This window comes from Dermacentor silvarum, chromosome 9 (assembly GCF_013339745.2).
Source record: "Dermacentor silvarum isolate Dsil-2018 chromosome 9, BIME_Dsil_1.4, whole genome shotgun sequence".
Classification (NCBI taxonomy): domain Eukaryota; kingdom Metazoa; phylum Arthropoda; class Arachnida; order Ixodida; family Ixodidae; genus Dermacentor; species Dermacentor silvarum.
The window spans coordinates 51,627,013-51,691,204 of record NC_051162.1 but is presented as its reverse complement, the minus strand read 5'-3'; the positions used below and the strand labels follow the sequence as shown (position 1 = coordinate 51,691,204).

The 64,192-nt window shown below is 46.9% G+C and overlaps 1 long non-coding RNA gene across 2 annotated transcripts; it reads left to right on the top strand.

Moving 5' to 3' along the window:
• The first annotated feature begins 13,257 nt into the window (after nt 1–13,257).
• Nucleotides 13,258–40,760, top strand: LOC119464739 (uncharacterized). 2 transcript variants are annotated; one of them, XR_005194558.2, is made up of 3 exons: nt 13,258–13,574; nt 17,067–17,296; nt 40,242–40,760. It is a non-coding gene; the product is annotated as an uncharacterized LOC119464739 (long non-coding RNA). The 2 variants fall into 2 exon arrangements; XR_007463219.1 differs by having other exon boundaries at nt 13,258–13,617.
• The last annotated feature ends 23,432 nt before the right edge of the window (nt 40,761–64,192 follow it).

Sequence of the window (64,192 nt, the reverse complement as noted above, 5' to 3'; positions counted from 1 at the left end):
ATCCTGCGATACAGCCAGACAAGCCATCGCCGGACCACCGCCTACCATCCGCAGACGAATGGCCTCACCGAGCGCCTAAATAAGACCATCGCCGACATGCTGGCAATGTACGTCGACATCGAACACAAGACGTGGGATAGCATCCTTCCATACGTGACCTTTGCATACAACATGGCCGTGCAAGAAACTACGCACATGGCACCGTTCAACCTGGTCTACGGAAGGAACCCGGCAACGACGCTTGACGCCATGCTACCGGACGTCACCGACGAAGGAAATCTCGACGTTGCCAATTATTTGCAGCGTGCCGAAGAAGGTCGACAGCTCGCCCGCCTGAGCATCAAGAACCAGCAGAGGACCGACAGCCGACACTACAATCTTCGACGACGCTACGTCGAGTACCAGCCCGGCGACCGTGTTTGGGTCTGGACTCTGATACGCCGACGAAGACTTAGCGAGAAACTGTTACGTCGCTGTTTCGGACCATATAAGATCATCCGACGTATTGGCGCACTGGACTATGAGGTCGTGCCAGACGGTATTTCGCAATCACAGCGGCGCCACGCATGACCTGAAGTCATCCACGTGGTGCGTCTTAAGCCTTTCTACGCCCGCTGACGAACTTAGGTCATTTGTTGCTTTGTTATTGTTTTTTTTATTTCTTTCTGTACGCGTGGTTTTGTTTTCGCTTTCGTGTTTGTAGCATCGGGACGATATTTAAGGGGTGGGTATTGACACGTAGACATGGACCGGTATTTTGTAGCGATGCCTTTAAAGTAATAATGCCTTTTCGCGCTTATCGTGCTTTGTCAGTGGTCAGAGCGGTGGTCCGCTCGCGTTATCAACGTTGATATCGTGAGCGGACCGTCGCTCTGACCACTGACAAAGCGCGAAAAGGCATTATTACTTTAAAGGCATCGCTACAAAATACCGGCCATGTTTATCTTTCACCGGTGGCCGCTTTCCACCGGCTAATAAATGTTAAACGTTATCGTTCGGCGCAGGACGCGCCTGCATTGGAAGCTTCTCGAACGTTATCGATGCTTCTATCCGTCGTCTGTGGTCACCGACGCTCATGTTATCTGATTGTATGAGCGACGCGAATTGTCTAGAACTTTCTGGAAGACACGCGGGCGCTAGGGATTAATCTGGAACTTTCGATGACTCGCGTATAAAAGCCGACGCGTTTCGCCGCTGATTAGATTTCGACGATCGCCGACTGTGTCCGCCGCTTTCATTGTGCTTCGAGTGTAGCTTGCTTTTGTGGGCACAGGTTCGCCCAATGAAGAATCAGTTTCGTCATACACAGCTTTTACGACTGTTTACTCCAGCGTCACTGCTACGTGACAGTATTGTCACGTAGTAGTGACGGTGATGAAAGCAGTGCTAAAATTGTGAATGACGAAACTGATTCTTTATTGGGCGATCCTGTGCCCCACAAAGAAAGTAACTCACTTGACAACAAGAGCGGCGAGCGCAATCGTCGGTCGTCGCCAAAAAAAACTGATCATCGGCGAGACCCGTCGGCTTCTATACATGAGTCATCGAAGGTTCCAGAGTAATCCCTGGTGCCCGCGTGTCTTCCAGAAAGTACTACACAATTCGCGTCGCTCATACAATCAGATTACATAACTGTCGGTGACAACAGACAGCGGATAGAAGCATCGATAACGTTCGAGAAACTTTCGACACATACAGGAGCGTTCTGCGCCGAGCAATAACATTTAACATTTCTTAGCCGGTGAAAAGCGTTCACCGTTGAAAGATAAACAAGTGCATGTGCCAGTATTACGAATCAAGCATGGAGCTGACCACAATGCCTTCAAACTCTTTCCAACATACGTCTACTGCCTAGCATCCTGGACCAACCTTCTGGCCATGCTTCGAAGCTTCTGTCAGGTTCTGAACCAAGCCCAATCACTTTCTTGCTGTGTTATCTTCCTCGTCTTGCCATTTCCCCCTTCATTGTTTGTCATATTGACAGAAATATTTGACGATTTTTCATTTGTGTGTAGTTTGGACAAAAACGATTTTAAGAGACAAGTGTCACTGAGCGATTTTTATGGGCCAATTTTTTAAGCCATTGATTATGCGGACCTACCCGCTTGTCTGCGACATCAACTGATAGAACCAATGTATACGGCAACTGAGTCCTCCACAGGTGTTATGTGAATATTTCATTTATAAACTTCAACATTTCTGTGTGTCTACGGCACAGACCTATTGCTGCTGCGACTATATTGAGCTGCATGGCTGTTCACAGCATCATTACAGAACAAAATCTGCGAGTCCTTACTTAATAAACAGTCGATATATTGAATAATCGAATAATTTCTAGTATGTTCACTAAATATATTACTTTTTATCTTCCACTGTCGTGTTTTTTTTTTAATTTTAAGGTTGGCAGGCCTAAAAATCTCAACAGACCATCTAACCACGTGGAGCGATATTTTAACCGAGCACATATTCACTGCTTTTGTCTGCCTTTTCACATGGCTACCCATAATCAGTAGCTGCAATGCAGGTTCTTGAAGCTAAGAGTAAGGTGGCATTTTGACCTTACGTGAATTAACAGCACTCTTCTGCTTCGTTCTGGGTTTTTACGTGCCAAAAGCCAAAACCAGTTCTGATTATGAGGCACGCCGTAGTGGAGGGCTCCGGATTAATTTTGACCACCTGGGGTTCTTTAACGTGCACCACAATACAAGCATGTGTGCGTTTTTGAATCAGACTACAACAAATCAAGTAGTGGCGCAAAACAAAGCGAATGAGAAAAACATTGTTGAGTCAAAGAAAACAGTTTACCATTGCAACAAGGTGAAACGATGAGGGAAGCAGCAATGCACTCGCCCCAAGAGCTATAGGCTTGACCGAAGGGCTCAAGACATCATGAATTTAATGTCCATGCTTGACGAAAGAAGTGGGGGACATATTGGGTACCTTGGAACAGGAGCACCAGAAGAAGGTGTCCTGGTCAGGCAGCTGGCTGCAAGTTCAGACCCAAAGCTTGCTTGCGTTCTGGCCACACAAACGGGGGCTCACAGGCCTTGCATTAGGATTCTGTGGCCTGGTGAAGTTGCAAAGCGTACTCTTGTAGCTATGTGTTGACCAGGCCTTGACTGGTTGCTCTGGTGCAGTGAAGTCTTGGAGGCTCGGTTCCAAAAACTGACGGCCTGTCTTCAGCACATTCCACTGGGTGACTTCTCTTCCTACGTGGCTTTCTTCCATTTTCCAACTATCCCCATAACTTTTCTCTTCCGGGGCTTCGTAGTCCCCAGCGATCAGTCTCTTCTGAGATCAATGGTCCGCCAGTGATTGGTCCCTAACCTAAACGGTACATAATAGCCAGGTCCCTTAATTTTCCTGTTTTCTTGCTTTGCATGCCCTTATACCTGTTGCAAACAGAAGTTAGCACCTCTCGCCTATCATCATGGTTCTCATTAGAGTTCCATTTAAGAGGAAGATCAAGGTAGCCATAGCATCTGTCTGTGTTCTTTACATTTCGTGCCATAATACCCAGGACTCCTACTTCGGCTGCAGGTGTCAGCTTCAGGTTATTGAGGCGGGAGCACCTTCCGCTTGCTTCAGCTCCTGTGTGACCTTGTCCTTCAGCACGATGGCCGAAGTTCGCAAGGCCGACATGCCCCCGGAGATGAATGACACAACTTGTGGGCCCAGCCCTCAGAAGAGCCGATGGACTGCCTATCGATGCGAATGAGAACTGCAATGGCAACTTCGAAGCTTGCAAGGCTCGGACGATGAATTCATTCAGTGACATCCATCCTGTAGGCCGAGCCCTCAATGTGAACATCACATATAATGCAGACGTACCTCACCAACCACAACAATTCATGACTGCTCCATAGCTCGCAAGTCTGGGATAGCGAGTCTCATCTGAAGCGTGATCGTGCAGACCTAGCCCTTGAAATCACCAGCTGTGTGCCTGCCGATATTTTAGGCCTTCATCATGATGACAACTCCAAGGTTTGCAAAGCTGGAACGCTGAGGTGTTCCCATCAGAATTTTGGAAGCTTTGCCCTTCGAGCAGCCAGCGCTGTCACATCAATACTAAAGGTGAGGAACCGCGATGATCACTGATGTTTAAAAATGACTTACTCCTTGGCCGAGGACCCACGAGTGGCCTAGAGACAGAAAAGACTGAAATGCGGGTCACTGAGCAGTTGAGATTTATGCGAATGATCTTGCACACTGACATCAAATAAGTCAGGAAGAAAAGTGATATAGTACTTTTATGTATGTCATTAATTGTTGGTAAGTTCAACGGAATTTGCTTACATATGAAATTGATGCGACAGGAGTTGAACAAACTAGACCACCAGATTCATAACACCATCTGGATCAACTAGAGTGACGTAGAGACTTGTGAATACTTTGATTTAGACACCTGCTGCGCTAAAGCAAAGTTTGAGGTTCGATTGGCCAAATCAAACAAGAAACCATTACATAAATCTACTATGCCAGCGGGGATTTTAATAAGTAGGTCACAGGGTTGGGTTTATTCACAGGACGAGAATGCCCGTTAATAATGACGAAGCTAAGAAACTCGGTCTAAAAAACGCTGCCAGAAATGAACATTACATGAGTAGCGATATTGTCACAGCAAACAAATGCATGGCAGAAGCGACAGTCCTCCAAAAGCACCGAAATCCGGAGACGAATCTGAATAATTGTGCCACAAGAGCCGTTTTACAATGTGGAATTCTGTTCTCTGTCAGTAGGTCTGCTGTGCTGTGTCGGTCAATGGGTGCTGTGTCTGCCCTGAAGAAGCCCACACGTGTCCTTTAACTGGGACTGATAATCCATCTGACACCACTCCTAAAGAAGCGTTATATACAGATGTGTCACGAAGACAAAAAAAGTAATACGAAGGTGGTAAAAATTGAGTTTGTTTAAAAACGAGACAAGGATTGTTAGAGATAAGGTGCGGCATTTGGGCGTTTGGACACAGGACGTTCCAATTTAGCTGCACCAATTTTTTAAAAGATGCCTGTGGCAGATAGCACAATTATAATCCTTGATGTGAACTACTCGATGAAGCGGCCATTACTTCCATGAGAAATCAGAACACCTAATTGAATAATTAACATAATTATGCTAAGTAACTTTTAAATTAATTATTTTATGGCACATCTTTCAATCTACGAATTATAGCCGCTGAGTTCCCAAGGCGTATCCACTTGGAACGAATTCTCAGGACTGGACGCATGCTGTTCAGCCTCATGGCTACAACCAATACGTATGCCTCCACGTCAAAAAGAACAAAATGGCCTTTACTCTTATTGGTTGTTACATCACCCCATAAAGGCGGTTTGACCCTGGAAGACTGAAATACATGTTAAAGGAAACTGATGGCCCCTGGGTCATCGCTGGGGACTTCAATGCGCACCATTTGCTTTGGGGAAGCACCAAGATAAACTCCAGGGGAAGGAATGTTGCATCGCTTGCCTCTGATTATGACCTCTGCATCATGAACGATGGTAGCCCGACGTATCTGAGGGGTCCTACGTATAGCAGCTGCCTGGACTTGACTTTGGTGTCACGGAACTTCACATCACATGTTAAATGGTTTTGCGACATTGAGGCTCATGGGAGTCATCACATTCCCACCTACTTAACGATTAATGGACTCACTCGGTCTTTCTCTCGTGGTATCTTGAAGAGCACTGACTGGACTATGTTTACGTCGCTTATGGAAGGAGCATGTGGGGGAGATTGCGCCGGCAACATCGCCGACACCATCGCAGAAGCACTTAAACTTTCCAAGTGTTCATCATCGTTGTCATCAAGCTGAACGGATTTCGACATTGAACTTGAAAGACTTCGTGCGATTCGACAGCATGCAGAACGACGATACAGACGCACTAAATCAATTTATGATCTGAGAGACGCACGTCGCATTCAGAAGAAAATTCAGCGTCGCATACACAAACTAGAGAGTGAGCGATGGAAGAGATTCTGCGAGTCACTGGACCCTCGCAAGCCGCTTTCACATATCTCGAGGACAGTACATGGTCTTCGTTCATCCCCACAACAACGACACCCATTTGCAGCTTTGGCCCTCCATCTCGGCCAAACAGAGCTTGGTGTGGCGGAGGAATTCTGTGCGAGAGTCACTGGCGAGCCTGTCAACATCAACGTTGATGTAAGTGACCTCCCAGCGGCTAAGGTACCGGAAATGGACGTGTCCTTTACCATGGAAGAACTCGAAGCTGCCCTGGCCGTCTCTAAACGGCCATCCTCTCCAGGTCCTGACGGCGTCACCTATTCTGCCCTGGGACACCTTGGACAAGAGGCAAGAAGAGCGCTTCTGAATAGCTTTAACAACTCATGGCATAGAGGTACAGTTCCCCGGCAATGGAAGTTAATTCGGCTGGTACCATTACTAAAGCCGGGAAAATCTCTGTTGGACTTGGCCGCATATCGTTCTATTGCTCTTGCCAGCTGTATCGGCAAGGTTATGGAAAGGATGGTCCTTGCATGTCTAGAATGTTATTTCGAGCGTTACAATATCTACCCCGCTTCCATGGCAGGCTTTCGTAGGGGTCGTTCTTCAATTGACAGCGTGATTGACCTCACAACGTTTGTGCAGCAGGAGAAAACCCGTAAGCGCATAGAAGTTGCGCTCTTTCTCGACGTGAAAGGCGCATATGACAACGTTGCACATGATGCCATTGTCACCTCCCTGGAGACTATTGGAATCAGCGGCCGCATGCTTCGTTGGTTATCCGACTACATAATTCGCCCGTCGTTTTTTGTGCAAACAGAAGATGGTCCCACAGCTGAACATTACACGTACTGCGGCGTGCCTCAGGGAGGAGTATTGAGTCCGACGTTGTTCAATGTGACACTCATTGGAGTAGCTAATGTTTTACCTAAGACAATCTGCCTCTCGATATACGCAGATGACATCTGCCTTTGGACTTCTGCAGTTACTCGGCTTCAGGTGCGTGCGCGTTTGCAACGGGCAGCAACCTTGACATCAGCATATTTTCAAGCACAAGGCTTGACTGTATCAACCGGGAAATGTGCATTGGTTGGATTCACACGAAAACTTATAACACCATACCCAGTCTATATTAATGGACATACTATTGCCTACGGAAAGACCCATCGATTTTTATGAGCCCCCATTGCACGTACCTGAAGCAAATGTCGTCGATTGCCCAGGTACTGAGATTCATGTGCGGGAAAACATGGGGCACATCTGTACGCTCCATGCTTTAGTTGTACAGAGCTCTATTTCTAGGATACCTACGCTACAGCCTTCCAGTGTGGTCCAATACGTGCAAGTCAAATGTTCGCTCGGCCAAACAGGGCCAACTTAAGCATTGCGCACTTGCTTAGGACTTGCTCACGGCGCGTCAACAACTGCAACAATCGTCCTCGCCAAAGATCATCTGATCCCAAGATACGTTGCAGTGGATTGTCGGGCGTATATCCGTCAGCTTTCCTGCTCTTTTTATCCCCTCCCCCCTTCCCCAGTGTAGAGTAGCAGGCCAGAGCAAACTAACGCTCAAGCCGACCTCTCTGCCTTTCTTCAAATAAACCTCTCTCTCTCTCTCTTTCCCGCGTCCCCGATCATCACTTGGCGCTCTTACCTTCGCAGAGACCTCGTTCCACGTTTTGTGAATTGTTATGGTCACCAATCCAGATTGCCTTCCATCAGGATACACCCCAGCAGCAAGGCCTTCATTCCCCTTGTGGTGCTTGCAACAACCTCTGGTGCGCCTAAGTATTCCGGAAGTAAAGAAGAAGGCCAATCGCCCAAGTATAGCTCTGAAAAAGATGACGCTGCTATTAATGAATGAGACCTACTGGGACCGAATACACATCTATACCGATTGTTCTGTCTCATCTACCAGTTCTTCAGGTGCCGTTGTCATTCCGGCTACGAAAACCACACTCAAGTTCAATCTGTCACACGTGACAACATCAACAGCGGCGGAGCTTGCTGCCCTGCGTTAATACAGTGTACTAGAAGGGGGCAGTGGGCTTACTCAGCCGCTCCTCTGACGCAGTCAGCGTCGCATCCAAGAGGTGGCGCCACTGGCAACTTCAATGGCAACTTTGCTTGCAGAAGCTTTGATTTTCCTTGCGTTTTTGTCGGTTTCAGTTCGAAGCAGTTCACACTCTTATTTGTTTTTAATTTTGGCATACTTGACAGTCTTTACATATCTGTAGCAAGCACTATATTGGTTTAGGCAACATGATATTTGCCATAATAATACCTTGTGGAAAAAGCAGATGGCAACTTTTGGGCAATTTGCTTCCTATCCTAACTCAGACCTTTTGTGCAAAGAGGTCGTCGCTGACGGATGTTGCTTATGCGGAAGGGGCCTTCAAATTTTCCGAAACATCGGGCAATCGTAAAAAAAAATTGAAAACGGTTTCATGCCGTGTCGACCTAATGTAAAATTTTGTCAGACAGAAAACAGTGCGTGCATACATCCCAGCTGGGCTAAAAAAAAAATCAGGCATGCTAACCAGGTTTGTGCCTTTGCTTAGCCAAAATGAATATGTATATATGGCTTAAATATTTCATTGTTCCACTTTAGTTCTTCCATGCTTCACAGTAACCATCATTACGCCGGCACACATTTGTTAAATCAAATCAGCTAGGTTTGTTTGTTTTTTTTTCATAAAGAAATGGAGGGAGGCCTGAACAAAAAGTGAAAACTAGTTCACTTGACAAAGGCTCCGGCCTATGCTTATGTACGGTTATATAAGGGTGAGCAAAGTGAAGTTAACAGGGCTGTTGCTGACACAAAGCTTTTATTTGCAAGAAGTACAGCAAGTCATTGTTTCATGCACTTCAACTCATTTGCAACGGCTCAACTTCAGCTGCTTTGCCCTCTGCCGCTTTCCTGCCTTGTCACAGTTAATTCCTTTCACATAAAAATGCAGACGTGTGACAATGTAAAAACTAATTATTTTAGCTGTGAGGCTAAGAGCGTGCACATTGCAGCCAACTTCGAGGGAAAGCTTACTCTTAGCAACTTCCAGCATATACATAACGCTGTCAGAATGTAGCTCACTCTGAGAGAAACATTCTGTGAAAAGATCCTCTAGAATTTTCACAAAGCCGTACAGCTGACTGGAGGGATAAAGGAGGCTTCCTCGGTCACAGAAGTTTGTTAGCCGGGCAAGTTGAAAACTTTCGCCTGGTGGCGTCATAGTGAGCAGCTTTATGCATTCTTGGCATTTTGTGCTGGAATTTACAATACACTTCCGCGCAACATAGCCCGCAATGTGGTAAGTGAGCCTCGAGTCGCTTCTGGCCACGTGCTGGTTATGGTCGTTTGAAACCCGCAGGCCCGTGCAATGCTGGGGTACCACGTTTGTGTGGCGCCTCTGTGGCAGTAGCGCTAGCAGCAGTTTGACTGCACTCATTTCTGTCACCTGATGCTTCCAGAGAGTCAACTTCCAGTAAGGAGGCCAGTGTACCTTCCTCGCAGTTTCCTTCGCTAACTGACCTAACTAGACCATAAAAATAAAAACAATTCACAGTGATCAGGAACTGCGGTGGAGTTGAGCACAAAACGTGGCTCGAAATGGAGCTCGCATACTGCGCTCGTGTCGTCCAGGGGAGGTTCTATGGAGGTTCTTTTCCCACTCTTTCCGCCTATTTTTATCCTTTAGGATGCCAAACAAGGACAACTTCGGCCCATCCTTCACATAAACATAGTCCTGTTTGGCAAACAGGCGCGTAACAGTGGTTTTGTCGATGCCGCAGCATGCCTCAGTTACTGCAAGGCATACTAATCTCTTGCAGGCTATGTGCGAAAAAAAAAAAAAACACTGAAGGAAAAAAAAAACCACGCGACGACGTCCACAGAAAAAACAACGCAGCTCAGCAACTCCAGCTAATATGATGGGGCACTGGGCAGCTGCGCCGTCGCACCCACGTTCCATGATGATGATGATGATGATTTATTGGCATCCCCTTTGAAACGGGGTGGCGACAAATAGTCACCTAGCCTGCTTGGTTTAATCAGGTATACTACACATGTTCTTTATCTAGCATTTTTGTATACCTCTCATTATCTTTCTTTTTCAAAAATTTAGCTTGTACCGCTGCCTATGATTTTAAGAGATCAGGTCGTATCCATCTTTTCCCTGCTTTTTTTCCACCAGTACTCTAATCGTCTCTTGCTGATCTCTACGGCTGATCTGTTTATGTTTCCTTCCACTTTAAACCCAAGCGCTTCTGGGAGTTGCACGTTACCTACGGTTCTCGCTGGGTAGATCCCGTCGCATTCCATTAGGATGTGCTGAGTGGTCTCTGGATCTTACTGCAGCATACACATGTCTCATCTAGTTCCGAATATTTGTTCCGATATGTTTTCGTCCTTAGGCAACCGGCTCGAGCCTCAAATAGCAAGGCACTGCCCTTTGTGTTATCGTACAGATTTTCCCTTCTAATTTCTTTCTTCTCATTCTTGTAAATCTCCATTGTCCTTTTCATTTCCATTCTTTGCATCCAATTCACAGTCTCTATTTCTCTCACTTTCTTTCTGATGACCCCTGGTTGTCTATTTGCAGTTTCGATTATCCTGTACTTGGTTGCCAACTTCCTTGACCTCTTCCTCCATTCTGTGTCCACGCTTTTCATGTAGAGATACTTGTGCACTTTAGCCGCCCATTTATTTTCATCCATGTTCCTGAGCCTTTCTTCAAAACTAATTTTGCTTTGTGCTTCTCTGACTTCAAAAGAGGCCCAACCCATGTCTCCATGCACTGCCTCCTTTGTCGTATTACCGTGTGCTCCCAAAGCCAACCGGCCTACTGATCTTTGGTTAACTTCCAAGCCCGCCAATATATCCGATTTTAAGCATATAATGGCATTTGCGAATGTTAGCGCTGGCACCATTACTCCTTTCCAGATTCCACGCACCACCTCATACTTATTGTGGCCCCACAGTGCTCTGTGTTTCATTAATGCTGCATTCCGCTTCCCCTTTATTTTCAGATTATCTTGGTGGTCGCTTGAGTAATTCTTTCCTTCGTTTATGTGTACGCCGAGGTACTTATATTGCTTCACTATGGGTATTACTTGCTGTTGAATTGACACCACGAAGTTACTCGTGTGTTCATTAAAGATCATAATCCCTGATTTCTCTAAGGTCTAGATTTCTTAAGGTCTAGATTTGTCGCCATTGAAACCGACGCCAGCGCCGCCGCGCGGGCTATCGGAGAAGCTCATATTTGCGACATTCGTGCAGCCGCCGCATCGCATAGCCTGCCCACTGCCCCCTTCTAGTACACTGTACCATGGGTGTTCACTGTTCTGTGCACCGTCGTTCGTAAGCTGACCGGGCAGCGCGATTCTGCCTTGGAGATTACAGCTGGTAATTCGTTTTTTTTTTCTTTTTTTTTTTCACGGGGAAGTATTCGCTGTGCTGTAAACACTAGCTGTTTCCTCAACGACTCATCGCGACGAGGTTCAGTGAAGCAAAATTGACAAGACCATGTAGGCGCACGTCGCTTTTGTGTATGTCGCCGAGAGATGGCCAGTTTCACTAGCTTAGTGCGCTGAAACTAATGCAAACGTGCGAACGCAGTCTGCTGCACATTTGTACAGCAGGCCTGATTTTTAATTATTCAGTGATTAAATAGAAACACCTCTCCATGCAAGCAAGGGGTCCGCTAGTCTATTTTTCTCATCAACTTTCACCAGCAAACACGAGCTGTGGAATCCAGCAATACATGTTGTATCAGACCAGCAACAATCTGCATAAGACCAATAGGACCTATTAGTCTAACAGAGATACTAGTAGACACGCAACACTGTTTGCATAAGACTAATACAGGGCCTATTGGTCTTATAGGTAAATCAGTACGACTAATAGGAATTTCTATTGGTCGAATACAAAACTGATACAACTAATACAAAACTGTATTAGACCAATACAAACTTCTAATTAATTTCTATTAGTCTAATACAACACTAATACAACTAATACAAAACTGTATTAGACTATAATACAAACTTCTAAATTAGAATTTTTGCTAGGGATCTTGCTGCTAGCTTCCCTGGCCCCGAATGACGTCCATCCCATGTCACCCTGTACCACTTGATTTGGTGTATTTCCGTGTGCTCTGCGTTCCTCTGATCTCATGCACAGGACCGCATTGCCGAAAGTCAAACTAGGGACCATCACTCCTTTCCAAATCCCTCTCGCCACTTCGTACCTATCGTAATTCCTATTTTTCATCACAGCTGCATTCCTGCTACCTTTAGTGTAGTCGTTACATATTTTTTATGTTCCGTTAGGTACGCAGCCCCATTGTTTATCCACCCTCCAATATATTTGTACTTCACTACTTCCAGCGTAAGCTCCTGTATCCTATGCTCGCTGCCCCGAATTATCATTAAAAATCATGACTCCCGATTATTCTTTACTAAACTTCAAACCTAAGCTATCTCCCTCTTTACCACAGATGTCCATTAATCCCTGCAAGTCTTCCTTGCTGTCAGCCATAAGTACAATGGCATCCGCGTGCATCAGTCCTGGTAATGACTGTTTAATGACTGTTAATTAAGAGGATGGTGCAGTGCGCCTCCACCGGTCAAAACGACACCTACATCGATCGTCAACGCCGGCGCGCATCCATTCTGCGTTTTCGACCTCGTGAGCAGTGTCTCGACGTGGTGTCCAAGGCCAAACAGGCATCTGGCTTTATCAGAAGACGCAGTCACAACTAAAATTAGCAACAATCTACGACACACGCTGCAATACACGAACTATCTCTGCCGGCACCATGCAGTCGGCGGCGCAGTGTCACTACGACTCTTCGAAACCGCCAATCGATAGCAGGCGACATGTGGGGCCGTTTCGTGGATGCAGTGCAGTTCCTTCGAAGCTTTCCTATCTACGTTCGCACTCGCTGATACTCAGTACACACCACACGGCCACAAGGAACCACAGCATCCCCCAGCTGCGTGCACGCGCGTGTAGGCGCCGACAGCTATTTTCGATTTTAAAACACGGCAATAAATTAAACACTCTAGCTATTTAGACGTAGTGTATTTAACGACAAAAAAATAATATTGGCATTTCATGTCTGCTGTTAAACTGATTTTTTGGGTGACGTAATTTTGCCGCAGCATCGAACTGAGGGACTCCCCTTGGATTCACCTGCTTCACCCCGCGCTGGCCTCTCATACGTTTTCTCATTCATCCATGGTTGGTATATAGTCGGTTTATTTGTTATGCCTTTTTGTTATTGCGGACATAAGTTTTTCTGTGATTGCATACCTCGCGAACGCGGCGCGAACTTCGTAACTTTATGGCCTCTAGTAACTGTGTGAAAACGGGCTTTACTAGTGCCTCGATCGGAGTACAAAAGTATAACAAATCTCAACCGTAGTGCTGAACTCCAAAACGACGCAGAATACGCGAAAGCGAACGGGAGCATGGCGGTACTCCACAGTGAAAGTGTTGCTGCCGTCGACTTTCATTGAAAACTTCGTTCCGCGGCTGTTACCCTGTTGCCACTGAACTTCAGGACGCTGTGGAGAACTTCGAGGGCATCGTGCACGATTCATACCGGTAACGACATATTCGATTCCTTGCGAAGGCAGTTCAATCGCTCGTAAGTACGCAGCAGGTGCTGCTTCGCTAAGATTTAGCATCGGCGCCTCCCATCTAAATACATGGGAGAGGAGGAGTCGTCTTTCTCGGCAACCACTGCACCAAGTTTGATTAGTTTTTTTTCTTTTTTTTTTTTTGCACTTAAAAGAAAAAGTTGTAACCTAGTGGCTGTTGGTTGCGAATTTTTGATTTAGGGCGTCATTTTTTTTAAGAATTGATCAAAATCTTCAGAAAACGACAGTATTGAGTTTACTACTAGAACTCAACAATGAGTAATGATATCACAATTCCGTAAATTACACCTATTAGTACGTCTAAAGCAGACAAAATTGATATACATGGCTCTCAGACCACTAACTTGGGAGTAGATCTGCAAAACCCTTGTAAACAACACAACAAATTCATGTAAAGTCCTAATTGACATATAAAATTTATCTGCTTTGGACGCTCTAATGAATGTAGTTTACAGAACTGCAATATCTGTTCTAGGTGTAGAGCTATGAATTCGTAGACTTCGTGCTTCTATTTTCCCAAACCTACCGATTTTTCTAAATTCCTGAAATTTAGGCCCTAAATTAAAACTTCGCTTCCAGCAGTTACTCAAATTTAAATTTGGCTCTGAAATGCAACAAATTTCATTAAAATGGGCCCAGTGATTATCTCGGAAAAGCGTTTCTGCGTTTTACATATATTTGAATAGGCGGCATTGGAGTTGGGCCCGAGCTAAAGCTTGTTGGCACCTTGTAATACAACTGATGCAGAAGAACGGCTGTGTTGCTAATTTATGCACGTATTGAAGGGCGAGTCTATATATGACGGTCTACTAAATAACGACCACTTCTTGCGGAACTGTCGAGTTCGTTAAATGCAGCTTCGACTGCATTTGTACCCACGCTATGCACCATTTGAGGGTATGTCGTGTTACTTTTTTTGTAGTGCCTGTAGCTCTGTGTATTTTCCTGCATCTGCTTGACTGGTGCCTTCGGTGTACTTGTTTGATACATGATGTGGTCTTTTTATGTTCAGCTCATGTTCTTGTTATATCAGTAGCTTCTCTCGTTACGACTCTGTTTCAGCCTTCTCGTACCCTTCATGCATAAATGCGCTTCTTTGCAGTAATGGAATGTTAATTCTGGAATAGAAATTCAGTTCATACCGTCTTTTTCAGGGCAATAATTAAGTGACTCTGTTTATTGAATGTTCATTGGTCATTCTGGTTAATGTATTAATATGCTCTCTAATATAGCCTGTGAAGTTTTTTTTTAGTATCATTGGTATTGTGTTGCACTGTGTGCTCCAAGAGAAGTTCAGTGATAACACTTGGCGGTACATTTGTGACTGATATTCGTCGGTATAAAATTTATTGCCGATTGTTAATATTCATCAGCTCATTTCATTACTGCATCGGTTCAACTGCCGGCAGTGGTGTCGCAAATCTTTCCTGTATTGTTTGTGTGAAATTACATGTTACCTGAATCATGCAGTGATTTCACTGTACAGAATGCTATTTTAGGTGAGGCAAAAGAAGGCGCTTGTAGGGTTCTTTTCTTTCTTTTTTCCGGTTTTCAAAAAAGCTTTTCTTTTATAGGCACTTTTGCCAGTCACCAATAGCAGACTTTCTGAACAGTCACATAAATACGAAGTGTGTGTTTTATTATAAATAAGAATTAGCTTTGCTTGCTTTGTTTGTACTAGGCAGCAGCGAGCCTGTTTAGATGAAATATAAACCTTGAGCACCATAAGCCGAGTTACCCATTTAAACATTGCAGGAAGTACTAGAAGAATATCTCACGCATAATTTATTTTGTACTGTGCAGTGCTTGTCGTCTTCTGTATTCTTTTTTGTTTTAATTGCATAACTGTGGCACATTGTTACTTGCTTTTGCAACAATGGAAGGAGTGCACTGTTTCATTCAACTAAGCTACTTAAGACAGTGTAATTAGTTTTGAATATTTGCCAAGTTAGCACAGTCTTTTTTTTCTATTCTGCAACATTGTTAGTCTCATTGGTATTGTGTTGCACTGTGTGCTCCCAGAGAAGTTCAGTGATAACACTTGGCAGTACATTTGTGACTGATACTCATCGGTATAAAATTTATTGCCGATTTTTAATATTCATGAGCTCATTTCATTACTGCATCGGTTCAACTGCCGGCAGTGGTGTCGCAAATCTCTCCTGTATTATTTGTGTGAAATTACATGTTACCTGAATCATGCAGTGATTTCACTGTACAGATTGCTATTTTAGGTGAGGCAAAGGAATGTGTGTGTTGGGTTCTTTTGCTTTCTTTTTTCCGATTTTCTAAAAAGCTTTTTTTCCAAATAGCACTCTTGCCAGTTACCCATGGCAGACTTTCTGAACAGCCAAATAAATACAAAGTGTATATTTTTATTATAAATAAGAGCTAGCTTTGCTTGCTGCGTTTGTACTAGACTTTGAGCACCATAGGCTGAATTACCCATTTAAACATTGCAGAGAGTACTAGAAGAATATCTCACACCTAATTTACTTTGTACTGTGCACTGCTTGTGCATTCTTTATTTTAATTTCATAATTGTGGCACATTGTAATTTGTTACTTGCTTTTGCAACAATGGAAGGAGTGCACTGTTTCATTCAACTAAGCTACTAAGGCAGTGTAATTAGTTGCATATTTGCCAAGTTAGCAGTCTTTTTCTTCATTCTGCACTATTTGTGTATTGTTCAGCTACTAACTGTTTTCTTTGCTTGTCGACACAAATTGTGACTAAGTGAAACAGCTCTATAAAGAACAATGTTGCAGCAGAATTTCACATACATAATAACATTAAGCTTTGCTGTGTATTTTAGGTATGAAACACAGATGTGTGCTGTATCACTTGGTAGCAAAAAAACGAGTTTGTAGCATGCCAAGTCCAGGTTGACAGCTGCAACGTGGGGCACTTTGTTAGAGCGTAAGTTTCTTATAACGTAAGCTGCTGCGGTTGTAAGCATCCCAGAAACACATTGGTTCTCAGAGCTCATACATGTGTGAAAACAGCACCATATTAGCAGCATATTTTAAACATAACCAAGAAAAGAAGGTATTAAGCTTGATGCAAACTAAGCAGGACAAGTCTGATGAATAAGGGCTCCAGCGAAAAACTCATTCAAAGAAAGCAAATTAATTGTTCTAACAGTGGTGTACCAAACTCTTGTGTGCAGTGAGAGAGCTAAATTTTCCTTTGCCTTGGAAATTCAGTTTAGCTAGTTTCACTGAACAAAATAATATTGCAACTTTAGTAAACTCATCTTACCATGCATGTTTCTAGAACACAGGAATTTCCTTTTCTTCATGCCACTGTAAACTTGTCTTTGATGAAGAATGAGCCTGGTGGCATTGTTTAGGCTTTTTCTTGAATGTTTTTTTTTTTGGTAAACAAGAGGATGCACAGTTGGTTGATCCAATTACTTTTTATGCTGCTCTCACAGGGAGGCACCGTGACTTCCCAGCAACTGTCGAGCACAAGGAGTTGCAGCAGAGTCGCCTCAACCATTGTGACTGTTGCAACTATGTGCAAGCACACAGTTGAGGAGCCACGTCATTGCCACTACTGCCCTCAGAGTTTATTGCACAAGAGCAGCCTTAAGTCTCAGCAGTGCAAGCCCCTCGTGTGAATTAACACATGAGAACATGTCATCACAATACCACACCAAAGCAGGTAACTAACTGTGTTGTCATCATAGTGCACCTGATGGATTTTAAGTAGAATAATCTATTATGAGGGCTGGCACGCAAGCCTATGTGGGAAAAGGGAATAATATCTGCCCTGAAGGTTTGCCACTATCACGAACTCCCAGAGGAAGACGATAACAGCCGGGGGGAGTCCATGTGTGTTGGTGGGCAGATACAGTCATTAAGACAGTGGACCCCTGCAGGCTTGTGTCTCCGGTGCAGTTCTTCAAGGCCCGGGCTGGTTTGTGTCTGGTTTCGCCCCTGTAGTGCAGGAGCAGCTGATGGGCTTGAAGGGGGTGGTTTCTTCGCTATCATTATCTTGTGCTTTCTTTTTTCTGTTTGTACCACCACCATTACAGAATGTCTTTTGTTATCGCAGCCCCAGCTCTCGCCCTGATTTATGAAAATTTGGTCTCTCCTGGGGATTCCGTTCGGGATGTGGTTTTGGTTTAGTGACAGCTTTTTTATTGCCTTGTTTAAGCCGCGCCTTCATTTCTTCTGGGCCGATTAGCATTTGCGCAGGCACGATAATTGGCCATCAGGCGTGCGAGTGGTTGCTTATAATTGCACTCTCCGCTGCGTGAGCTGCTCTGTTGCCTGCATCGCCCGCGTCTCCGGGGTCCATTCCACCCGTACCCGCACTCCTCGTTCTCGGTGGAATTGCCTTGTGACTTGTTTTATGTCGTCAGGCAAAGTGCCCTTTCTGGGGGGCACTAAAAATGATTTTACTGCTTCTAAGGAGTCCGTGTATATGTTGTGTCATCTGGCGTCCTTTCGGTTAGTGCTTTGTCTATAGCATCAACAGCAAGGGGAATTTCGTGCAACTCAGTGTGGTATGCCGGTGGAGCTTCCGCATAGTTAAAGAGGCCTCTTCCTGATCCCACGCAGCCGTTCCCCTAGCGTCTCATCCGCTTCCCATGCAGTGGCTGCCCTCTTCTCGAGGTGTTGTTCCCTACTAGTCATTTGTGGAATAGGCTTGGGGCCTCTAAGCTGTGTATCCTCCCAGGGAGGGTATTTTAGATTGAATGTTGGAAGTTTCCACATCTGGGACGCTGTCAATTCGTTGTCGATCTAGCTCGAGAAGTTTGCGTCCTGCAGTAGACAGCGCCTGCCTGACTTCGTGTATTTTATTTCGGGAATCGAGAATCGGTTTGATCGGAGGTAGACAGGCGAACTTGTAGAGCTCCTCCACTCAGGTATGTGTCGTATCGCCGCCGCCGACGTCGTAGACACTGTCCGGCAAACAAAGGGGCGTGCTTGCGCAGAGCACACCTAGATGTAACAGACCAGGCTGAGAGTTGGGCAGGGACTTGTTTAATGAACACAGTAGGTGTATATATATGGAGCTCTGTGACATCACGCTACATGGTTTGTATGACCGGTAGAGGTGCACTGCACCATCCCTTTAAAATCTCAAAATGTTCACTGAGAGATCAGCTGCATGACTCAGAGATCCGCGACGCCATATCCTCTCCCCCTAAAAAGAAAGGAGAGACCTAGGACTCCCATGCGTATAACACAAGAATACGTGACCGAATGATACAGTATGAAACCACTGAACAGCCTTTGGCATACAATAAACATGCGTAAGATCGACTAGTAACAATACAATAGAATGCTTTGGTGCAAAGTTACCATTTGATGCATGGCCAATGAGACCCTTGTAGACATTTGGGCAATATAAAAATAGCAACATTATACAATGGTTATCACATGTATGACTGCTGGAACGTATTCTTTATTGATATAGGATGGTCGCACATTGTGCAATGCTCTGAACCGTATTCAGGCTAAAACTTGTACATTATGTAATGCAATGAGTATGCGTATTACCCGTTTAAGTAGCATTTAACAAGCATTTAGAAGTAATATGATATTCACGTGACATCACATGGTGCTCCCTCGCGCACTGGATTATAAAAGAAATACATATAAAAATATTGCAGAGTATTGTAAAAATAACGAAATATATGAAAGAAATGGTGTACATGTACATTAAGGTATGTAGTCCTTAAAACGAGCTGCTCGCTTTCGGCTACGTTTGGGACGAGTGCGTGCAGGACGTACGGATGAACTTCTGTTGACTGCTGGAGCCTTAACTGACTCGGAGTCATCAGCAGAGTTTGAGCCTTGGGGCTCACCTAAGCACGCTTCCGCATAGTTTGAGAGCGAAGACCATTCCGTATCTGAGATAGTAGAGCATGATGGCTCGAATAAATGCCCATCATGTGTGATTGAAGACAATGCATTGGGGCTGGGAACTTCAGCCATTTGTTGTGTAGGTGCCTCGACTGAGCCTATCTGCTCAGTTACACGTTTCTGAGGGAATTCAAGGAGCGAAGCATAGGGGCTGGGCAATTCAGCCTGTATTTGAGTAGGTGCCTATACCAGGGTGCATACAGGTCCTTGAAATCCTTGAAAACCCTTGAAATTGAAATGTTAATTTTCAAGGCCCTTGAAAGTCCTGGAATTTTTTTCCTTCCTTGAAAATCCTTGAATTTTGTGAGCAGTGCAGTCTGATATCGACATTGCGACCTCCTTTCTGTGGTAGATCGGCATCGTTCTGACAAACTCCCCATTTCAGAAACAATACGCCGGTTCGAGCACACATGGTTCCATTTTGCAGAACTGCACGAAAAAAATAAAAGGCATCACCACGTCAAACCGCGAACGGAGAGCGAGAGACCCGTGTCGCGCTTCGGTGCTGGCTCTGCTGGCAGCGTGTACGCTGCTTTCCTCACCCTATCGTTCGTTTCACTCCTTGCCCGTGGGGCTTCCTTGTCCCACTTTCACTCTTGCGCGCGAGGTGAAGCTAGTGAAGCTAAAGAGAGCTATAATGGATCAACTTTACCAATGATGCTCAGTGCCATTGGGTGGAGGTTTGTTATATTATTTATGATAATATAAGTGCAATAACATTACCATATTTTCTGGTCTATAATTTGCACCTTTGTATAAGACGCACCCCCTCAAAACGGCAGTTTTTCCGAAAAAAAAATGTATATAAGTCGCACTGGTGTATAAGATGCACCTGTTCTTTCGGTAAGTGATCTAAAAAAAGTTGGTGATGTTTTGCTCCGTGAAAACAGGTTACACGCAAGCATACGGGTGCCATGTACTGTATTTCCACTCCAGGCGCATTTCTGCCGTCGTGGTTACCGCGATGTTCCGTATAAAGTCCAAGGGCAATAGCATCTTCCCCGCGTGCTGTATGCTGTATGTGCGAGTGAAAGTGTGACGGTGAGCCGAATCGTGCACAAGGGAGGAAAGCGGGAAGGCAGCCGGAGAGGATTAAGGGCAGGGAGGGGGGGCTGCCTGTGCTCTCGTAGCAACTGCGTAGTTTGCGCAGCGGCGGGTGCTGTATCTTATCTGCAGATAGGACTACTTCGGGGTAGAGCGACTCGCGGTCGGACTACTGCCGTTTGCGTTGCTGCTCCATCGTTTTCGCACAGCGCTCGGGGACTTTATCACGGTAACCCGGCACCTCGATAGTGCGCAAAGAACCCGAAGCAATTAAGTCAACCAGCGCGCTTCGTGTAGCCATAACATCGCATCCGATTTTGATGGCACTTTTTCCGGAAAAAAAAAACGTACATAGGTCGCACCGTTCTATAAGATGCACCGACGAAAAATTCAGAAAAAAAACGCGTCTTGTACACCGGAAAATACGGTATGCTGAATGTTTTGCAAATATTTGATGAACCAACCCAGCTGATACTGCACAAGCCTGAGCAGCTGTTGTGTTCGTTGTGTTAACTTTTAATATTGTGGACTTGAGAAATGATCAAGACAAGGCATGTTTTACAAAATTGCAATATACATCTATTTGTTATAATATAATGTATGTATAGCAAGACTACACTGAATGGTTTGGAAATGTTAGGTAAACTTGCCCAGTTAATACTTGAGAAGTCAGAGTAGCTGTTGGGAGCATTCATTGTGTTTTGTGAACTTTTTTTGGTACTGTTGTGAACTTACAAAGTGATCAAGGCTAGACATTATTACCATCATTGGGATGTACATTTATTTCTTTTTATTTTAATGCAATAACCCCATGCTGAATGTTTTGAATATTTTTGGTTAACTTTATCCAGCCTATACTGGAGAAATGTCAGCCGCTGATGTAGGCGTTCATTTTGTGTTGTGATCTTGAGAAGTTATCAAGGCTAGACGTTTTTATTGTAATTGTGATATACATTTATTTATTGTGAGTGCAATAAAACGTTATTTTTGGAAATGTTAGAGTAAAGAAATCTCAGTTTGGATGCCGCTTTGAGTCCTTGAAAAACCTGTAAACAGGTCCTGGAAAGTCCTGGAATATCCTTGAATTTTTGCCTTGGAAACCTTTACGAACCCTGTTATACTGAACTTCTCTGTTCAGTTATGGACTCCTGAGTGGGTTCAAGGAGTGAAGCATGTTGGCTGGGCACATCAGCCGGTATTTGACAGCGTGCCTGATCTTTCACCCCCTCGAAAGGAGACGATTGCACGGCAGGTAACCGCAGACATATTAGGGAGGTGCTGCATAAGAAAGAGGATGTCTGGGGAAATGTATTGCACTGCATAGAAGGAGAGTTAAGGGGAGAAGTGGGAGAATCCTGTTGCCCATTATGAGCGGTCTGTTCCGCATTGATAAGTAACTTGAATGCGTTCCACACATTTCCGTTACTCAGCCTGAAGGAATGAGATCAGACTTGACTGCAGATTGTATAGGGACCCTGTACTTATTTTGTTGCCCTGGAAGGCGTACTTTTATTCTAAGGCCCACCTGTAGTTCTGGAGGTTTCGCTCCACACTTACGGTCTACATGCTGCTTAGCTGCCTGTTGTCTATAGTTCTCACAGGATCCGAAACTTTTTAAGTCGAAGGCTTTGGTTGTAACTGTGTAATATCGATTCCAGAACTAGGCTGGCAAATGTGCAGAAGTGGCGCAGGTGACAAACCTAGCCTGAGGCATAAACCTGTACGTGCCCAAGTACCCACGGTGACAGCTTGTTTCAGCGAATGACAATTCAGTTGAGCAAGCTGGATTTACTTTTCGAAGACGCGGTTAAATCTTTCGATTTGGCCATTGGCTTGCGGGGAATAGTTAGACGAGCACAAATGCTTAATGCCTCTGTCGGACAGGAAAGCTTCAAACAACTGAGACTTAAACTGAGGACCATTGTCCATGACAATTGCATGCAGGAAGCTTTCCCTACTGAAAAGTGCTGACAAAAATGCAATGACAGCTTCGGAGGTGTCAGCATGAGTAAAGCAAACTACAGGCCACCGAGAGTGGTAATCTGCTAATGTAATGTCGAACTTGCAGTCGTATGGAACACGTTCAAGTGAACCAGCGATGTCCGTTCCCAGATTTTCCCAAGGTTTATCTGGCCAGGTGACAGGCTGTAGGGGTGCAAAAACCGGTCTGGCAGACTTGTCTGCTGTTGACATACAACACAGTTACGGACTGCATTTTCAACCTGCTTATCTAGGCCAGGCCACCATCTCTAAGACGCTGCTGACGATGCCAAGATGGCTTTCATGAGCCAACGTGACGAGCCTGTTACGTAGTGAAGTGGGAATGCTGATAGGTCTGCACGGAAAACTAAGTTGTCTACACAGGATAGTTTGTGCCTCAAATTGAAATAGGGTAGTAGCTCATGGTGGAAGAGATTTCTTTTCAGGCCAGCCATTGGTAATGAATTGTAGAACCTGCTGCAAAGTAGTATCCTCAGCTGTAGCTGCTTGCAGGTCAGCCTCACTGATGCATGGAGTGAAAAGAGAAACTATTTCTTCCTCCAGTTTCTGAGAAACAGGTAGTTGCAACGGCAGTCTAGAAAGAGTATCTGCTATGACATTGTTTTAACCTTTGCAGTATTGTACGGTAAAGTTGTAGTACAAAAGTCTAGCACCCCAGCGCAAAATCTGAATGAGCGTCGACCCTCTGATCCAGCAGAAAGTAGTAAGTGCCTGATGATCAGTGTGCAACGTTAAGTGTCGACCTCGCAAGGATACGTGCCACTTCTCGCAAGCAAAGAGACCTGCTAGCGCTTCACGCTAACTAACAGAATACCTGCGTTCAGCAGGAGACAAGGTTCTCGAAGCAAAAGCAATTGTGATTAACTGTTCACCTTTGTGCTGTTGAAACACGGCACCCAACCCTATGTTGGAAGCATCAGCAGTGATGACTATTGGAAGTTTCTCGTCAAACCTTTGTATAACTGGGTTGGCAGCCAGTACTTCTTTAATGTTATTGAACCTCAATCGTCTTCTTGAAACCGATCAATTGTTTGGACTTCACCCAACATTGCGGCACAGTGGTTCAACATCTGCATAATTGTGGAATTACCTTGGAGTAATAGCCAGCAAGGCGCAGAAATGATTGCAACGACTTACAATCAGTAGAAGCAGGAGCATTGATAATAGCATTCCCCTTAGACTCAAGAGGTGACAAGCCTCTGGCACTGACATTGTGACCCAAAAACTATTTGATTAGCAGCAAAGACACACTTGCCATTGAGTTTCATACGCGAGTTGCTGATACGAGTTAGCACAATTTGTAGATTTGCATCATGTTCTTCTCGTGCTCTACCCCAGACCAAAATGTAATCAAGATAGCATAGCACTCCTGAGCAACCCTTCCAAATATCTGACATCATTTTTTGTAAAACGGCAGGGGCTGATGTAAGCCCAAAGCAGACTACGGAATCTGAACAAGCCATCGTGAGTTACAAAAGTAATGAAGTCCCTGCTTGATTCTGAAAATTCGACCTGATGAAATGCTGATGCAAGGTCTAGCTTCGAAAGGTAAAGAGCACCTGTAAGTTGCTGGAGGAGTTCTTCGATGTGCAACAAGGGAAAAACGTCCGCCACGATAGCCTTGTTTGGCTCATTCAAGTCCACGCAAAGTCTCAGGGAAGCATTCTTTTTTTTCACCACAACAAGTGGAGACCCATTGAGAAGCTGAGACTCGTTTGATGACCCCAGAGCTTTCGAGGTGTGAAAGTTCATCGGAGACTTGCTGCCAGAGCAGGAACGGCAATCTGTGAAGTTTGGCAGCGACAGGCTGCACACCAGGATGGCATTTCAGCTCATGCATGTACCCCTTCACTAGCCGAGTTCCTAGGAGAAAAGGCGCTGAAATTCAGAAGGAGCGTTAGTTGGGAGTCGGATGGTTGTGGTGCTTGCAGAAACTTGTGAGCAGGACAAGGCATCCAAACCAAGGAGCGATGAGCCTTCTTTCATCACATAAAATGTGACAGGAGCAACGGTAGTGTTGTACCAGACATTTGTTGTGAAGTATCCTACGTTTGGGCAGGAACATTTGTCGTGAAGTATCCTACGAGTTGGGCAGGAACTTGTTTAATAAACACAGTAGGTGTGTATATATATATGGAGCTCCGTGACATCACACTACATGATTTGTATGACCGGTTGAGGCGCACTGCACCATCCCTTTAAAATCTCAAAACATTGACAGAGAGATCAGCTGCATGACTCGGAGATCTGCGACACCACTGTATGTCTTGGGACGCTTGTAATTGCTCTCTGGCTTTCTCAGTGAAGATGCTCTCGCTTCTCTCCCTGTTGTTTCGTCAGAGTGAAGCCGACTGCACCGTAGCAAGCTTTGGAAGTTCACACCGCTTGTACCGGCATATGCGCAGTGCGGATACTGGCTCACACACATAGGTCGGCGCACTCACTCACACTCACTCGCACTCATTTCAAAGGCGTGAGTGCGAGTGTGAGTGCAGGTGAGCGCGAGTGAGTGCCAGGGAGTGTGAGTGCAAGTGAGTGCCAATGTGTGTGAGTTCAGGTGAGTGCGAGTGTGAGTGAGTACCAGTGAGTGTGAGTGCAGGTGAGTGTGAGTGGAGACGAGTGCGAGTGCTGTGAGTGTGGAGCCTGGAAAAAATTATGGTTAGTGAGTGCCGGTGAGTGTGAGTGGAGGTGAGTGTGAGTGAGAGAGAGAGATTCAACTTTAATGGTGCCAGCAATTCACAAGGGCGGACACAGCCTCCCTCCGCCTAGCAGACGGCCGAGATCCCCTGGGTCTCAGCGGCTGCCTCGGCTAGCTGGACGGCCCAGACCTGGTCTTGCTGGTCTAAGCGAGTGCCAGTGAGCGTGAGCTGTGGTGAGTGCCAGTGAGTGTGAGGGGAGGTGAGAGCCAATGAGTGTGAGTGGAAGTGAGTGTGAACGTGGTGAGTGCCTGTGAGTGGAGCTGAGTATGAACGTGACTGAGTGCTGTGAGTGTGAATGGGGTGAGTGCTTCTGGGTGTGTAGAGGTGATTGTGAACGTGAGTGTGAGTGCAGGTGAGTGTGAACATGAATGAGTGCTTGCGAGTGGAAGTGAGTGTGAACGTGGTGAGTGCTTGAACGATAAGCAGAGGTGATATCGGTTCACCTTGCTTGCGGAAAAATGGAGGCACGTTGTGTTACAAGCTCACTCGCGGTGATGACTTATCGCGCTAGCAGAATGTGCATGCCAAGATAGAAACCAATCACTAAGGTCGTAATAATGCAAGGTTCAGGCATGAGTGAGACATTGTATAATGAAATGAGCGGATATATTATATTGCAATAGCAATTATATGGACACTCCAAGCGAACTTCTGCCGTGGTCATGGACATCGTTATGAGGTCCCGTATTAAGTCCAAACACGGTAAAATCGTCGCCGCGTGCCGGCGGTACGCTGCGTGTGTGAGTGAAAGCTTACGAGGGTCAGCCGACACGTGCTGCTCAATCTCGCGCGCGCGAGGAAAAAGGCGAGGCGGAAGCGCGCTGCTTCAGTCGCGCTTCAGGCACGGGGGGGGGGGGCGTCATGCTCTGGCGGCAGCTGCGTGGGTGTTGTATCTCGAAAGCGATCTGCGACGTGGAAAAAGTGCGTTCTTGCGCGGGCCTCCTCTTCAAAGCGATTTGCGACGTGACCAATGTTTAACTAGAGCCGGTAACTTCGTATGCGCTGTGTTTTCGACGTTTAGTTCGCTTTGAAGCAAGAGGCGGCGCGAAGGTCAATTCGCTCGCGGCTATAGCGGCGCCTCCTTACTGCAGCGTTCTGACAGCGAGTTTCCGCGGTCGCCGAGCGAGATGCGTTCATCTTTACATGTGCGCGCGTGACACCGGGCTTGTCTATTTAGTTAGTAGGCATATGTTTACAAGTTTATACAGCCCATTAAACTACTATCCTTGCTTCGTATAGCTCTTTACTAATTTGCTATCGCAATCGAAGCTTCGCCTTTCGGGCAAAACTGAAACATTTTCTTTAATACGCCAGGGAATATGTATGGGCTGGAGCGCTGATGGCAGGCATATCCAAATCATGACCGGCAAATTTTGCCATGACTTCCACTGAGTGAAGACGCTCAATACCGTGTGATTTCCTACACCTTCGCTGGTCATCCGCCTTCAGAGTGTGGAATGGCTTCTCATTTTCTTCCTGCTTCCCTCTTAAATGTACACGTACAGGCTCGTTATATAAACAGGCAGAGCGGAAGAGGGACTAGCCAAGTTAGCACAGAGTAACAGACACGCACGCTCGCATACATGGAGAAAAAGCAAAGATGCAATGATAGATACCGCTTTGTTCTCCCTTTTGTGTTTGTTTCGGCTTTAATGACTAAGTATACGGACAGTCAATCTCTCCCTCTATTTCCTGCTCTCTTGGCTCAATCCGACCGAAGGGGAGCTTAGCGAGCATGGGCGGCAAGCATGCACACGTCTAATGTCAATGACAGAAAGATGGACAGAGAGAGGTTGGAGCTGACGTCAATGTTTATGTCACCATGAATAAATTGAAAAGAAAACTTTAATCATGCTAGTTTTGCTCTACTTTGCGGTGTTAATAAACCAGCTCTCTTTAATAATTCAGTCAATGAATCCGTTGACTTGTACTTATTATAACAGAACCTTATTGCCTTCCTCTGCACCCCTTCCATTCTTGCAATGAGTTCTTTTGTGTACGGAAACCAAACAATATTGGTGTGCTCCAGCACTGTTCGAACAAGCATTTTGTAGGCCAGCAAATTTTATCTGGGGGCGCAAGACGAAGGTGTCTTCTCAGAAAGAAGAGTCGCTTTAGTGCTCACCATGTACATTGATTTCCACTTGAGGTTATTTTGTTAACATGGCTTTCCCATCGGAGAGCGTATGTTAAAGTGACACCTAAATGTTTACGCTGAAATGCACAAGTGAGAGGTGTGTCATTAATAATGTAAGTAAACTCAGATATCTGTTTCTTTCTTACTGTTAACGTTACAGATTTTTGGGCATTTAGAGTCATCTGCCACTCCTGACACCAAGAAAAGGCAGAATTTTGTATATGGTGATTATCACTGTTATTAATTTCGTGGCACGAAATACAATAGTCAGCAAATAGATGGATGTTACCATGTAATCGGGAAGACAAATCTTTTATGTATATTAAAAATAAAACTGGGTCCAAAACACTGCCTTGGCGCACTCCCGATGCAACAGGTGCTAAATTAGAAGCTTCGGTATGCATATACACGAATTGTGAGCGGTATAGATCGGCATGGTGACTAATGAGTGCACTCACTCACACTCGCACTCATTTCAAAGGGGTGAGTGCGAGTGAGTGCCAGTGAATGTGAGTGGAAGTGAGTGCCAGTGAGTGTGATGGCAGGTGAGTGCCAGTGAGAGTGAGTGCCAGTGATTGTGAGTGCGAGTGTGAGTGAGTGCCAGTGATTGTGAGTGCAGGTGAGTGCGAATGCGAGTGAATGCCACTCTGAGTGTGAGTGTGAGTGGAGGTGAGTGCGAGTGAGTACCAGTTAGTGTGAGTGGAGGTGAGTGCCAGTGAATGTGAGTGAGTGTGATTGCGAGTGAGTACCAGTGAGTGCAGGCGAGTGTGAGTGTGTGCCAGTGATTGTGAGTGTGAATGCGAGTAAGTGCCACTGAGTGTGAGTGCAAGTGTGAGTGCCAGCGAGTGTGAGTGGAGGTGAGTGTGAACGTGAGTGAGTGCGGAGCCTGGAAAAAATTATGGTGAGTGAGTGTGAGTGAGTATTCTCCCACACTGCCGACCTATGCTCCTACACGACGGTGCACAATATGATGAACAAGGTGCAGGGCGTAGCGCCATTGCTTCTTGAGTTGTTGGAGCCATGCTTTGGCTTCCTCTGACTCATGTACTATCTGCATTCCCAGAATCCTGAGCTGCCTGTATGGAGCTCATTGAATATCCTTGCTGCCGGGCTTGAGTGTCACCTTGTCTTATTCTTCTGGTACGCCCCCAAGAAGAATGAACTGGGTCTTTCCTGTGGAGGGTTGCATTACGCTGGTGGTCAGATATTCTTCTTATGTGTCAAGGGCCTCTTGTATTGCAGCCTGGTCTTCCTTAGTTGGTTGAAGGGCCCCTGGCTCTGTCCATGTTGTAATATCATCAGCATAAATTGTGCTTTTGACTCCGGGTATATGCTGGATCCGGGTGGCCAGTCCTCTCATCACGAAGTTGAAGAGGGTAAACAAGAGGATGGCCCCTTGTGGCACACCTATGTTGTTCTTTAATTGGGTCGGGTTGCCCCCGTTCTAATTTAAGAAGTGTGGTTCTCCAGAAAGCTTTTCACTGTGTTGCATATTCGCTCTCCAGACCCACTATCATTATCGGCCGCAGAATCGCGTCATGGGTTACTGCATCGAATGCTTTTTTGAAGTCGACAGCCACCAAGATGTCGGGTGCGTTGCTTCCACGGTGGAAGAATATTTAGGTGTTGACACTGCGCGCGAGCGAGCGTCCAGATTATGTTCGGCCGCGCACGGGTGCACCGAGTAGCTCTGCTGCAAGCAGATAGAGGGCGCCGAGGCCAGCGGTCCCAGCTTAGCGGCGCCGGCAGCTTGGCATTCCTCTGCTTCCGCTAAATTTTCGTTCGTAGCGGAGTGAGTAAATCTCAAAGTGCGAAAACAAATCGTTATTTCACATTAAAGTGATAAGAGTACCAGGCTTCGCTAACATGAAGGTTCCTTGTGCAGGGCGTGGATGACGTCAACACGGATCAATCGGGCAGCACTCAAAGCCCTCTGAAGTTACCTCCGCGCGCGCAATTTGTTTCGTCCGATCTAGCGGTTCATCCAAGCATAAAAAAACGAAAGTGTTAGCCCACGTGCTACCCCTCGATCAGCAGAAAATAGTGACTGCATCAGAAAATGTATTTCATGCTTATCGCTGCTTCCATTCACTCAGAAAACCGTTCAATCATCGTTGCGCGAATTCAATGTGGCCGCGATATAAATTAAGAAATGAAACGGCGCAAGCTTGCGATATGCAATGCACTAGAGCAAAGTTGCTGTTCATGGCTAGAACTTAACATGAGAATGCACATCAGGTATGTAAAAACTCTTTCAAATGGGAATTTATTAGGCGGGACGAAGGCAGGCGTCTATCTTGAATTAGAGCATCACTACCACAGTTCTGATGAAAACCTGAGCAAATGTATTTTTTATTCCAGTTCCACTTAACATAGACCGTGTATATTATTCATTGGGCTTTCGTCCATTGAGGACTGAGTGACTCTTGCAGGATCTAAAAAAGAAGAGGTAGCTTTCTTTTGTCTTAAATTGCATATGAGAATGTGCCAATGTAAGAATGTTTGACAATGCATGCTACAGCCTGTCCACAAATACACTTACACCCACCACACAATAATCCCATAGACCTTTTTTTTTTGCACAGACACAATACGAAAAAACTTGTGCATGAAGCAGCTCGATAATTTTAATAGGTGATAACCATCCCAGAAGCTTGCGGTCTCATACACTCCCCAAAATGGAAAAATCTATAAAAACATGCAAGCGTGTAATATACACCGCACGCGCATTGTAAAAAAAAATTCAGTAGCCAGGATGGAACAAATTTGAAAATCAGACACACATCTGCACAGAAAACAGCAGTATTTTACAGGGTGCACAAATATTTCAAAATATGCAAATGTCACGTAGCTGGACAGAACCATAGTAATGTTGTTGCCGTCCCTTGGAGATACTCGGTTATTTTTTACATTTCGCCTAATTAGATAATTAGTCGTATTTATTGATCAACAGCTGGACAGAACCATAATAATGTTGTTGCCGTCCCTTGGAGATACTCGGTTATCTTTTACATTTCGCCTAATTAGATAATTAGTCGTATTTATTGATCAACTTCTCGATTATTATAATTATATTAAAAAGTGTCAATGAGGAAATTGTAGAGCAACATGAAAGACTCCCGATACAGCGTTGTATTGCTCAATACGTGCTACGTAGAAGTGTTTTTCCGAGCATGAAAGAAGCTCACGAATACACGCAAAGTGCCTTGAGCGGCCAGTCGCGCGGCAATATTGCTGTATTCGCGGGTTTCGTTCACGCTCGGAAAACACTTTTATGTATCACGTATTGAGCAACAGAAAGTTATATTGGGAGTTTTCCACGCTGCTGTACAATTCTCTTGTTCATACTTTTTATCCAATTATAGCATTAAAAGAGTTGATTAATCAATTATGAAAATAATTATGTAATTAAACGGAATAAAAAAATAATCTGAGTATCTCCAAGCGACGGCAGACAACATTACCTTGGTTCTGTCCAGCTACGTTACATTTACATATTTTCCAATCTTGGTGCATGATAGTAAACCACCGAGTATATATCTTTTACATGCAGCAAAATTTGCACAAACTACTGCGGCACACAGGAGGTTTTCTCTTCCGCAGCGGCTTTCGAGGTTTATTTGACCGTGTGAGGTTCTTTGGACAGTTTGGAAATAAGGTGGGAATCCTTCTATCGAGCGCTCCGCGTAATATTGCCACGTATCTAACGCGGCGATGACGACGGCATAAGACACATCGGCACTTATGAAAAACATAGCAAGAAGAAGAAGAAGCAGTGACTAGCACGCGCTATTTTAAAACCGTCCGTTCTTGTTACTGCCTCTACCGACAAGTGTGTTTCGTTTGTCCCTCGAGCTTTCGACGTCGTGACAATATGCCATCGATATCGTATCCTCTGAAAAATGGCTGGTGCAGACATGGTCGGTAGGCGTTAGAGTTCGGTCTGCCCTCAGATTTGCACGGCGCCACTGCTCTAGACGACCGCTGTCGGACGGCGCTTTGAATAAAGGCACACGCTCCGCACAAGTCAGGTATACAGAATTGCAGTTCGGAACAAAGCACTTTCTAGCCATTTCAAACACCCCTCAGAAGGCCGCTGCCACCTTTGTCGAGGGCCCGTGGCGACAGTACCCAAGCACAAGCTCATGAAACGAACGCGAACAAAAATCGTGCCTTCAAAACAGCGCAACCGCACATGCAAGCAGGAAGACGAAGCAGCGGCAGCACGCGCCTTGCCGCCGAGGCTGGGACCGCATACCGCAGCGCCCTCTATGACGGCACCGAACCAGCTGCAACCAAGCAGAACATAATCTGGACGCGAGCGAGCGGCGCTTTCGCGCGCGTTGGGGGGAGAGTGTCAGCACCTCTCCTTATTCTTACACCGTGGTTGCTTCTACCTCGCTGGGTGGCTGCCTCTCGCCTCATTATGTACAAGCTATTGACTGTACAAAGGCCTGGTCTGAAGCCTGGTTGACCTGCATCCAAGTAAGGGCCTGAGTATGGGAAGTTCGGGTTGTTGACTGTCAGTCTCTCCAGTAATTTGCAGAAGACTGATGTCATTTACACTGGCCTCAGGTTGCCAATGGCATTTGCTGGCTTGCCTGGTTTGGGTAAAGGGAGCACCACTGAGTGCTTCCACTACTGCGGAATGTTACCCGACATCTACGTATCATTAATGGTAGCTATGAGTTCTGCCTTGCCATCTTCATCGAGGTTCTTCAACATTTACCACGTCACTCGATCAGGACCAGAAGCACTGTTAGCGTTTTATCTGCTGCAGCGCCGTGGTGAGTGCTGCAGGTGTGAATGGCCAATTAATTTCCTCATTGTTGGACGGGCATCTAACCTTGAACGCGTCCTATCAGTTCATAAATATCTTCGGGTGGATGGACAGACGGTTGCGGGAAGTAGGTGTCTGCCGCTTCCTTCTCGAAGTTCTGAGCAAAGAGTCCCATGGCCTGCATGATGCCGGCCACTGTATTGTGTTCATTCTTTCTTAACCGCCATGGCTTTTAAGTGCAGCAAGACTGGTCCTTTCATTGAGCGTCTCGCAATGCTCTAGCCAGCAATCTCAACAGTTTCTTGGCATACCTCCTCTCCAGTGCGGTCATGTTGCGCATTGCAAGGAGGTCTTGAACCTTCTTCCCTCTGCATGTACAATGTCTGTAACCGTTCTCTGGTTTCTCAAAGGTTGATGAAATGCATGTCAGGTACTGGTACGTCGACAGGGACATCCACCTGGCGAGTGGCCTCTTTCGTTGCTCTCACTAGCCTTATAACGAGCAGGATGTCCATCGGGTGTTCAACAAGCCGCTGCCTGAATCCATCCCAATCAATGGCTTTAACTCGTGCTATCTGTCTGTGACTGTTGTCTGTAGTTGAGCTCCACCCAGGTGAGATAGTGGTCACTGCCCATGAGGTTGCAACCATAGCACCACTCTTTGACTATGCTCAGGGATGCCCAAGAGTAGTCCGTTGTCGTGTCCTTTTGTTTGGCGTAAAGTGCCATGCGAGTGGAAAAAGAGATGTCATTTGCCAGTTCAAGGCCAGCCGTCTCCATCGCGTCCGCAAGCATTCTCCCTCTGGCTGTTGTTCTTGAATATTCCCAGGCCTCATTCTCAGAATTAAAGTCGCCTCTGATCATGAGCTTGGCACTATAAAAGGCTCTTCGTAGTTCACCAACCCAGGCAAAGTCCACAGAATCCCTCCCCTCCGTCAGCGGCGGCAGCTGGTCACGGGGTGCACGTACATTGACACAGTCACTAGGGATTCCCCTTTTGCTTCACATTTCACTACAACTACCTCCTGGTTCCCTGTGCAGTATTTTGAGGTGTCCATTAGTGCACACGGTATATCTGCACAAACACATACTCAGGCTTGCTTCTCCACAAACGCTGCACTGTTTGGCACCTTGTGATGCAATGTTCAGCGGGTGACACTGTGCGAGAAGAAACCCTTGTAGCCTGTAGGTATTGGGAAATTTCTCTGGTCTCCGGGAGCAGTAGGAATGATGACCGCCTGATGTGGCCAAACGTAAAATTGAGTTCAATGGTGCATCCTGGGAGCGAGCGACAGTTCCACTACACAATGTCTGGAACAGTTTCAGTGTTTTCACCCTTCTGGTCCACAAAGCTGCTTAACGACGGTGCCATGGTGGGTCAATGCTGGAGTTGGTTCGAATTGGAATTTAGGCTGCATGTTCTGACGAATTGTTTGTAGGATTTGTTGTTGTGCCGTTGTATGAGTGCCTGTAACATACCTCGGAGGTCTGGATTGCCACTTTTCCTCTTGTTCAGCTGGTGGGTAGCTAGGTGTCGTCCTTTCCTTCGACATCGTTCACAGTATTTATTTCTTTCAACACATGATCCCTGTTCTGTATGCGTGTCACTGCACGTAGAGCAGGGCACTTCAGCTGCTGGACATGTTTTGCTTATGTCCAGGGCTGTGGCATCTACTGCAAACTAGGGATGTTGCCTTGTTCTCCATCTTCCTCTCGAGATAGTCCCAGCATTTGATACGCACAGAATGGTGTGTGATGCAAACGTGATAAGCACCATGCCCTTGTTGCCCATAGGCCTTGCAGATAGTATTTTGTGCTGTTTCACAATCTAGGGCTTTCCTTAGGCTACCATGAGTTTCATCACCCGTACACTCGTAAATAATGCTGTGTGACATTCCGGCTGTGGGCGCCTGGTGTGTTCAGGTTTGAACTGACGATTGACTGCTCGTATGTATTTCTGTTAGCCCTATCAATGCTTTCGTATCGAGAGAGTGTTGGATAGTTTCTTGAGTCGATTAGACTGATGCTTACGCACCTGACGCTCCTCTGCCAGCGCGTCTGCGATGACGTCACTGTGCATTGGATAGCGCAGTTTGCAACACCTACCACCTTTGTTCCACCACATTGCAATGCCGACATCGCGTTCCAGCAGACCAACTCTGTCAATGCGGTCGCTTAGCAATAACTTACCCAGCTTCACAAAGCCACGTCATTGCTTCGCGCTGCAATTCTTGGTTTGCTTAGTCATGACATCGCTTCGTGAAGATTGGCCATGATGTCACACTGATTATAAAGATCATGTCGCTGCAACGGCGACGCACATAACTCTCGTAGACTTCGCACTGAGTAAATGTAACATGGGACGGCCGGAGAAGTACAAGACTCCCAAAGAAGCAGCAGCTTAGCTGGAAGCTCGTCGTGCCGCCAGCTGAGAATGAATGCGGCGATTACGTGTTAATCCGGAGTATTGCGCCGAAGCCGCTGCTACTAAACAGCGACGAAGGGCCGAGGATCCTAAGTTCCGAGCCTGGGAAAGCGAGCGTAGGCGACTGAATGACCAGCAAAACTTAGCTGTGCCTAGTGAAACTGGAAGAAGCTAGGTGATCACCAGCTCCTCTGTTTCTCCAGCCTTGTACAACTTGGTGCAAGCTTCGCAAATTTTTTTGTAGTCTTGAGGCCACCAGTTGGAAAGGGAGCGACGCCAAGTCGCTGGATGCGTTTGATTCAACAAGTGCATTCTCTCTGGTACTGTGCTGTGCGTTCGCCGTGTTGACGGCCCTACCGCTTGATCCTGCGGCCTCCACGGTGCTCGTATCCATGTTTTCCATATTCAGGTCTTCGTTCATGATCGCTTTAACTTCTCTATTATGAGTTGCCTCCTCTGAGACCTTGCCAGGCCTTAGTGACTTTTTGCCTGGCAAGCTTCGTCTCTGAGTGTCGTACTCTTCAGTAAGCCTTATGCAAGGCCTAGCTGAGTGGGTGGGTCTGGCCAAAAAAAGGTTTTAAAATCTTGAAAACTGTATTTAAAGCGGCGAGTTCTCGCTCACCGAAGTATATGGAGTTGTGAATCCTCCGGTGGGGGTTCTCAGTCTGTTTTGACCATTTGGTGACAGTTCCTGCAAGCGTTAGCATCGATTTTGTGATGACAAAGCACAAGAAGCAGAGTGCGTATCAAGTTCTGTTCCTTTTTGAACCAAACCGAAACTGAAGATGTTATCCTGCAGAAAGCCTATCGTAGGCATAGAGTTCTTATTTTCCTCGTGGGGGCAAGGGCCTGCAGAGCTCTTTCACCCCTCCTCTCTCGGTGTATATTACATATATACAGTAGAACCCCGCTGTTACGTTCCCGGGTGCTGCGTTTTCCCGGCTGTTAAGTCGTTTTCGGCCGGGCCCGGAACAGCTCCCATAGAACCCAATGCATTGGTAACCCCGCTGTTACGTCGCAACTGTGGAACCGTTCCCACATCATATATAATGTTGTGAACTGCCACAGCGCGCCGGCCCGAGCGGCCATTTTGACTTTTCATGTTGCTTGGCTTGGTTGTTTCATGATGGCATTGGCCGCCCCAAGTGCCGGGGGCGACACTTATTACGTATTTTCGGTTTCCGCCGGCAAAAGTATGGCCTTTGAGATCCGCATTTGCTATCTAAAGAAAGTGTCTATGACGCGTTGCGGCCCTAAAATTGGTTTTGGCTCATAGATGTTCCGTATAAAGTCCAAGGGCGATAACGCCGTCGCCGCGTGCCGTATGCTTTCATTGCGCGCGAGACGCGGTCGTCGGCTCCCCTCGCACGCTTTCACTCGCACATGCAGCTTACGGCGCCGTAAGCTGCATGTGCGAGTGAAAGCGTGCGAGGGAGCCGACGACCGCGTCTCGCGCTCGAAAGAAAGAAAAGCAGGGAGGAAGCGCGCCTCCTTCCGTTGCGCACGAGGCACCGGCGAGGGAGCGAGGGGGGAGGGATAGTGGGCAGCGTTGTGCTCTGGCATCATACTGCGCGGCGGCGCGGGGGCTGAGTCTACGCAGTGTAGGTGCGTCGGCGGCTCGTAGCTTTGTGCATGCTACGTGTTCTCGGCGCTCAGTTTGCGTTGAAGCGATAGACAACAGCACGAAGGTCACTTCGCTCGCTTCTGCAGCGGCGCTTAACTGCGCGTGTCCGTGCTCATCGAGTGTGATGTGTTCATGTTTGCCTGTGGGCGCTGACACCATGTTTGTTAATTAATAAGCGAATGTTTACAAGTTTATACGGACGATAAGACTACTATTCTTACTTTGTATTGCTCATCGCAATCGATACTTCGGCTGTCGGGCGAAACTACTTTTTGTCACACGTAAGAATTAAAATAATATTGTGTGCAGTTCAACACTACTCCCATTTCTCAATTTTTCCTGTTTCCTGGCTCTTGCGTTTCTCGGCTCTTACGTTTTTTTAACGGTCCCGTGAAAAACGTAACAGCGGGGTTCTACTGTATATAGATATTGTAAGACGACGCCTGGTAGAAAGGCAGAGCCCTTGTATTTCACGCAGCATCATGAGCTAGCCAGCGAGCACCAATGCGACACACGATGATGATGATTATGAGGATGGGTATATACAGATGAAGACGATATTGAACTACACAGTTAGTGCTCAAAAAAAATATATATATGTATATATATATACACACACAGACATAATATACATTAAAATTTATTTAGAAGATGATGCACATACGAGAACCTCTTTATTTTCCTAACCTTCCACCTGGGGCCCGGCTTTCAAATGAAATTAAATTATAAATAAACTTAATTTTGCCATATTATGAGCCAAAACCATGATATGATTATGAGACGCACCCCAGTGGGAAACACTGGATTTATTTTGACCAGCCAGGGATCTTTATTTGAGCTAATATTTTTCTGAGGCTCTTTCAGCCGGTTTCGTGGTTGGACAGAGGTCGGACTCTGTAAGGAAAAGATTATTTCGCTCCGTCTCTCCATCCCTCTCATTCGCTCACTCATTTGTTCAGGCTATTTATTTGCTTGCACTGACAATCACTGCCGATGGTTTCTGCACAACTTTTGTGCACCCGAATGACGGCACTGTTGCAGCTCAAGGTAGCGTTTAGGCCAGGAATCTTCCAGGCACAGGGATGGGGACGTCCGGGTGTAGGAGCGAAAGAAAAATGGTTGCTTTTTCATTATTCACACTGGCTCCAGATTTGGGAGACCACTCCATGTAGGAGCATTTTAAATGTCTAAGCGCACATCAGGACATGTCAGGACACCTCCCTGCTTGAAAGGCGTTCATTTTTAAGCAGTTCATTTCCCTAGGTGACTAGACCTGGGGATCTAAGGTCTGTGTCTTGGCCAATCAGAGGGGTTTTTGTGTTCACAGAGCTCCGCCCATGACGCTGCACCGTCCTGCCGAACTCCGCAACCGCGTGGCAATCTGGGAAACCGAAGTTGACGCAGCTCCCATAGAAGACCTCAACATTGGCCCCTTGCATCATTTAGTGGCTCTTCGTGACGGTCAGCTTGTCAGGGTCAGGAGACGCCTTCGTGGCTGTTACCACTTCCATGGAGGGCATCGGTTGTCGCCTCGAAGTGAGCTCCTTTGTTTGCTTGTCACAGTCAATGTTGGACCCCGTTGCCGTCTGGGTGGGTGCTGATGAAAGGGCTGCCTCGTGGGAAGCACCTAAAAATGCCCTTTGCTGTTTTGGGACGTAACGGCACAAAAGCGTGTGTGTTACAGCCATAGCTGTTCTGGGCTCACTCCCCTAGTCATAACGGCAGTACACGGGAGAATGCAGTCCTTGCTCTGCCACCAAGCCGACTGAGCAGAGCATTGACAGGGTGAGCACGTCGCTTAGTCGTTCTTGCAGCTAAAAGCACTTCACATTCTTATTCATATCTGCCAGCATCTGTCGCCGGAATCGGAAATTGCTTTGCAGATCCATAAAAAAATTAAGAAAATTTGCAGTGCCTTTTGAGTGGATTTGAACATTGGTGCCTAAAAGTAGCAATAGAAGTTTTACCTCTGAGGCTCTCAGCAGACGCTACAGAATCACGGCCGTGCTTTTCCTTTGAGAGGTCGTGGCAGTTAGTATTGCATTGGCGAATACAAGTGGCATTGTCGATACGCTGGCTCTAGGGACATGATACAGTCGAATGCCGATAATTTGAACTCGAAGGGGCCCAAAAATTTGTTCGAATTAAAGGAAGGACGTATTTTTGAAGTATTCGAGCACGATGCACGAACGGTGCGAGTCGCGAAATATCGCGGCGCGCAAGGGCATAGCGAGCGCAACCGCCCACGCCGGCCAACGCTCGGTTCCCGATAACGGTAGAAAACGAAACTTCTGGGAGCGGATGGCGCCGGCATGGCTACGGGTGCGCGCGCGGAGACCGTCAAAGGTGAGGGAGGAGGGCGGCAGGGAAGTGGATTTGGCCCCGGCAACTCCGCTGCTTCGGTGGCTCCCCTCGCCATCTCTCTCAACTCCCTCGTAGCTCCCTCACCTTCGACTGTCTCCGTGCACGCCCGCCGCCGTGCTGGCATTATCAGGAAGCGAGTGTTTGCTGGCATGGGGGGGGGGGGTACCGGCACCGCCGGTCCAACCAGCCCGGCGCCAGCTTCGCCCGCTCCCTGAAGTTCAGTTTTCTGCCCTTATCGGGAAGCGAGCGTTTGCCGGCGTGGGGGGGGGGGGGGGGTAGTTTCGTTGGCCAGACTGAGCCTCCGCCGCTGCATTAAGGGGTCTCTCCTAAGCTTTTGCTCTATGGCAGTGTCAATGCAATGCCGGGTGCCACCGCGTTATTTGGCGCGCTGCTAGGAGCATTGTCGGTCCGTGGTATGTTCGAATTAACCGTAGCAAATGCTTTTGCATTCGAATTACCGAGCGTTTTCGTCCATTGAAATACACATATGTCAGACGGCCAAATTTAGTAAAACGTATAGCGACTGCGCTTCGCCAGTAGTGTCATTCACAGGCTTGTCAAACAGAATGGTTGCCGTGGAGTGCTCTATCCAGCGGGTATATTTGGTAAACTCACTTCCCTGCGCTGAAGTGTGTAACCTTAATAGCAGTGTTTCAAAAATAAATAAAAGAATACTCAATGCAAAGTCAGTACTAATTCTAGGACCACAGTTTTACAATATAAAACGTTATTAGCACCCCGTGAGATCGGTAAAGCCAAAACAGGCTTGAAACATAAATTTTTGGCAACCGTCAAATCATCCACAAAGTCAGCCATTTTGAGTGTCAGGATTTTGGATATGTTCCTTGCTTTTATTGGTTCAAAACGATTAAATGTATTAATGTGATTATAGTATTTTCATCTTTTATTGCATAGGTGCTTGTAAATAAGCATTTTTTGTTTGTAATAAAACAGTATTCATTTCTAATTTCGGTGTACCATTACAACAGCACACAAAAACAAGGACAAATAGCAAAAGTGTGTCGTTCTTCCTATCCGTCCTGGTTTTTGTGCTCTGTTGCTCACTGAAATAATGAATTGCCAACTCACACAAATTAATTGCATCCATTTCTAAAACCCAGAATGCTAAGAATCGTATCGAGCCGTATGGTTTCATAGATGATCGTTGTCATCAATCCCGAATGACCCTTGGTATTCCTTTGTAGTACCCTGCTGCCAAAGTGACACTCAGCGAGGCAAAATGCGCTCGATTGAAGTTTCACTGAATTTGCCCATCTGATTGGGGTGTTAGTGCCAGCCAATCATAACTGAAGTTTTGTGAGTGTCATATGTGATCACCAAACTTGTACCTTGAGTGAGCTCATTTGAGGATGAGAGAGCGAGCTGCGTTGAAATCTGCTTTTCGCCTGCTTTTTGACCTGGTTCTCAGGAGGTTGTTGCAAACAAGGATCTTTAAACACTCTTGTTCTCTCACTTTATAATTTCTTACCATTCAGAAAATGTCTTTCTTTGAGAAAATATGGGTAAATTTTACAAATAGGCTCAATGAGTATTCAATTACAAAACTGTTAAACAAATCAAAATGGTCAGTCAGCTGCGCTTTGTTCCATGATACCTGAAATTCATTTCATAATTCCACTTCTGTTTTATCTCTGCAGCATCAAGGCCTTCTATTTCTCCATCAATGGCTGAGGTTGAGAAGTCACTGCAGAGACTCCTCCATCACTGTCACTTTATATGACTATGAGACTGGTAAGCTGTGTAATATGAAAGCACACTTCAAGGTTCATCCTGGCGAGCATCCATTGGAATACCATTCGTGCCCTCAGAGCTTCTTACGAAGTCCCAAGCTGATGGAACACCTGTGCATCCACGCAGGCGAGAGGTCATTTCAGTTCCCTTCATGCCCTCATATCTTCTCGCATAAGTCCAACATGAAGCAGCACCTGTGCATTCATACAGGTGACCGACCACAGCGCCACACCGTCTGCTCCAAGTCCATTCTTCAGGTGAGTAATTTTCTCCGATGAAGTGGAGAAAGCTACTCGCCTGATGAAAGGACTTGGACCAGACATAAGAAAAGACAGCACCATGATACCATAGATTAGGCGAACAGCCCTGTAGAATGTATAACTTAAATGTTGAACTGCAAAGTCATTTCACCGGGTGTTCCACCCTCATCCACCCGATACGCCTTCAAAAGACTCAATGAGCACAATAATAGTCATGATCAGTTCTGGTAATCAGATGTCTCACTCAAATATACTATATTATTGTTCTTCAATTGCACTGCTCCCTATTTGAAGTTTGGAACATAAGGAGGAAATGGACAATGAAGCCTGAGAAAGCATAAGGAAATTGGTATGTTTAATTGATGTTCAGCAATTCTTAATAAAGAAAAGGGAAATGAAAGTGAGTAAAAACTTAACTTGCTGCAGGTGGATGCCGAACCCAGATCTTCCACATTATGTGTGCAGTGCTTTACCAATACCAATTAGGCATTTTGGTTAACCTTGCAAAGCCCAAACACCACTCCACATGAAAGAAAATTTAAATGACTTGTTCGTCTCTATTTCCGGCCATGGAGAGCATATTCATGCAATGGAGGAAAGTGAGGAGGAAGCTTCCGTTCCAGGGGAGGAAGGTGGAGCGGTGCTCTGCTCCGGCAGCTGCTACGTATGGTGTAGCCACGCACGTCCGCGTGGGCCTTATTTTGAAAGCGATCTGCAATGGGAGAGAGTGCACGCCAAGTGTCGATACTTCGTGTTCGCTGTGTTTTCGCCACTAGTTTACGCTGGAATGAAAGGCAGCACAAAAGTAAATTCGCTCGCCGTTGCTGCCGTGCTTCCTCACTCGCTCTTTGACAGTGAGTTTCTGCGGTCATCGAGTGAGATGTATGCATGTTTGCTTGTGTGCACGTGACATCATGCTTGTTAATTTAGTTAGTATGCGAATGCTTACAAGCTTATGCAGCCGATAAAACTACTATGCTTACTTCGTATAGCTGTCTACTAATTTGCTATCGCATTCGGTATACTTTGCTATTCGGTATACTTTGCTATACATTCGGCATACTTTCGGGCGAAACTGCGACTTTTAATATAACAACTTTTCTACAGCCAGCTTCAGTTTTGTTTCTAGGGGGACACTGTGTCGTGACGTCACGGCACAGTATGTGATCACATGGGAGCAGGACATTGCAACATTTTTACACTCGCTTCGGCTCCCTCAGTTGTCCGGTATGCTGCTACATCGACCCTTACAATTAAAATCGGCATATGAGGCTACCAAGCAAGCCAGAGCGAGTGTCAAATCGTCACAATGTCCTGCTCCCACATACAGTGTCGTGACGTCACGACACAATATCCTTTTTGAAATGAAACCAAAGCTGGCTGTAGAAAAACTGTTATACTAAATTATAAACGGTGCTGTGGGGGGGATGCTTGTCACTATTTTTTTAGAGTTTAGAGGTTTAGGACTTTCACTAAATACCAGAAATGGATAGTCATTCAAATCATTTCAAATGGAAAGGACAGTTTTAGAAATCTTTTGCAGCAATAAGTATATCAATGCGTTCAGTAGAAGTAGAGTTAGCAGCATTCAAAGGTCGCCCTTCATCCCCTTCACAGTGCTCCTGTTCCTTCTTCAACGGCAGAGGCTACGGCAGGAGTGGGGTGGTGTCTGCAACGCTCTGCCCTCTGAATGTCATGGTGCACAGTTTAAATTTGGTTTTAGATGTTCACATAGATGTGGCACTAACAGTCATGGCGCCTACGACAGGCTTAACTAAACTCAGAGGTTGCCACCTTACCAGGCTTACTGAAACTGCTCGTCTTGCAGTAATCGGTGCAGTGCATTTTTACCACTCTCGCTGCCTTTGCAACCAACAACTGCATACCGAGGTCGCTGTTTCGTGTTTATTTTCAACAAAAGGCCAGTAAAGTGCATCTGTCGCAAATTCCACAACTGTGAATGCAACCAACACTCGACATATACTTGTGTTCAATTGAGTGTATGTGTGCACAAATTTTGTACACAAAACAAGGCACACTGGAACGCACAGACAGACTGTGATAGCGATCAGTGAAACTTCAGCGTTGCCACAATGCCGTAGTCTTGCGTTCTAAAGGAGGTGGTACAACTCGAGCAGACAATAGCTGCCGTATACCGTAAGTACAAAACTGAATTTTTGTCTGAACACTGAAAGCAGTGGTATTTGATATTTTTTAATACGTTAAGTATCATGAACATTCTTAATGTTGCAGACACTTCTGTGGTCGTTGATAAAGTTAATATTGCTCGTGATGGTTTCACACATCTAGCCAATAATCGTACGAGGGCACCATGGTGTTGTCATCTGCAGTTTAGATGGTAGGGGTTTGACGGACCCGTAGGAAAGCATGACCGATTTCTACAGAGGCATTGTGTGTGCTCCGCTCCATTGAATTGAGTAATATTTGGCTCACAGGTTCACAGAAACATTCTCTCGCGTCTAGTATGATTTATTTACCATGGTCAAACAGTTGCAGGGCCCCTTTAACAGTTACATACATGACAAGGCACTGTACATTGAGGCAGCACTTGCTGAATTTTCTAGCGATATTTCCATCAACATGGGCAGTCATCTACCTAGTATTAGCTATAATGAATGCATATCCAAGCTGCCTGCCTATTAATTACACATAACACAGCTGGAGAACGTCCTGCATAAGTTCGGCTGTAAATGCTGTACCGCGATCGGTGATGAGAAAAGATATTGCACTATGTCGCAGGATGATGTGGCAGACAAAAAACTTGGCCACTTCAAACGAGTATGCTTGCGGAATAGCTTTGGTTTCAGTGTACCGGGTTAAGTAGTCGGTAGCGACGACTATCCATCTGTTGCGGAAGAGGTCAATGGACCAATTAGATCCATTGCTATTTGTTGGAACAGTGCTTGAGGAGGATCCACAGGGTGGAGAAAGCCAGCCGGTCTAACGGGCGGTTTCCTGCGGCACTGATAGTTGCGGCAGGTCTTCACTTACCTTTGCACAGAATAGGAAAGCTGGGGCCAGTAATACTTCTGTCCTATCCTTGCTAAATGTCTTAAGCAAATCCCAGGTATCCCGCGCATGGCTCATCATGGCAGGCTTGCAAAATGTCTTGGCGCAGCACCGACGGCACGACAACGAGGTACGTATTTGGATTGCTTCCGCAGTTTTTCCTCTAAAGGACGTAGTTGTGCAAACAGTACTATAAGCCGCACACGAGCGAGCGAGGTAAGACAGTTTCAACTCCTTGAAGGTGCTCGATCAGCGGCAGCAGTTCAGGGCCAGCGCACTGGTGCTCAGCCATCTTTACGGTGTCGACAACGCCAACAAATGGCAAGTCATAGTCTGGGTCCAATGATGTCGTAGGGAGTGGTGCGCGTGTCAGTCAGCGTCGCTGTGCTTCCTTCCAGATCGGTAGACAACGGTAATGCCGTACTCTTGTAAGCGCAGGCTACAACGGACTAGTCTGCCTGAAGGATCCTTGTGGTTGGCAAGCCAGCACAGGGCGTGGTGATTGCTGACAGCCTTCAAGGGTCTACCGTAAAAGTAGGGTCGGAATTTACTAATTGCCCACACAACCGCTAAGCATTCTTTTTAAGTGGTTGAGTAGTTTTATACAGTCAAACCTCATTAATACGTAGTCGGCTGGGAACGACATTTAGGTACGCACTAAACGATGTACGAGTTAACCGCTAATACCAGTTTAGTGGCTACTTAACGGCCGGAAAAGAACTACGTCACGATTCTCTCACACTCACGTAGTCAGACAGGCTTTATTTGCGGGTAGGCAGCAAAAAAATCTGTTATCTTCACTTGCCGCCATGGTGGCCTTGCTGTGACGACAGCATCTGCGAACAGAACACTACGACAACACCACGACCGCGAGCACACTGTCGGAATGAAGGGAAAAAAACAAACAAACGGGGAGTTTCATCTGATAGGCACACACGAAGCTACCGGCACTAGTTGCACTTTGTTCATATCGGAGATCGCATTCAAGACAACGCCCGCACGAACGTGCACTATTTCGCGTCGCAGATCGCTTTCAAGATATGGCGCCTACGCAGCCGCCACTGAAGTAAAATGCCCCCCACTTTCTCGCCTCCCCCGTCGTAACTCGCGCGCGACAGAAGCGCGCTTCCTCGCGTGCAGCTCAACCTCGCGTGCGCGAGGTTGAGTTGACCCTTGCAAGCTTTCGCTCGCACATACAGCGTACGGTGTGCGGCGACGATGTTACCCTGTTTGGACTTTATACGGAACCTCAAAGCAAAGGCCACGGCGACGGCAGAAATGCGCTTGGAGTGACCATAAGATTGTTATCATAATAAGATGTGTTTCGGCGTGGTTACTACTTGAATTGGATTCGCGAATTCACACCCCCTACCGGCAGCTTCTTCGCGGTACCGAAAGCCAATCTCGAAGGCCATGCTCTTGTGCCCTGCATTCTGCAACAGCTGTATGAGCAGGAAATACGTCATGGTGGCCATGTTTTAAGGTCACTATCGCTGGCGACTGTCATCCGGGCGTCGCAGCTCGATAATCGAACAACTGCGCACGTGATATTTTGCCGATTTTGTGCCTGTGCGTGTAGAACTAGAAAGAAAATAGTACGCCCTAACCGTTTGGTGGCAAATGAGCGACTACGGCTTAAGCGGTCAGCCAATACATACGGTTCAATGGGGGCTGGGTGGGTGAATCTTCGCAACTACGTTTAAACCACAGTTACACATTAAGTGGGTATGTATTAACGATGTTTCACTGTAGATAAATACGATTCAGCTCAGATCGGATTCAGGCTTTACTTAGGTATGGAAGATGGGCTATCCATACTGGCAGATGAAGTCCTGCACACCTCACCTTACAGTCATTTGGTGCGCACTGTGGTGGCTACTGACGTAGCCAAAGCGTTCGATAATGTAACTCACGAGACCATTCTACGAAACATGGACACCCCCGGCTTGCCGCTTCAGGTGAAGAAATTGGTACACTCGTTCTTAACCTGCTGAACATTTTCTATCCGCGTGGACGGGCAGGAATTTGGTTCGTTTACATCAAACCATGGGGTACCACAAGGCTCTGTTCTGGCACCGTTATTATTTAATATTGCCTTCATGCCTCTAGCGTATAAACTACAGGACGTTAAATAATATAAGATTTGTCATTTATGTCGACAACGTCGCACTGGGGTCCACTCGCAGAGACTGTCCTTGATATACAATATAAACATCTGCAGAAAGGTCTTGATGTGTTGCACGATCATGTACAGTCCGCTGGGCTCCAGGTATCGACGCAGAAGTCTCGCTATGTGCACTTTGCCAACAAATCGGGCAGAAAGTCAGTTTCCGATAGCGACTTCCATCTCAAGACTGGTTCATCGCTGATTCCTGACACTCAAGAGCTACGGATTCTTGGTCTGGAAGTTCATCAGTCGAGGTCTAGCGTGAAGTGGATAGAGAAGATAAGCAAGACATCAGTAGAAACAGTTCACCTGATTCGCAGAATTTTTCCACGGAGTGGTGGGGCTCGCACTGACATGGTGCGCTGCCTCGTGCAGTTCCTAAGATTAGTCGACTGCTCAATAGTGGGACAAACTTGAGGTTATCAACAGAAATTCCATGAGAGCAATTACCGCCCTCCCTCGTTTAACACCTATACCAACGCTACAAGAGCACGCACAGCTTAACATCATTTCTGAGCTCATTGAACGACAGCAAGCAAGAAAGCTCAAAAGATGCCACATGCTGACAGTCACAGCACTCCATTCCTCTTTCTATGGAGATTGTGCCATGACTATGAACTTTGACAATCTTCCACCATGGAACTATACATCACTAACCACTAACAAGACGACAAAGCTCCGCCGGCGGGTCTAACCGATTGCTACGACTGAAACGACCGTACCTACGGGACACTGTGGGATATACACGGACGCGGCGGTCAACTCAAAAGGAGGACAAATAGCCTTCTCAAGTCCAACACACCCTGAGGTCCAAGCCACTCATAGCTATGCAACAGAATTTTCAGAGCCCTTATTATTTGAGCGATTCGATTGAAACCCTTGTCAACTTGCCTAACATCAACCAAGTCAGCATCTATACTGACAGCCTTGGCGCAGTTAAGCATCTCAAATAAGTAACAAAAACATTGCGTATTCGTGAGCAGATGCACAAAATTGAAAATTCTACACGTGTGAATGTTACTGTCCAATGGGTGCAGGCACATGGTCATGACCACAACAATGACCTTGTGGATCGCATAGCTCACTCTTTCGTGACACCTGTAACTCCACCTCTTTCCCTTCCCTCTGACCCGTGCTCTGGTTTTATTGCCCGAAAATCCATCCCCCGGCATGACACGTGTGCCCTCTTCCCCCCGCGTGTCAGCTCCCTTCCTCACAATCTTTCTCGGGTGGAGAAAGTCTCTCTCTGGAGACTTGGCGGCCCTTACAGCACTTGTGCTTGGTGTCAACCGTATGAAGACAATGCCCAGTGTCCGAAGTGCTCTGCTCCTGCGTCTGCAGCGGGTGCCCACTATCTACTTTGGACGTCTCCTAGGACAAAGACAATTCGAGAAAGTGTTCTCAAAGGCATGAAATTGAAGAGTGATCAAGTAGAAAACTATGATAGATGGATTATGGACAACACATCTTATAAGTCGCTGTTGCAGTATCTCTATGAAACGGGCCTGCGTGCTTATCTTTAACCCCATTATGATGTTATGCCGCGTGGCAAACCAAGCGAAAAAAAAAATTGATGAGGCAGACAGTCGAAACAGGGCTGTTTACAAGCCTTTGTGAAAATTATGGCATCCGTAGTTTGCAGTAAAATACGGGCAAATAGCTCCGAGAGATTTGAAAGTGTTGTGTCTCCTGACACCCGGCTATTCTGAAAATTGTCGAGACGTTTAGTTATAAGGATATATAGTTAGATAGGACGAGCTCTCCTCAGCACATATTACGGATGGGGTTGGTGAGCCTCAGCTAGGTGACTGGCCGCGGCCGTCTGGTGTTGAGCGATCGGGCAGTGACCAGACGCTCTCCCTATGTCCATAATTATCCACCAACTTCGTTCTTGATGCCTTTTAAGCGTGGCCCCCCCTCCTCGTATCCATCACCCAACTCCTCTTCTTAAAATTCATTTCCATTACTCACTGTCGCACTCTTAAACATTCACCAGGTTGTTGAACGGCGCTGCAGCCCCTTACATTCCTATATTTGTTTCTGCGTTGTCTTCGAGGCCATTCACGTACCTGCCCTCCCACCTGTTTGTTGTGGCCGTTTCTTAGCTTCCCTGGCCCAGCACCCCATATATTTAGCCGTGCGCTAATCAGCGTTCTGTAGGTCTTTCCTTATTGTCCCGGTTTTTGCGCTGTTTTCATTCTTAACAGCATGTACAAACTAGCCTAACAGCAAGCGCTTCTCAAGTTTATTAACCTAATGAGAGTCGGAGACAAGGGAAAGAAAAGAAGGGGAAATAAAGAGGCCTGAAGTCGCCAGTGGATTTTTCAACGGCGCGTGCACCATGAAAGTCGAGAATGTCGCTCACACCGTGAAAAATCGCTCAAGTGACGAAGCGCACCGAGCGAATTGACCTTCGTGCTATCATGCCTCTCGCTTCAATGCGACCTATAAGCGGCGAAAACACGACGTGCGGCAGACTTTCGCCGTCGCAGATTGCTTTCAAGATAGGGCCAAGGCGATCATATCGCCGATGTGGATCGTTTCAGATTACGTCCTGCTTCGGTCCACTGAAACCGTTTCGCATTGCTTTGCTGGTGAAAATCGTCTCTTGTTTGCGCCGGTCCCGAACGCAAGTTTCGGATTCTCCGAACGCCTGTGATGCGGCCCAATTTCACTTTCTTTTTAAATGCGTCATCATGATGAACTCGGTACTTCATGCTGATAGAGCAGACACAGAGAACGTGAAGACAGACACTAGACCATTGCCTAAGCACGTGTACTGCAGCACATGGAGGGAGCTACGGTAGCTAGGCTCGAGAGTAGCTAGGCTCGACGCGCGTGCGAGGTGGCCATTTGGAAATGCCGACGGCTATATGGTAACGCAGATTTAGGGTCGTACTCGATTCTAACGCGCACGCAATTTTTGGACCGGTTTTATTGGAAAAAAAGTGTGCGTTAGATTCGAGTAAATACGGTATGGGCTGATTAGCTGCCATCGGAATTCGTCCCATGTTGATAGGGCCGCCTCACGGTTCTCAAACCGTGTTCGCGCATAGTCCTCGAGGGCAAAGTAGGCGTTGCGTATCTTGCGCTCCAAAGTCTAGCCGTTGAATTCGGCGATACGCTCAAAGTGATCGAACTTCAACATCCTTGAAGGTGTCCCCATGGAAGGATCCCCACGGTCAGTGCGGCTGAGGAAGAAGGAACTGATGTACTCACCCTTCTGACACAGTGGGGTAGATGCTCGTGCTCGGTAGGTAGTCTTTGAAGTCGACGGCTTGTCCATACGTGAACAGGAGTCACCTCGACTGGACTTCGTACTTGGCTTGTAGACGGGGTTCGATCTGGGAGCTGTAGCATGTACCCAGCACCTCCACCAGACAAATGTAACGTAGGTTGAAGACGGAGGCTTGCAAAATAGACGCTTCTCTTTAAGGGCTGGGGAGAAGAAGAGCGGGAAGCTTAATTACGCGCTTCATCGTCTTTCATGGCGCCGACGTATGCGCGTGCCGTCCTGCGGTGCGGAAGCCCCACATTATTGTGTCAATATATGAAGAAATTAATGCATCACAGGTACTCAACATTGTAAGGCCTATGAAATCAAACAAAACAGCTGGGCATGATCACTCAGTGAACACAATAAAACAAAATATAAAAATTTTATGCGTACCACTAGAAAATATTGAAAAGGGATCGTTGATACGCCTCATACGTAACGGGATCGTTGATACGATCTTGTTTCGATCCGGTTACATACGATTTTCCGGCGCCAATGTTCGCAATCAAGAACACAAAAAATGACCCAATAAAGTTACGCTTATTTTTTACCGGTTCATACATTACCGGAAAACATGATTTTTTCGGCACCAGCGTTCAAAAAATTTGTGGCGTTTTACGTGCCAAAACCACAATCTGATTATGAGGTACGCTGTAGTGGGGAACTCCGGAATAATTTGGACCACCTGGGGTTCTTTAACGTGCACCTAAATTTAAGTACGCGGTGTTTTCGCATTTCGCCCCAATCGAAATGCGGCCGCCGTGGCCGGAATTCGATCCGGCGACCTCGTGCATAGCAGCGCTACACCATAGCCACTAAGCATCCACGGCGGGTACCAGCGTTCAACTACATCGCCAAACGGCGATCGTATCATATGTTTTCCGGCCACTAGATCCAATGCAAACAAGAAAATGCGCAAGGCGTGCGCGATCGTGAACACTACAGTCAACGACCGATTTTCCGGTTGCCCGATTTTTTCGGACATCCTTGATAATTCGGCCGCCTTCGCAGCACCGGCACGTATCCTGTAGAGAGTCAATTCATAAGAATGTCTGAAATTTCAGACGCGAAAAATCTTTGCCGTCCGATTTTCCGGACTTTTTGCCATGACCGTAGCTCTAAAACTGCATTAATATAAATGCCATTTCGATTAACTCGCCGCCTCAAACTGGCGCTCTCGCATGCAAGTCCACTGGCATCCGTAGCCACCACCTCGGCAACGCTAGGCTTGGCTACTTCGACGTTCGCTACCAAGCTTACTATTGGGTGCCGTGTTTTTCATTGAAACAATTCACCGCTGTTAGCAATGGCGCCGACTCTGCCTTTGTAATCCTCGCAAATGACTTCGAAGATCGGAAAGCAGGACACGTTGCATAATGCCGGATCCCGAAAGTCAGCTTTGCCTCACTGCAGCAGTTACGTGGTGAAACATCTTGAGTGGGAAGGGGCAATTGCCACGGGACATGGTATGTATTCCTTAATTATACACGTGTGCAATCACCATCTCCTATCACAGTACGAGCACCGATACGCGTAATAATTGTACTGACAGGCCTTTAGAGCTATTTCGGACGTGCCTGTGGCGATTCGAGGCTTTCGGGGCAGTGAAAGGCATGCATCCATTTTTTCGGATTGCCCGATCTCGCGCACGTTTTCGTGGCCCCTAGGGAGTCCGAAAAATCAGACGTTGACTGTATGTAGCCGCTTGCCGTGGCAGCTTCCCCACAATACTTGCCCGCCTGTCTCACTGTGAAAACGCTGGCGCGCACCCAGTTTCTTATTCCGGTACCAGCGGTACCTGTGGAGTCACCGCATGCTTATCGCAATGACTGACCATGATATGTGAGCATAGGCAGCCATTTAAAATAATTTTTTCTAACCGAATCGACCGAACACGTGAATTAGGTATGCGTGCTGTCGCAGTTGTGGGCTTATCTTAAATGACGAGTCGCACTTTCTTGTTCTCAAGTGAATTCTGTTCATGTCAACGATGTGAGTGATTTTGTAACATTTCAATCGTGAATATCAGGTTTGTGATAGAGCCCGTCGTATACACTGACGTGCCCGCCTTTCGTAGTCTGATAAATCACGTTACGCAAGTTCGCACAGCTCAGAACCTTGACTTTCCTTAAAAAGAAAAATACCTTCGACACACATTTAGCTTTTCGAGCTTTCATATCACTGATAACGTAGATGCTTGGACAAGTTGGTATGACATACATGGAATTTTATATAATTTTACAGCGAACCTTTATAGGCTTTGCGACGTTTATATATGAATCATGCATGTGTTGTTTTGTAAACTAACTTGCTGTCCACGTTACTAACATTTCATGAAACATGCTTAATAACCAAACGTTAACCATGCGGTCGGCATGGTCTAACGATGTTTTAATGTAGTATCTCTTTCTCCGACTACACCAAAACATTTGTTATAAACGTCGAGACATTTATAACAAGTGTTAACGCGATCAAAGCTGCAGTATACCCCTTGTGTTTGGGACACTTTGTGATAGTTATGTAAGATATAGAACGTGAGGTATGCTAGAAGCATTCGTCGACTGCAGTTGACTTCCGCGCATGCTTGAGTCTGTCTTAATATGCTTTTGACATCTCTTTATAAGCAAGACATTGCAGCTTTGTGATCGTTAGGCTAGTGTTGATCGTCTCCTGCACCTTTCCCAAATATACGAGAAAAATTATGGTCTACGCTTTTTAAATCCTCCCACTACACCTAGTAGCTCATCTTGCATCGAGCACTAAATTAAGGTCGCTATACTATGCAAAGCATTCGTTTAAATTGGGTTCCAAGACATTCGTTCCCTGCGCTCCCTCAGCTCGGGCTCCGCGGCTCTTCGCTGATATTTCGCCTGGGGTTCGGAAGCCCTCACGCTAGAATCGGCACATCGACAACGAGCCCTTTCCTTAGCCCGTTCGCGGCGGCGTTGCTCAAACACGTCAAGACATGTCGTCAGTTGCTCATGAATGACTCATACCCCTGTAAACGCAGCCTGCCCATTACGGCGACAGAAGATAAGTGAAATTCTACACTGGAATGATTAGCGGCAACGCAGCCAGCTGTGGAAGCAGGCGACGAACGCTAGAGCAGTGGCTCGAAAGCTACCTTGAAAAGCCTCAGTCCTCACACCAGATAATGTTATAGTCTGCGTATCAGTTAACCTATTCGGGAAAGTTCTGCGCAAGCTTCGCGCAGAGCAGCGCTTGCGTGAATGTGCGCAACATCCAGGGGAGAATTACACGGGCTACATCGAGGATGTGCTCAATCTCTGCAACCGCGTCAACCCTACCATGCCAGAGGGCGAGAAAATCAAGCACATACTGAAGGGCATCGAGGACGACGCTTTTCAGATGCTGCTCGCAAGTAACCCCACCGCGGTCGCGGCACTCGTCTCCTTGTGTCAAAGCTTTGACGAGTTGCGTAGGCAGCGCACGATCGCCCGCCAAGCCCTCATGACGCCAGACACACTGTCGAGCTTGCAGCTAGCTGCCCACTCTGCCGATCAACAGCCGCTGCTCTCTACCATCAAGGACTTTATCCGGGAAGAGGTAGCGCGTCAGCTTTCATTGCTGCCTCTCACGCACGAGCCTTCGCAGTCTTTGGCTCCGGACCTTCAACACGTCATTCGGACCCAGGTTGCTGAGGCCCTCCCGCCTGTGACTCACCAACCACTCGTCACTGCGCCACTTACCTACGCTTCCGTCGCGGCTCGGCCCCCTCAACATCCTGCGCCGTATGCTCGACCTGCGATGCCGACCCATGCCTGGCCGACGACCGCGAATGCTGCGCCACTCGCCTTCGCGAGACCTTCGGCTCCGTTCCTCCGCCGCCCCGACGCGTGGCGAACGCCAGACAATAGGCCCATCTGCTTCGCCTGTGGTGTCGCTGGACACGTCGCCCGCCACTGTCGCCGATGTCCACCTTCGCCATTTGACGTCATGGGCAGGCCTGTTCCTTCGTCTGCCCGGTCGCCACCAAGGTCGGCGATCCCTGACGATCAGCCAGCCTATGCTAACCGCCGGTCCCTATCTCCGCGACGACGCTCCCTATCACCCATGCGTCGCCAACCTCCTACGGAGGAGGGAAACTGATCGCTGCAGTTCCGGAGGCAAGAGCTGCATGCGCGTCGAACTGCCCAAGGCCTCCATCTATTTCGCCGCAAAACATTATCGACGTCGACGTTGAAGGAACCGCCGCATTAGCACTTATTGACACGGGGGCCGCTGTTTCGGTTATCTGCGAAAACCTATGCCGCAAGATCAAAAAAGTGACCACGTCGCTCTTGGGACTAATGCTCCGTACTGCCAGCTTCACAGTGCATTGCGCCTTCAGCTGTTTGCACTGCACGTGTCGCTATTCAAGGTGAACTTTATGTCATCGAGTTTTTCGTGCTGCCGTCATGCTCCCACGACGTTATTCTCGGATGGGACTTCCTTTCACGTCATCGCGCCGTCATAGACTGCTCCCGTGCAGAAGTGGCCCTTACGCCATTGCAAACCTCTCTTTCGGTGGATAATCATCCCGACGGTCACAAACTTGTCGTTGCTGCGGACACAGATATTGCCCCTGAAACGTCGACCCTTGTGCCTCTGTCCTGTACGGCCGCCCCTGACGGAACTGTTCTGTTTGCCCCATCGGAGGTACTTCTCCGCCGTCGCGGCCTACGACTGCCGTTTGCTGTACTTACGGTTGAATCGGGTGCTACTACTATGTTAGTTTTCAACTGGCTCCCATCCTCCGTTACATTACTTCGTGGAGAATCTTTGGGTCACATTCAAGGTGCCGATCTCCTGCGCTCCCTCGAGTTTGCAGAGGACCAACCCCATCTTCAACTGAATGCCATGACATCACCTGTTCCCAAACCTTCGGGTCCAGACAGTTTCCACCCTTCTATTGCTGCCGATCTACTGTCAACACAACACAGCGGACTCCTGGCCCTTCTTCGAGACTTCCGCTCCTCCTTCGATTGCGCTCAACCATCTTTAGGTCGTACAACAAGCGTCACGCACCACATTGACACCGGTTCCCATGCACCCTTACGCCAACGACCATACCGAGTTTCAGCGGCAGAACGGCGTATTATCAATGAACAAGTGGATGATATGCTTACGCGTGGTGTCATTCAGCCATCCCATAGCCCCTGGTCCTCTCCTGTTGTACTTGTGCGCAAAAAGGATGGCTCTATCAGATTCTGTGTTGACTACCGCCGCCTCAATAAGATAACTCGGAAGGATGTATACCCGTTGCCCCGCATCGATGATGCTCTCGATTGTTTGCAAGGGGCAGAATATTTCTCGTCACTGGATTTGCGCTCGGGTTACTGGCAAGTTCCAATGGCCGACCCTGACCGACCTAAGACGGCCTTTGTCACTACTGACGGACTGTATGAGTTTAACGTGATGCCGTTCGGATTGTGCAACGCCCCAGCTACTTTCGAACGGATGATGGATAACATCCTTCGTGGCTACAAGTGGAATACCTGCCTCTGCTACCTTGACGACATCGTCGTTTTTTCTCGCGATTTTCCAACTCACCTTGTTCGTCTTCGTGCGATTCTCACGTGCCTCACCTCTGCTGGCCTTCAACTTAACATAAAGAAGTGCCACTTTGCTGCACGCCAGTTGACGATACTAGGCCACGTCGTCTGCAAGGAGGGAGTTCTTCCAGACCCCGCGAAGCTCCGTGCCGTAGCCGAATATCCCAAGCCCAATTCCTTGAAAACACTTAGAAGTTTCATTGTGCTGTGCTCATATTTTCGTCGATTAGTGCGCGACTTTGCTACCATCATCGCGCCTCTTACCAACCTTCTGACCGCCTCTAACGGCCTGTCTGCTTGGTCAACAGAATGCGACGAATCTTTTCGAACGCTACGGCGCTTACTAACGTCGCCACCAATACTCCGTCACTTTGACCCTAATGCGCCTACGGAGATCCATACTGACGCCAGTGGTGTTGGCCTTGGTGCGGTATTGGCTCAAAAAACACCAGGATACCAAGAATACGTCGTTGCCTACGCGAGTCGAACGCTCAAGAAAGCCGAGTGTAACTATTCTGTCACTGAGAAAGAGTGCCTCGCTATAATTTGGGCATTGGCTAAGTTTCGTCCGTACCTTTATGGCCGCCCTTTCGACGTCGTCACGGACCATCATGCTCTATGCTGGCTCTCGTCGCTGAAAGATCCCTAGGGACGCCTCGGTCGTTGGGCGCTTCGCCTGCAAGATTACGACATCCGTGTTGTGTACCGATCCGGCTGCAAACACTCGGACGCTGATGCACTGTCCCGCTCGCCGCTAGCGTCTGACACGGCTTCTCCGTCAGCCTCTTCGGCTCCCTTGTCGCCTATTGACTTTACAGACATGTCGTCGGAGCAACGCAAGGATGCGTGGATTTGTCAACTCCTTGGATTTATCACTGACCCATCCACTTATCCCGCCTCAAGAACTCTGCGTCGCCAAGCCGCCCATTTCACTATTCGCGACGATCTCCTTTATCGCCGGAATTACGCATCTGATGGCCGGACGTGGCTTCTAGTGGTACCTCGCCACATGCGCACGGACATATGCGCTGCTTTCCACACTGACCCACAAAGCGCTCACGCCGGCGTTCTCAAGACCTACAATCGCCTGCAGCAGCGATTCTACTGGCGCGGAATGTATGCATTTGTGTGCAAGTACATACGTGCTTGCACTGCCTGTCATCGGCGCAAGACTCCAGCTCAACGCCCAGCCGGTACACTTCAGCCTCTCCCTTGCCCGGCCCGTCCATTCGACCGCGTCGGTATCGACTTATACGGCCCGCTTCCCTCGACCACCTCTGGGAATAGGTGGATAATTGTCGGCGTGGACCACCTCACGCGTTACGCCGAGACTGCAGCTTTGCCTACAGCCACGGCAAGAGACGTTGCGTTTTTCATCTTGCGCAACTTCGTACTGCGCCACGGTGCTCCCCGTGAGCTTTTAAACGACAGGGGACGTGTTTTCCTGTCTGATGCTATTGAAGCCTTGCTCGTTCAGTGTAACATCGTTCATCGCATGACAAGTGCATATCATCCGCAAACTAATGGCCTCACTGAGCGATTTAATCATACTCTGGGGGATATGCTGACGATGTACACGTCGTCAGACCAGACAAATTGGGACACCGTCCTTCCATTCATCACATATGTGTACAACACTGCTACGCACGCGACTACAGGATTCTCGCCGTTCTTCCTCTTGTACGGACGTGAGCCATCATGCACGCTGGACACTATGCTTCCCTACACACCTGACTCATCTGAGTACACTGCAATTTCTGATGTCGCCAAGTACGCCGAAGATTGTCGACAATTGGCCCGTTCATTGACAACCGAGGACCAAGGTCACCAAAAGCTCAGGCACGACACCGACCGATCTCTCACTACTTTCGCGACCGGTGCCCTAGTTTGGCTTTGGATTCCTCCGAGTACGCCTGGCCTTTCGTCTAAATTATTGGCCCGATATCATGGGCCCTACCGCATCCTCGCTCGGACATCTCCAGTCAATTATGACGTTGAGCCTTTGACACCGTCTCAAGACTTACGCCGTCGTGGTCGAGAAATCGTTCACGTGAGTCGCCTCAAGCCCTATTATGACCCCTCTATACTGTCAACGCCTTAAGTCGCCAGGATGGCTATGCTACTTCCCGGGGGCCCATGTAATGAAGAAGACAAGACGACGACGAAGCAGTCAGCAAGCAAGCCACAGTGTTGGTGCTAACCATGCCCCCCGAGCTTGCGCTTGCCCGGATTTTGACTGCTGGTCGCCTCGCCGCTCCTTGACGTTCCCCTGATGTTTCTCGCATTCATTGACGTCTACACGTGAATAAATCGCGTTGCAATGATATTGTTGTGACTCACTTTAAAATTACCTCATATTCTTGAAGCACACGCTCGCACTCGGCATGGCATCCAACGGCACGAGCACAAACCGAGGGGCGCCAGAGAGCCAGCTGCGGAAGAAGACGATGCTCGAGCCATTGCTGATGGTGATAGTTTTTTCTACACACGAACACGATCCTGGGGGATCTATATAGCCCTTTAACAGCTTCGCTGTAAAAACTTGTTGTCATTGGCACGAACAGAATTCACTTGAGAACAAGAAAGTGCAACTCGTCATTCAAGATGAGCCCGCAACTGCGACAGTATGCATACCTAATTCACGTGTTCGGTCAATTCGGCTAGAAAAATTTAAATGACCGCCTATGTTCAGATATCATGGTCAGTCATCGATACGACTATCACAGGCTCTAGAGATTTGCAGCATGGACGATACCGTGTGATGAAAGTGCACAGAGAGCAAGCGCGACCGGCCCCGCGAACGTAGAATGGTGCGCTGGAACCGACAGCAGTTGAACCGGAAGCGCTGAGCAGACAACGCGTCTCATGAGCCTTTACGAGTTTACGCCTCACCTATTCACAGCAGCCGCCGCATTCAGACCTCCCAGACGGAGCGTGTTACTCTGGCGCCATCTCGTAGCCATTGCCGCCAAAGAGCCCGTCTTGTGCAGCACTACGATTTTCTTCTCACTCTTTCGCCATACCCGCCTCCGCTTTCCTCCTTGCATTCTCTTCGCTATCGCCATCACTGGCACGCACACCGCCGGGCTTCCCTCGCCTCAGATCAGTTTCGGCATCCGGATGGGCAGTTCTCGCATGGGGGTGCATTCCGCCGAGGTGCAGGCTGTGTTTGAGCAATGGTGCTGCGAAATCGCTCGGGAAAAGACTAGTCGTCGACGTGCCTATTCTATCATGAGGGTTTCCGAAGCCAATGCGAAACGTCAGGGAAGAGCCGCCGACCCGAAGTTGCAGGAGCGGGATGCTGAGGCCAAACGTCAGTGAAGAGCCGCCAACACTGAGTTTAGGGCAAACGAAGCGGTACGCCTGTGACAGGGTGCGACTAGCCGCTCAAGGCAGTTTGCGTGTATTCGATGGCATCTTTCACACTCGGAAAAACACTTTTATGTAGCACGTATTGAGCACCAGGAAGCTGTATCGGTAGTTTCTCATGTTGCTCTACAATTTTCTCACTGACACTTTTCATCTAGTTATAATATTTGAGTAGGTGGTTAATTAATTACGACTAATTATCTAATTGGAATGCAAAAAATGCTCTGAGTATCTCCAAGTGACGGCAAACAGCATTACCTTGGTTCTGTTCAGCTAAGTGGCATTTGCATATTTTAAATCTTGCATGATATAGTTGGGACACCCTGTATATATATATATATATAGCAAGAAGACAGAAAGAGGTTGAAGGAGCGGGAGGAGTGGTAGTGGCCAGTGGAAGACCATCTTGCAAAACGTTTATGGCTACGCCACTGGATGTATCATTCTGCTCTTCGAAAATGCTGTGAACGCTACACATATATAAAGTTTCTTTAAGCTTAGCCAGGGTGGACTTACATCTAAGAAAGTTTAAACTGTGGCTTGCTTTTGTTACCAGCTTATCGTTATGCATGTTCTAATGTGTGAGGTGTTCTAGATTCGAGGCACAGGTGTTTGCCATGTCCAGTAGAACCCAGTTTCAGAGAATCAATCTGCAACAGGTGCACTGTCAGAAATTTTAGTTTGCTGTGCAATATACAGTAACTAGCTCAGAAAACAAATAACCACCATTAAACCCCAAACTACTTTAATAATGTAGCTTGCTCAAAATTCAAATGCAATTGAAAAATACATTTTGTATTGACCCTTTTCAGGGTGCAGTTTCTTCTCGAGAAACGAGATGGCGCTTTCGCCATTTGTTGCCTCAGAGAAGCGCACAAATGCAAAACCATTACCGCTTCTACCCTGTTTCCGTGTGATCAGCTGTCGGAGATGCAACTGGGTTTTCGCTCACGCACTGTGCTCCATTCATGCTGCAAAATGCGGAGCGGTGGATTGAAGACATCTGCAGTAGTGGACTGCAAAAATAGTGACTGGCATGTTAAGGAATGGAATGAATATGTGTGTGCAGTTTACGGGCCATTGCTACATACGAACAGCCTATGTTGCCGGCCCTTCTCAAAGTATAACTTTCCTTGCACATAAAAAAAAATCACTTTTTACAAAAATTCATGTCAGCATTGTATCGCTAATCTCTAAATACTTCAACCTGGAATGTCGCCAAGACTGAGTACCACTCGTTAAACAATGACAAAGGGAGCAGCGCCACTTCCTGGCATAGTAAGTTTCGCGCACGTTATCAACACAAATCTACCCCAACTCGCACGCAAACTTACGCACACTCTATCGCCAATGTATTAAAGGGCCCCTAAACCACCCAGAGGTCGAAATTTAGTTCTGACGTTGCACTTGTGCACGAGTCTACGACGAACACGTAGCCGCGAGAATTTTTCGAAATGGTGCCGTAATAGCGGAGTTACGCGCGTTTGATGATCGAAAAACGGCCCTCCCTCGTTTCGCTCTTTCCTTCGCTACTCTCCTCGTCGGCTGGTCTCCCCTCCTCGTCGATTGCTGCTCAAACTGTCACGTGACAAACGTCATCGTCAACGCGCTTCTCAAAACACTGCCTACTTCCGGTTAAGGCACGTCCACTCTAGCCATGATGCCAGCGGCACATATACGGACGACAAAACGGCCTCCAGCCTGCCGCGCGAGAGGTGTCCAAAGTAGACGGCAGTTCAGCCGGAGCCCCGCCCGCTGTACGATCAACAGGCCAATCGACGACCGCGAAGCTGCGCGCCTCCACCACCGGCAACGAAAACATCGGCTACAGCTGAGTGCACGGCTACCGACGGGAGACGACCGGCTCGGCTGTGCTCGCATCGCAGCCGACGGCGCCGCTAATATCAGCGTATTTTTCTTCTTTGTGTACAATTATTGCGAAGAGCGATAACAACGATTAGAAAATATTGCGGCTTGCGAGCGTCGGTAATTCATTTCGAAGCGCCGTCCGCTTTAGCTTTGAAGGGAACCGGAAAAGGCCTAGCGACGATATCGGCGCCGTCGAGCGATCAGCGGCGGTGAGCCTGCCGCACAAATGAGTCCCGGTCTCATCCTCTCTACATACGGCCAAGAAATCTCGCCGCTCGCGAGCAAAACCGCTGTCGACCGGCGGCCCGCGTATGGCAAACGGCGTGCGGCGAGTTAGCATGCCGGTAACGTGGATGTTGACTCGGCGCTTCTCGGCTACCCGCTGTTGCTGCGGTGCCGGCGCGTGTTATGCGAAGCGTGCCGCTATAGACCCTGTGTTGCGCGCACGTCTGGAAAGGCCGACACTGTTCGCCCAGTTAATCAGACCGCTAAGCATGACTGTGTTGGAACACGAGCGATTTGGCACTTGCGTTGCGGGCTGCAATTACCGATGCGCAAGCGCGCACAAGCGAGCAACACGGCGAGGACGAGCAGGGAGCGCGCGTACCTGCTAGCAGACAAACCGGAAGTCGTCAGTTCTTGTTCGACCAATGGACATCGTTTCCACCGTTGACATCACCAGATTCCCCCTGCTGACATCATGACGACCGCTGGGGTTACCGGAAAAGCGAGGGGAGGAGGACGGCATTGTTTTTTTTATTTTGTGGCGCTCCCGCGGCAGCGTAGCGCTGCAGCGTTTGGCATCGTTGATCGTGACGGCATGCTGAACTCGATGCGCGTGTTTACTTGAAATGTTCAAAAAATATCTGAGGTGGTTTAGGGGCCCTTTAAGCATATGTGAATGGGCGCACACTTCAATCAATGCGCGAAAGCACGGATAACAGTTACTACACTGACAGCACATGAATAGTCGAAGCTGAATGCTTCGCGACAGTCAACAGGAGTAAGGGAGTTACTAGCGATACTATATATTTGCTACAAGCTATTACAAAGAACAGAACCGCTACATTCCAAGCCTTGTGTGCTGCAAGAACGAATCTATTGCAACTGAGCTAACCTGCGAGCAATTAGGCAGAAAATTATCTGATAGTGACCGCACCGACGAACTTTACCGAGTCAGAAACGTGACAAGCCGCTGCTTCTAAGTATTTGACAAATAAAGAACAAAGAGCAAAACACACTGATCCTGATTCAGTTCCTAAGCGGAAAGCATGGATAGCTTGGAATTATTTTTGGCCTCGTCCTTAGAACAAGCACCATATACGCTGCTGGCGCCATTTGAACATAGCTTAAGGAGCTTGGAAAGTGCTTTTACATGTCCTATGAAGCTGTGGCCAAAGCTTTGTGTCGACCACCCAGTCAGCGTCTACGATATCTCCCGAAACAGAGGTTTCCTGAGCCGGCACTGTGCGTCATCCACATCCATTGTAAACACGGAGGCAGCTTAGGCAAGCAATGGATGCGTCATCACGTGATCAAACATGGCAGCGCCCACGGGAACACCATGAAAAGGGTCAATGCATAGCAATATTTGTGGAGCTGATAACTATGCTTAGTGTTCATTGTTGATAACATTTTGTTGCCTTCTTTCTCTCTCTAGGTGTGCGTCACTGGTGGATGGAGGACGATATGCTCTAGCCCCCACCGTCTGCCATCTTTAGTTAATGTGATCTTACTTTTTGTTAGCGGGCTTATTATGTAAATTTTCCTGCATCTTTCTGGCCGATTCCTTCACTAGTGGTTTTTAACAGTGAAGCTGTTTCAGCCAGCCGTAATTTGTGGTTTGTATCAAGAAACTGCCGCACCGTAGCCATGGCAACCAGGCGATTCCACACAGACATGGCTCCGTCAAGCTCCCGCCAGCTGTGCGCTACTGCGCATGCGCCCCAACGTCATCCTGGCGCGTCAGCGCTCGCCGCCCGAAAGAAATAAATAAACATTCTTGGCAAGGCAGGATTCAAACCCGGGTACCCACGGTCCGAAGGCGAGCGTCATAACCACTGCGCTGTATACCCACGCTTGCAGAGCTCCTAGCATAACCAAGCTCAACTCAGGCGCAGCCAAGGCCGAACCTAGCTACTACCAAGTTTAGCCTAGCTACACGAGTATAGGCCTAGCTACAACCAAGTGTAAACCTCGACATAGCCAAGTTCAACCTAGCTACAACCAATAGACGCAATCAATCGGCCACCTTCGCTGTGTCTTCAGCTTTGTGCGGCTTAGTGCAAACTTTTGCCTTATTATAGTACACTATATGCATTTATCTTTATTCTGTTAACTTGTGTTATGTGTTCCCTCTAGGTTCTAGCACATTCGCTTATTTCTTGAAGTTCTTTTGTTATTATTCTGTTTTAGACTGCATTATCTTAGCATGTAAGCACTCCTCTGTAGTAATTGTGTGTGTAATGTTCATTAAAAATTAAGTTTGCTGAGTCTGTTTCTGAGCATAAATGCCATTGTTTAGTGTATTCTTAATTCTTGATATTTTAATTCTTCTACTAGTAGCATGTCATCTCTTGGTATAATTGGAATTTTATTGTGTTGGGTGCTGCTGAAGTTGAGTGATTGCACTTGGTGGTTTTTTTATTACAAGCAGTATAATTATTAATTCTGCAAGTTCTTGAAAGAAATTAATTTGCAGATAATTAGAATGATTCTGCTAGGCATTTTTTATTTTGCTCCTTTCTTTTTTTTGCAGTTTGTCTTCTTCGGTGCCTTTAAAAGCATCCTCTTGTTTCATGAACCCCATCGCTGAAGCAATAATGAAAGACTGGACTTTTTATTATATTTTCTGTTGTGCAGAATGGCGTATGCTTTTGTATTCTAGTTATTTATAAAGCATCCTTGTGTAAATATGTATTAAGAAAGTGTTGTGCATAAAATATGATAAATATTAAGGTGTCCTTTCTGCTATGGTAGCAAAGCGTTTTTTTTTTTTTTTTCATTGTTTACCTTTTTTGTTTTGGTGTTGAAATTTTAAGTGCACTGCTCTCGTTGGTGCAGAAGAGCAGTATTTTTAGTACAGCAGTCAAGCAGGGTTTTTTCTTGCTTTGTTTTTATTACGGTGTTTTGCATTATCTGTTTGTATTTTTTGTGTGTATGTGCATGCGACTCTTTCCTGCTTATGAAAAACCCGAGTTCTGCAAGCCTAATAATTGTGCACTCGTTTTGTGTACTGCTCATTATGAGTTGAGCTGGCTCTTGCAGTGCATAACATATTGTGTTCAGCTTCTTTACGAAGTTAGCTTCATTGTGCACTTTTTGTCTATGGATTTCTTGAGGTTGTTCATGTGTTTTATGCTTAACAAAAGAAAGGATGATGCACTAATGTAACTCAGATAATGAACATGAAAATGAGCATTGATTCTGCAACGCCTAGCTGTTCATAGTATGTAGATTTACTGACCGTTAAGCATTGGTGTGTGATCTACATGTGCAGCAGAGTTGTACTATCTATTGTAGAACCCTGGTGTAGTAATGTTTCCTAACAGCCACCACAACATGTAGGATATGCTGCGAACAGAAATTTTATTTTACAAAGTGGCATGCAGTAATAGCAGAGAAAATAAATACCAGGCCATAATACCACAAAATTATGGTAATAACTTAGTGCACTCGACCAAAAGTAGCCAGTCTCAGTTTAAAGCTGCATCGTGCTAGCATTTTCATCACCTGAGGAACCATATACTGTGTTGCATCTTGTATTACAAAACAGTTGTTGCTGTTCTATGGTCAATAGAAACAGGACACCTCAAGTGTGTGTATTTGTGAAGCCAGCAGCTATGTTTTTTTACTGAGGAGCTTATGCACGAGACTGCTTTTTTTTGTCATTTGACTTTAGGTTTCTTTAAAAAAAGCTTGTATCCCTGCAGCAGCAACTTGCATGAATAACACTCTCTGTGCTCTATAATTTTTTTTACTATTCAAACTATTTTCTTGGCAAAATTTTGTGGGAATATCATAAACTGGATCACTGAGCAATCACATAACTATATTAGGCAAATCAAAAAAGGTCGACTAGCCATGCTCTGCTTGGTCTGATCCGAAATTCCCCTCCATACTTCTTGATTAAAGACATTAGCAATCTTTAGCATTAATATCAATGTTCATTCATTTCATTGGCATTTCGTAATTACAATTTTGTTTTCAAATCAAAAGCACAACTAGGCTAACCTGTTTCAATTTGTTTATGCAGCATCGAGGCCTTCCAGCCGTCAAGCGGCAATTATGGAAAGTGAGAAGTCACATCAGGGACGCCGTCACCACTGCA